This window comes from Telmatherina bonti (genome assembly GCF_933228915.1).
Source record: "Telmatherina bonti genome assembly, chromosome: 24".
Taxonomy (NCBI): domain Eukaryota; kingdom Metazoa; phylum Chordata; class Actinopteri; order Atheriniformes; family Telmatherinidae; genus Telmatherina; species Telmatherina bonti.
Genome location: NC_136633.1, coordinates 12,624,791 through 12,696,879, shown reverse-complemented (window position 1 = coordinate 12,696,879; position 72,089 = coordinate 12,624,791). Strand labels below are relative to the sequence as shown.

The 72,089-nt window shown below is 39.4% G+C and overlaps 3 protein-coding genes across 6 annotated transcripts in view; all 3 read right to left on the bottom strand.

Annotated features, from left to right (window-relative positions):
- LOC306773789 (uncharacterized protein) overlaps positions 1–34,709 on the bottom strand; it is a 62,260-nt gene extending 27,551 nt beyond the window's left edge. For 2 of the 3 annotated variants that reach the window (XM_079263690.1, XM_079263691.1), the window contains exon 1: positions 5,656–6,142. In XM_079263690.1, coding sequence (XP_079119816.1) covers positions 5,656–5,992 — 337 coding nt within the window. In that variant the 5' untranslated portion in view covers positions 5,993–6,142. Of the gene's footprint in view, positions 1–5,655; positions 6,143–34,479 lie in introns of those variants that run through there. The other variant, XM_079263692.1, reaches the window with a different exon arrangement.
- Positions 34,710–40,497: 5,788 nt separating this feature from the next.
- LOC306773917 (uncharacterized protein) lies at positions 40,498–57,248 on the bottom strand. Of its 2 annotated transcripts, none has more exons than XM_079263860.1 (22): positions 57,107–57,248; positions 56,275–56,418; positions 54,302–54,427; positions 54,046–54,206; positions 53,716–53,800; positions 53,482–53,586; positions 53,354–53,377; positions 50,996–51,022; positions 50,857–50,880; positions 50,704–50,730; positions 50,485–50,517; positions 50,302–50,388; positions 49,149–49,184; positions 47,494–47,520; positions 47,380–47,415; positions 46,529–46,555; positions 46,410–46,445; positions 43,684–43,710; positions 43,569–43,604; positions 42,753–42,788; positions 42,503–42,557; positions 40,498–42,418 (listed from the first exon to the last, which is right to left on the bottom strand). In XM_079263860.1, exons 1-21 carry the CDS (start codon positions 57,165–57,167, stop codon positions 42,544–42,546), a joined length of 1,179 nt encoding a protein of 392 aa, XP_079119986.1. In that variant the 5' UTR covers positions 57,168–57,248; the 3' UTR covers positions 40,498–42,418; positions 42,503–42,543. The 2 variants fall into 2 exon arrangements, with proteins under 2 accessions (XP_079119986.1, XP_079119987.1); XM_079263861.1 differs by having other exon boundaries at positions 46,529–46,552.
- Positions 57,249–62,465: 5,217 nt separating this feature from the next.
- Positions 62,466–71,680, bottom strand: LOC306773921 (lymphocyte function-associated antigen 3-like). The gene is made up of 10 exons (XM_079263867.1): positions 71,567–71,680; positions 69,715–69,858; positions 67,200–67,325; positions 66,944–67,104; positions 65,492–65,576; positions 65,269–65,364; positions 63,576–63,602; positions 63,419–63,454; positions 63,190–63,317; positions 62,466–63,077 (listed from the first exon to the last, which is right to left on the bottom strand). The coding sequence occupies exons 1-10, from the start codon at positions 71,622–71,624 to the stop codon at positions 63,066–63,068; spliced, it is 873 nt and encodes a 290-aa protein (XP_079119993.1). The 5' UTR covers positions 71,625–71,680; the 3' UTR covers positions 62,466–63,065.
- Positions 71,681–72,089: the final 409 nt, after the last annotated feature.

Sequence of the window (72,089 nt, the reverse complement as noted above, 5' to 3'; positions counted from 1 at the left end):
CACTTTTTACACACTCTTGGGGTCAATTTAGAATAGACTCCTGATAAAATCCTGAACTAAACTCCTGATATGCATGCATTTGGACAGAGAGAAGACGCTTAAATGCTTACAGCCGTGCATGCTTACATGCACAAACCGTGAAAATGACGCAATATAAAATCTACTTCACAGCCTTTTTGCCAGCAGAGTTATTGCTGTAACAACCAGCATGGATCCTAAAGCTACAGATTTCTAAACCTCAGCATGCTTAAAAGACTTGCTGGCAAACAAAGTTTGAGCTCCAGTAGTGCTGGTTATTGTCTCATCTCCACCTGCACAGAGATGACAGCTTAAACTGGACTCTGTGGGAACTTCATCCAGCTGATGCCAGGACAGGACAGGGTGGTCAGCTTCCCACTGAGGACACCTGCTAGTGGTTCTTCATCTCACAGCAGCACAGCTGTTGCAGCTGTTGCAAGAATCGTGTTGATTAGATTATTAGTACAGAAATAAAAGTTTACTCCTCTGCTCCAAGATGTGCATTTACATTTAATCACCAGCAGGAGCTTGATTTTCTCAAGCCAGGTCCTGTTCTAATTTAATACACTTTCACATCTGGAAGCTGTCCAGCCTGACCACAGCTCTCCCACTAAGACCCTCCAGCAACAGCAGAGCTTCTCATGAACAGGAACAATGTTGGCCAAAAATCCAACAATATCATTACAAGACTATTATATATAAATAATATCCACTTAGATTTTTTTTTTTTTTATCAGAGCTGAAATCTTTATCTCGAGCGCTGATTTCTTCGTTTTTTTTCCCCATGAACCAAATAGGAAACAAGAAACATTCCTGCAACACAAAATATGGGTTATTTGTAGATAATTTCTGCTACATTTGTAGTGTGAGACAGACGAGCCCCATGAAAAAAGCTGAATGAACATTTTTCTATTTGGATCATGTATTTTGTTGCTTATTCTTGTTCTGTGTTTAGATATGTTAAAGCATGAAAAATTGGTTTTGTATGCATTTAATGTACATTTAATGATGCTAAATCGTGATTGGTGCTTTCATTCCAGAGAAATTCAATGCCTATTTTACAGAGTAAAAAAAACAAAAAGCACTTCCAGTGAAGATAAGCAAAAATGACCAGATGGGCAGAAAGAGGGAGGAAGCAAATATGAGTCAGATATCCATGGGAAAGTGGATCATGAGGGACTTTTAGATGGATAAAGCACACAGCCCCAAAAGGCTGCGCTGACATGGCACGCTAGTTAAAACATGCTGAAATGTCATTGTGGAACTAATGGACTCCTCCAGAGGGTTGAGAGAGAAGAGTGCCTCTCTCTTCCCTGGAGGAGAAACATTAAGACAAGAAAATAGGCATAAAAAAACTGCAGGAGGTTGGATTTCACAGCAGATTTCTTTTACAAGTCAACCATCTTACGAGGTCAAACATACAAAGTTAAATAAACTAAACTCCAGTTTATTGATGGTTTGGTCTTTAAAAATGACCAAAAACATGAAGCACAAGATTATGATAAGAAATAAAAACATCATTTAGTGTGGTTTTACTTCTATTTGACCTAATATGTCTATTAGGAAAAAAAAAAGCCCATACAATTACTCAAAAACCTGTATTTTCTGTGTGAAGTCTTAGTTATTGAACCTCTCATTAGAAAAAGCCCTGAAATAACAAGCTTATCTAACTGTGAAATGATACGCCTCGCTAAATCGGCTTCTTCAACCTCAAACAAGCCGACACCAAACAGTCCAAACCCAGAAGAAACCAACACCGTCCGCTAAGCTGCCCTTACAGCTGTAGCTATCCAGAGAGCTTTTCAGAGGCGACACAGCGGAGGCATCTTCAGTCTGCTTGTGATCATAATCCATATTTGAAAATACCCAGAGATGAGATGAAAGCCAATTAAACTTGATTGGGAATGGGATTTGTCTGGAACTGTGATGAATTTGGACATACGAAGAGAAATGTGAGCTGGATCTATGGTTGGCACAAACTTCTTTTAATCTCAGCATTGACTGTAAACAAGCCAGTTTAAGTCAAAATGTCCTAAAATGTAGATTTAAACTGACATCACCACAGTGAGTTAAAGAGCCGGTAAATCCCCTATGTGTTTATAAAAAGCCTCTCACGCATCCCACTCTTTCATTGCTCCTATAATAGTGTCCAACACTCAATTACCACCCATCAAGTGTTACTGGTTTCAGAGGGTGGGCAACTGGCTGTGCCCTCTGACCCCTGGCAGAGACGTCGAGCCGCCTTGTCTCATCCCTGTTACAAGGCTCTCTTGTTACTGACCACGGCCTCGTTGCCCTTTCCCCCCAAACGGAGCACACAATTGACTCACTCTTCCTTCGGAACGGACCATTTTCCCACCCACAGCTGCTATCATAAATGTCATCCACAGCTCCTACTACTGATGGCCTGAGTGACTTTCCCTCTCTGTGGGTCTGGAAATTTAGACATCACAAATCTGCACATTACGCCACATAATCTCATCACAAAACCAGATATATGATGAAAAGTAGAAAGTCAGGAGAAAAATGAATGGCTGGTATGCTGAGGTGGGATATTGCAGGAGGAAAGATACAAAACGACTGATGCTGCATGATTTAAGTACAATGTGCAACCTACATCCAGGGGCGGTACTAGGAAATTTTTTATGTGGGGGGGTCCAGGCAGAGGTAAAGACCAGAGAAAGGGTGGTACTTGTAAATTAAACTTTTTACGAAGTAAATATTTACCTGGTTACTGAAAATAGCCAAGTTATTAAAAGTGAAAAGCTAACCGAGCTAACCCTAAGATAACAGGAGATAACCAGCTAATGGAGGTAAACGGGCTAAAGCTAAGTCACGTTGCTAACCGTCTTAAAACCGCAGTTGTTCTACGTTCTTCTTACTTGAAGCGGGAGATTGGTACCTGTCAATCAAAAGGACACACCCCTAAATATGCCGAACTTCGAGATTAAATTACTTTTAAACGGGCGAGTTAGAAAAAAATTCACTCCCCCCACAGTTGTCATGAAGGTAAACCTGATCTATAAACCGAAAATGGATTTTTGAACCAAGCTGTAAACATGTTTATTTCTGCCGTGAAGTTGGTCTTTTTAACATGGGAGTCAATGGGGATTTGCTCTGTTTTGGAACCCCTCGTGGATGAAGGGGGAATTGTAGTTTAATGCACTTCCACATATGCTTCACTTTTAACCGCCGCTTGGTTGTGCCACATTTGAGAGTGTTCTGAAAAGATTTCTTTTTACTTACATGGTTGGTGTTTGCTGCTCTTATCTTTTAGTCAAATATTCACTGGTTTCACTGGTGCATTTTCTTAACCCTTAAAGCTTGATGTGACTTAAATAAGGGCTAATAGATTTACAGACACAATCATCTACTGTAAAAATAAATAAATTAAGTATAACAGGGCAGTGGTATTTTTTTTAACTGCTGCTAAAAAGTTTAGACACAAATTTTCACCAAAGAAATTACCAAAAGTGTATTTTAATGCAATCATTGACTCTGTCAACAGGAGGTGAATATAGAAATGTCACAACACCCCTGTGATGGATCAAGCATTGTAATAGGCAACATTTCTGACACAGAGATTCTCTGAGGTTCCTAGTTATCTATAAACATCAATAAAGTAGGTTTGAACCTTATCAATGTAAAAATCACTCATTTTATTTATGGTCTTTTAAGGTGTTTTTATAAACAATATGGTCAGTGCTTAAAGGTCGAGGATTTTTCTGGTTTGTCACACTGTCTGTCAACGCATTGCAAAATGTGTTTTTCTATTTTGGTATCCAGTACCATAAAATGTCATCATGTTTTATTGGAATTTGTAATTCACAGCATGTTGTTATTTCTAATTAAGAGTCATGTTTTCCACTTTACGGCTGTTATATGTTGCACAGAGCCACATCTGCTAAAAAATAATTAGTCTCCACAACTGGAGACATCTTTTTTTTTTTTTCGCTTAATCTTTGTGCAGATTATTTGCAGGTGTTTAGAAATTAAAACCAGTCTCACGAAGCACAGTGACATTTTTTCTTTGCAACACCTCCACAGAACAATGTAGCTTTAGAAACCCAATGAGTGGTAAAACAGTTTCACATCGTTTGAGAACAAGTTTCCGTAAACCTTCACGGCAGAGTTCAGTGCTTATCTGAACATGATCCCTACATGTGGCATGAAACCATCTCCCACTTAAACCTGGAACATTTGTATTAACTGCTCCTATACAGGAAAACACATCATCATTGTTTTATGTAGCAGAGTTCATACTGTTAACCCTGCGAGAAACCACTGACTACATGCTGACAAATTTATGAAGGCACTAAAAGAAAAAAGAGAGGGCCTCTACAGCATTTCCTGGCTTTACACTCTTGGGGAAAAACCTCTAAGCTAGCTCTTTTAGCTAGCTTAGAGGTTAAGCTAGCTAAAGCTAAGCTAGCTGGACATTGCGGAGCTTGTTGTAATGGGATTTCTGCACTTCAGGTGAAGTGACATCAGCAGGTGTCATGTCAGAATCACCTCTGCACACAAAAAAAAAATCCATATGCATTCATTTATTCATGCCAACCACATACCTGCAAATGCACCCACAAGAAAAATGACAAAACTTGAAAATGCAACAAAAAGATCTGTCAAGGAGCACTGTTGTGGTTTACATGTAAAGATGAGTTTATAAACCAGAAAACTGCTAAATCCACTCCTAAAGGCTACAGAATAGTGTTGCACTGTGGGTAATGTAGACAAAGAGATAATATTTAAATAATGTGTGATGGAAAAAGTTATTTCTGTGATTCAGATAGTGGGGTTTATTTTCTTTGTTTAAACATGTACAAACAATTAATTATGATAAATTAATCCTTCAAATTTTAAAGTTCCAATCTGTCAATATTTGAGCAAACCTGAAGCTTCAGCCCTTGCACGATGCGATATCTTAACTCAAATCATCCCCAAAGGTGTCTCATCTTCCTCTGGATTAATAAATGCCCCGCATGTTGGCTGGCACGACTGAAACATCTAAAATCTGCTTTTAAATAAAAGGCAAAAACATGCAAACTCGAGTTTTCTCAAAACAGCAACAACACAAACAAACCAAAGAAAGAAACACAAACATTGACCGGATTCGAAATGTATCGCCACACAGGATACATTCCAACCCGCCGGGGTTACCTTTCCAGGTACTAACTGACACACACGCAGGATGCCCGGGCCCCTGCGCTCTTTCGGGCAGGTGGTCGCACTCCACCGGAAGACGCCCATTTTCCAGGGATGCCCAGCAGCTGTCCTGCAGCACATGACAGAAGCTGCGACAGGGCAGGCGCAAAGAGGTAGGAGGGCACCTGGGCGCCAGCAGGAGGCAGAGGAACCACTCCGTGCTGTGGTGACACCCTGCCTTCACAAGCCACGCCCACTCCTGTAGGACCACTCCCACCTCCTCCACGGATGTGTGATTTAAAAAGTTGGGCAGTGTGAAAAACGTCTGTCTGCAAACGGGCCAATCAGCGGGCACGAGTAAGCAAGGTGAAGCAGTTCCATTAATTCTAGAAACATTCATGTCTACAAATGAGCCCAGATCAGACCTGGACCCTGACCCATTCCTTCCCCCCACCCCAGATCCCTCCTCCACCCTCTCGCCATTGAACCTGCCTGATTTATCCGTCCCGTTAGGCTTAGCACTCTCCACCTTCTCTGTCACCCCTCCGTTAGCAGTCCAGGGGGTTGGGGTCGCGTCCCACGTCTCAACGAACTTACGGATTCCTGTGGCTACGCTGATGATTTCCTCCCCCACCACCGACAAGTTGCCATCCTTCTCTTCCTTTATCTTTACATCACTGGCTGAATTGGCAGCATCTGTGGTTCCTGTGGTTCCTGTGGTCTTTGTTGGGGCAGCTGAGGTGGGCTCTGGACTTTGGTTCCAAAACCAGGCCTCCAGACTCCCGACACAGATAACCAAAAGAATCAAGAATGTTCGGCTCCCCAACATGTTGCTGGATCCTGCAACAACGATCTCACAGTTCCCTCAAAACACCACCTGTTAGCCAGCCGTTCAGCACTTAAATCCAAGCTGTTCAGGGCCCACTGAGCATCCACAGAATGAACACACAGACACACAAACTCTGCTTCAGCTCAGAGACCCTCCCCTCCACAGCTCCCTCTGCATGCCTGCTGCTGCTGAGAAAAAGGAAAAAAAAGTTTCATGCATGGAAGGTGGGACCCCAGTGTGGAGGCAGGGTTGTGATGTGATTACTCAGAGGTGCCCAAAGCCACCAAACTCCCCTGCGTGATTTGACGAGTGGCTCCCAGAAGACCCTGACTGCAGGATGGAGAAACTCCTGCAAGTGTTCCCATTACCACATAGACACACCCATCCTGAAGAGAAGCTCTGCTGAGTTCAAATTAGTTGTAAACAAAGTTTAACATTTTTTTATAACACGGGTCGGGACAGAAAAAAAAAAAAAAAACCAACAACTTTACACTGATTTTTAAGACTTCAGATCTAATCAACTTAAAGTTACAGTTTTCACCCCCAACAGATACTTCGCCTTGGACCAAACCTTTTCTTTCTTGACGGACATCACTAAAACATATTTCTATATAACCCTCCAAGTAGCTACTTTTTCTTAATCCAGAAAAAAAAAAAAAAATTACAAATTTTAGCCTCTAAAATCCAATTCTAAAAGTGGTGTCATACGTAAGGAATAAACATTGAGGAGCTGTACATTACACAGTTTTAATGCACGGCACAGAGTCAAGAACACCACAACGCACAGTTCTGTCAAACTAAAACATCTTTTTAAATAAAACATTTTTATAATTTATATTGAGTATGTTCTTTTTCAAAATATGCAAAATGTGCACACTTTTCCTGAATGTATGGGTATGTATGGACATCTATTGATAAACATATACAATTGTAAAACATAATGTTGAAGTGCACATGTCCTTGTGATAATTATATATAAAAATATGCACAGTTTCTGTAAGTTTCCACAACAGAAATCAATGCATTGTTTATCTACCTATACCATGGACTCACAAAGTAAACATTTTATAATAAATATATATTCGTTTTTAGCATATTTGCCAAGTTTTGTAAAGTATAGGAACTATTTTCTATCATCCTCGATGTACATTTTTTGGTAAATTATAGTTGTTGAAGCTACACTGCTTTTCTCTCATTCACCTGTCAACAGTCAGCTGATCTGGACCAGTTGTTTAACACGTTGCTATGGTGATGCCCATAACGTCGTGAAATAACTGATTGCCAAACTATGTGTGTGTTATGTAAATAATGCAGCCAGCTGGCATTCGAATTATCACTGACTATTAGGGGTGGGAAAATCAAATAAAAATAAAAAATCTGGATTTTTTAGCTTCACACTTTTAAAATCGATTTTTTTTTTTGTTAAAAAAATCGATTTTTTTTTTTTTAAATAAATAAAAATAATCCATTATACAAGTTTTGTCATTTTTATTGTTTTTATTGATCTTTTTATTTGTCTTCTTGAGCATTATAGCAGTAATATGATGGTTTGGCTACTGGGTTGTTTTTTTCCTCATTGAAATCAAGAAAAATGAAAACTTTTTATCAATTTATTTTGTTTTTAATCTACAAAAATCAGCAATAGTGAAGAATTGTGAGAATCGCAATTTAAATCGAATCGGCACCCAAACAATCTGAATCAAATCGCAAGAAACACATATCGTCACAGCCCTACTGACTATGGTATAAACCTTCACAATTACTACACAGACGAGCAGCTTTATTCTCCTTAGGGTTGGGATATAGTTGCAAGTATGAACCTGAAATCCATGAGATCCTTTACAGGTGAACTTTGACTTTCTCTAAACCTTTTATTGCACAAGCAGAAAACAAAACAAGTGTCTGAAGCATGATCCGACAACTTCATGTTCTATGTCAGCGACAGCTCGTCTTCATCACGCCGTTGACGTTTAGACATCATCAGACCAAGAAGACAACAAACATGTGACAAGTTATTTAGATATTTTTGTTGTGAAATAACCACCTCTGTTATCTAATTTTGTTTTAATAAACTGTTAGAGATGAAGAAATGACCCTTGCTTGATTCTACTCAGATGTCTTTCTTGATATAATATTTTTACCTTTAACGTAATAACTTCTGGTTTGATGTATCTCCATTTCAGCTCCACACCAAGATGGTCAGATTTTTGTGTAAACAACTTAAAAGCAAGCTTCATCCTGCTTTTCGTCAATGGATCAGGTTGCTGGTGGTGTAATGGGATATTTTCTTGGTGCACTTTGGGTACCTTAGAACAAACTGAGCATCATTTAAACACAAAAGTCAACCTGAGTGTGGTTACTGACCATGTTAACCGTCTGATGGACACTTCCTGCAGGATAATGCACCATGACGCAAAGCACAAATCATCTCCGACTGTTTTTTTTTAAAGAAGCCAATGAGTTCACTGTTCTCCAATGACCTACTCCGTCCAGTTTTACAAGAATGAAAAGACAATACAAATTCCTAAAACAATAAATCTGGTTATAACAGCACAGTTGTGTTTATAGCAAACATGATTTCCAAATAATTAATGATATGATTATTTATCTGGTGACTTTTATATAAGACTGATGTCTAAGCACTGAGGGATCAGTAGTAATGGTCTAATAAAAGCATATTTTACTGCTTGATCTTCTAAAAATCAACCTTTAAATGCAGGAAATGAACTTGTAAGGAACACTAAAGAGTTCTTCTAGTACTTTTCTATGAAACAGCTTCTTCCAGCTCTGCATATGGCTTCATGTCAGCATAAAGAAAAAGGGGGTGGAGGGTAAGCAAAGCCTCTGGAAAATTATTCCAGCAGCTGAAAAATGACACGCTGCCATGAGAATAGTCAGGCATGTTCAGACTGATGCTAAATAAATGACCCGCAGCAGAAAGAGAGATGATGTCATGAGGATATTGGTAAGAACGGGGGATTTGGCCACACAGAACTGACAGCTTAAAGCGTCCAAAAAGTACCAAAAAATACCAAAAAGTAAGCCACCAAGTCAACTCTCTGTTGTTTGGTAAGCAGAGAAATGTGATTAGCAGCACAGCTGGAGAGACGCTCAGCAGAGGCGTGAGGGATGAATGAGAGATGGCAGCTGAGGAGCCGAGGCAGCAGGGGGACGTCTCATGCAGATCTCCCTGGAGATCCGGTCCATTGCTTCACTGGAGGAAATGCTTGGAAATGCTGGGATTCCAGGTTCTCACATACGGGCGATAAGGAGGAATCCTCTCCTCCTTCTCCTCCACACGGCCTGGAGTGCCCTCATCGTCCAGCTACCCGCCTCATCTGCCAAGCTGGGACATCCAGCTGTTGCACATTCCAGCCCTCGGACCTCCCACACCCACACTGCATGACACATTTGTGCATTCATACAACTCCGCTGCTGCCAGCAGATGTGCTAAAAGCTCTCAGAGGGAGGAAATGTATTGATTTCTGGTAGAAAACAAACATAATGGTGCTTTATTTGCATTATCGTTCATTTATCATGTTTACATTGAAACATATAGAGAACTTTTTCCAAAAAAAAAAAAGATCTGCGATGATCTGATCTGAATGCCAATCGCATCCACAGTTATTGTTATAGTTCGATTTCATAAGCTTCATTTTTCACTTTGTTTTTTGTTTCATGTATATAAAAGTCTTTAGGAATCAAAAGACAAAACCGGGACTTTAATCCTGTGGTTTGTTTTTTTTTACTACTTTTGAATCCAACTCAGTAGTTCATCAAATGTAAGATTTCTCCTCAGGTTTTCGAAAGACTTTTAGAAGAGATTTGAAGACCTAAATGCACAAAGAAAAATTACTTTAAACATTCACTCAGAAAAACATTTTTTAAAAAACTGTCCAACATGTTTTATGTGTTTATTCATCCATTTATTATCCGAACCACTTAGTCCGATTAAGTGTCGCGGAGAAGCTGGAGCCTATCCCATCAGTCTTTGGGCGAGAGGCAGGGTACTCCCTGGACAGCTTGCCAGACCATCACAGGGCGTTTTATGTGTTTAGCTAACAGAATAAGAGAAAAGGACATGGCAACCAGTAATCGAGGAAAAGGGACATTTAATGCAGAATTAGACATATTGCATTGTTTGTCTCTTTGTGTTGGCCTTGTGATGGACTGGCGACCTGTCCAGGGTGTACCCTGCCTCTCGCCCAATGATTGATGGGATAGACCCGAGCTGCTCCACTACATGTAATTGAACTAAGTTGTTCAGAAAATGACTGCTTGACTAACTAGATATATTGCCTGTTTTAAATTAACTTTGCTTTCTTAGACCCGGATGTTGGGTGTTTAGCTCCAACCACCAAACCCTCCCATCACCTACAGTCCACTTTGTCCTCTCGTCATTGTGATGCACCAGTTTTCTCATGACTATGAAAAAATCTCTCTCCTCAGTCTATTGTCTCTGCTATGGAGTCCCTTTCCTCACCACAAAAGAAAACAGAAAAAGTAATTATGTCTGTTTACTCAAATCAATAGATCAAGTTTATGTGCTGCAGAACTGATCTGAAAGAGATTAACAGATAAAAATGAAACATTGTACATTAAATTTTTGACACGGGTTATGTTAATAGAGGTTTTGTTTAACTTGCTGTCCAGCTGTAAATTTGACCACAGTGAGGACAATGTCCTGTAAGGTGTGTGTGTGCTTTCCAGTCCATAATTTAGAAAGTGTCGCCACTCTATTTAAAATACATCAGACATGATGTGGTACCCAATGTTTTTGCTGTTCTGTGTTTTCAGGTCACATAATTCTCCTCAAATATAAATCTTTCCAAGACCAAGCTCCATTGTATATCATAGTTCAATATATTCCAAAGAAATGCACTTCGCTCTCAGACTGCAGGTTTATTTGTGGTTCCAGAGTCTCTACAAGTACAATGGGAAGAAGCGCTTTCGGCTGTCAGGCTCCTCTCTTATGGAACCAGATCCCAGTTTGGTTTGGGAGGCAAGCACCCTCTCTACCTGTAAGATCAGGCTTAAGACCTTCCTTTGAGATAAACCTTATAGTTAGGTTAGGTCTAGCCCTTCCCTTAGTTACACTGCCATAGTCATAGACTACTGAGGGATGTCCCATGATGCACTGAGAGCTTCCTTTCATCTCTCTGCTCCTTATCCTACCATGTAGAAACATATGACAGTATTAGGATCATTAACATACTTCTCTTTCTGCATGTCTTCCTGGATAAAAGCTGCAGTGCATGTTGGTCTCTCTTTCCTGCCCTCCCCACCCAACCAGTTCAGGCAGAGGACTGTCCTCCCTGAGCCGGGTTCTGCCAGAGGTTTCTCCCTTTCCACTGTTTCTTCATGCAGCTCAGGATGGGGAACTTATTGGTATGTTAAGTCAAGATTCAAAGCAATCTGTAGGTTTTCCTTTACTGGGCTATTTATTATAAATAAACTGGTATTGATGTGTCTGTAAAGTGCTGAGATGACATTGTTGTGAAGTGGTGCCATACAAATAAAGCTGAATTCAATTAATTTTTTAATGTAAAATTCCTAAAACACCTCAACGTAGAACTAGTGGACACCCGAACTAAGCCAACAGCAAAGAAAGAAACATTTGGTTTCCTCTTGTGGCTTTAAAGGGCTATAAAACTAGATACTCAGCATATGTAGACAGTAAAAGAACTTGTTAAAATAAAAGAAATACATAAATGTACCTGTAGTGCAAACCTTTCCTTCAAACACTGTCCCCTTGAACACGTACTTATTTGAAATAAGTTTCAATTTGGATTAGGGCTGCACGGTATCAAAAAGACCTGACAATGCGATATTTTCTAACCCTGCAATATTTATTACAATATGAAAACTTACAGAATTTCCAACAGATGACTTGAATAGCACATTAAGTTCTGCTGCACTCCTACTATCTTGTTGACATTAACCTGCTCTTATTTTATGGTTTTTGTCTGTATTTGACACTTATTCTTTGTTTATTGCACTTGGTACCGGGTAAATGTTTCAGTCTATAATCTTCAAAGGTGAATTGTCTTTTACCATAAAAGGTTTGTGTGTCAGGTTCCCTTGAAATTGATGAGAATATAACAGTTTCCTTTGCTTCCCGCATTGTGGAACCTGCGACGTGACTATTGCATGTATACGTTGACGATGCTCAAACGAGATATTGTGCACCTTTGATTTGGATGTGATGAAACGGGAAATTCTCATCATGGATGTGCAACCAACAAATCTGCAGCAACTGTGTGATGCTTCATGTCAATATGGAGCAAAGGAATGTTTCTGACACCAAGAACTGTCGCAGTTCTGAAGGTAAAAGAGGTCCAACCTGGTACTAGCAAGGTGGAACCTAATAAAAGTTGTCGGTAAGATTGCATCTTTCTTCCAGCATAAATCAGAAGCAGCCTGAACTCTCACAAAACAACTGGATATGATTAAAATAAACAGAAGATGGGAATATTATTTAGCAAGTACAGAAATGTTGCCTCAGAGAACGACAAAAAAAGCATCCAACATGTCTTCAATATGCAAGACAAGATCTAGACGATTACACAATCAAACGCCTTCCTTCAGGCACGATACGACGCTGCGTTCATGCTCCACTCATCAGCGGATACGCCCAGCAGACTCAAACACATTAAGACTCCCTGCGTTCCTCGTCTTCAACTGCTCCGACATGCACGGGCCGTAAGCAGGGAAAGTAAACCTACTGCTGCATGATTCTGCAGAGATACAACCTCACCAAGACAGCTGCTACTACTTACATGCATACACAGGGGTTAAAGCAAAAGAGTTTCCCAAGCCTTGACTTGTTTTCTTTTAAGGGGGGGGGGGTCCAATATGGTCCAATATGGTCTAGATACGAACAATACATAAATAAATCAAATGAGAATTTCATGAATTACAAATAGAACGAACCAGAAGTTGTTTGTTAATGAATCAACATGTTTTGTAGAACAATTCACTCCAGATTTGAACATCCCAAGTCCTGCAGGTATTCAGCAGAACCTGGTTCAGTGTGGTTAAAGCCTGCCAGAAAGCAGTGGAAACTCTGTGTGTGTGTATCACAGACTGCATATAAAGAGATAGGCGGAGCCTCCATAACGTCACTCGTAGCTTTCTGAAGACCTGATACTAAGTTCGGTGGGCGGTTCCTACCATTGCCATCTTGGCAGCGTCATGCGCGTCGTCTCACCCGGAAAATACAAATATGGGCAAAGAGGTGGACCTAAGAGGGGAATTGTGAGCGTCATGGTGGATGATTGACATCGAGCAAACTCCGAGCTTTCTGTAGCTAAGAGCTAACCGAGCTAACCCGGAGATAACAGGAGCTAACCAGCTAACGGAGGTAAGCGGGCTAAAGCTAAGTCACGTTGTTCACCGGCTAAAAACCGCGCTTGTTCTACGTTCTTCTTACTTGAAGCGGGAGATCGGTACCTGTCAATCAAAAGGACACGCCCTAAATATGCCGAACTTCGAGATTAAATTACTTTTAAACGGGCGAGTTAGAAAAAAATTCCCTCCCCCCACAGTTGTCATGAAGGTAAACCTGACCTGTTAAACCTAAAATGGATTTTTGAACCAGGCTGTAAACATGTTTATTTCTGCCATGAAGTTGGTCTTTTTACCATGGGTGTCAATAGGGATTTGCTCTGTTTTGCAGCACCTAGTGGATGAAGGGGGAACTGCAGTTTTGTGCACTTCTGCATAGGCTTCACTTTTAACAGCCAGAGGTTGCTTGGTGTGTATATGACAAATCAGAGGCCAACTTCAACACCACCAGGCTGAGAACTTCTTTCATCCACACTCGATGGCCAAACGGCCCGACGTTACTTAACTTAAAAAGTAAAGCATGTCACTTCTAACAGTACACAGTCGTGCTTTTACACATTCCCCTCCACCCTGAAAGTGTATGTGCACACACACACAGGTGAGCACACTCCCACCAGTGGGAAGAGTATATGTCAGGAGAATCAATAAAAACCAGGCTTTACAAACGTTCCCTCCATCCCACCAGCAGAACGGACGTAACGTAGCTTGCGTTTACAGCTATTCATCAACATCTCTGCTCTGTGTGCGGTCTGGCATCGGTCTGGCTGGGCGCAGCTGGACCTCTCCACTAAACAGCTCTCCTGATCTGCTCTCATATCATTAGCAGAGGCTGAAAACCGATTCCTATCTCTGCTTGAACTAAAGCATTATCAGCATGATGGATTATTTATAACAATCGCCGTGTTCAATCTGCAGCAGATTTGGGATAATTATGCTTATCGGAGTAATAACAGGAGGGAAATTTGGAGGGGAAACCACAGCAGACTGCTTAAACATATGTAACAAGTCCCAACTAGATGCTGCTTTGCTGAAGCTGCCTCACATATTTCATATAAAAGGTTCAGACACTGAAACAGCTTGATTTCATGTTCAGATGAATAAATCTGCAGCACAGCAAGTCCTGAAAAATGCTGGCTCAAACTTTAAAGAAAGCAACACACACATCACATCATTGCTTTAATAATGAGCATTTTGGTGCATTTTTCCAGTGACAGCTACAGCTGGGGTCGACATGGGAGCAGATGTGTTTCCTCAGGAGTGTTTGCTGGTTAACAGACATATATGAGCGTGTGAACTGTGGGAAAAGAGTGTGGGGAGGCTGAAACACGATCCACCAGTTAAACAGAGCGACCGTGAAGCTTTTGAGGCTGAGAAAGTGCAGCAGGAACATAAAATCTTGATGTTTACAAGACAAAAGACGGAGACAAGAGGAGAAGAGGGATAAAAGGACCTAAATAAGGCAAAGGAAGCTGAGGGTCAGAAGTAGTTGTAAAGATACAAAAATAAAGATGTAATGAACACACAAAGGCTGAAAACCAAATATGGAAACTTAGGTAGTTAAAACAAAAAGATCTGAGGCAGAAAACTAAAACTAAGACACAAATCAATACATCTAGTCAGCTTACACCACCAGTAACCAATAAAAGTTACCAGTGTGGCGATATAAACCTTATCATAATTATAGCACAACAGTTTTTACAGCTTTTTTAAAAGCATTTTAATCATTTCCAATCATGTATAAAGCAGAAAATATTTAAGTAAAAGCTGTTCTTTCAAATTCTTATGCAGATAAATGCGCGTACTTCTCCTTCACAGCACGTTTTTAACCAATCCCATAAAATAAGGCTAGAAAAGTCAAACTCCATTTTGGAAATCAGGTAAAAATATTACTATATGTCCGAGATCACCCTGGCTTAGTCAGAATACCTGAGTATAAATAAATTGAATAAATCTGATGACATTTTGATGACAGTTTCTTTTTTAAATTTATTTATGAAAACCATTGATTGGATAGGCTCCAGCTTCCCACGACCCTGAATTGAACCGAGCTGTTAAGAGAATGGTTGGATGTATCAAGACCTTTTCCACTCATGCTGATGTTTCCTCACGTTTCTGGCCGTGCACTCAACATGAACCAGCAGATGGCAGCAGAGCGGAGTTATCTGCAGAGTTACTTCATTTATCACACATTTCAGGCATGAATTAAAAGTGTACGTGGAACTCAAATATAAACGTTAAAGATTAAACTGGACACTTTCTGATTGTGTCATTTCACTGCTGCAGGGATTTAATGAGAACGTGAGGGGAAAATGTTTGAAAGTGAGCTTTTTTAAAAAATGTTTTGCTTTTTCCAGATTCAGCATTGTTCATTTAAAATTTTATCCTTTTGTTTGTAGAAAGCAGCACACACAGACAAAAAGTTGACAATAAATTTCAAAAATGCCTCTGCTCATCTGTGGAGTGGGAAAAGTGTCAACATTTCTGTTCTTTAATAGTAGCATCTTTGCAGTGGATTAAGAAAGACTAAAAAGTAATTAAACTATTAGCCATTTATTAGACGATGCCATCAGAGCGAGCATGTTCCAGTTTACTGTATGGATCCATTAACAGTCACATGATTCCCTCAGCCAATCAGAATCAAGGATGGGAGATCAGTTTTCATAAAGCAATTATCATGATGATGGGGATTTTTTTATGACCAGTCCTTGCTGGAAACATGTAACAAACATCACCAGGCTTGTTCTGAATGTCTACTGCACATGCTCAGTCGACCTTACAGACGTTTTATTGCCCAGACATAAAAAAATGAAACTCTTTTCAGACATTAGATACATAACATCCATGGATTTGTAGATTTGTTCCATCTGGTTATTCACACATTTATCACTTTTGTTAATGTAAAAGTATCAAGAAAAACATCTTTTTCTTTACATGAGGACATGTTTCCTCCATCACTGCTGCAGAAGACAGATGAGAGCAATAACTAATAACTTTCTAGTCTCCAGTCAGAAACTGCAGACCAAACACTTGCTTTTTCTAAATTAAGTTTCCAAATGATCCCATGACAAATGAGTACATCTCCCCAGTAATCTGACTGCAGTAGTTCAGATGTTACAAGAGAAGTCTGTTCTGCAAAGTGGGAATTGCTTGAACGATTACACGTCATGATGGAAGTGAGGAAGGTTCTTTGTTGCAATACCACGAGTGACCACCAGAGGAAACCAGCTAGCGTGTCTTGAAGATATTTGGTGGGTACTGCTCCAAGATCAGTGAGTACTATCACATTAAATGAGGTAATTAATGTTACATGATTTATACATCTGAACATGTGTGCTCTCTACCAAAACCAAAAGCATTCATGCCTGCAATTATCACAAAAAAATCCACCTTTAATTTCATCTAAACAACTACCTGTGCATTTTTCTTCTCAAGTGATCAAGATGAAATGGAAAATAAGCATTTAGCACCTAATTTAACTGGTTATTGTCACATTTTTTCCAGAATCTTGTCACTGTACGCATGTAATTCTGCATGCTTCTTAACCATGACCTTCCTGAACTGTAACCAGGAAATACCTCTTTGTTTCACCATCTGAAACCATCACTGACAACAAAAAAAGATAATCCATGCTGCGTTCTGTTGTTGAAGGTTTCCAGTGATATACTAAGTTACAAACTGGAAGATAAGCCAATGTTTGCACGTGCATCTTGGTTACATATAACCAGTGCTTTTCACAGATCTGACTTGAGTCCAGTGTACTTTCCACTGATCAGATGACTCAGATTCTTCAAAGCCAAAGAGCAAATAAAAGAAAGTTCTCCCTGGGGCGTATTTAGCAGAGGCTCAGCAGAAAATCAACACCCATGACACTCCTACTGTTCCCTAGCGGCATGTCAAAAGTGGGTTTTTTGGCACAAACAAAAGAAGGGCAAGAAGCCGGGAGACCGTTTTAGTGCTTTCAGCTTCAGCGCTGGATTCACAAAGGGACACGGACGATTGAAGACAAGACAGTCTACTTGTTGTTGGGAGGACATCTGCTGAAGAAAGCATGTGTGTGTGAAAACCAAAATAATGAGCGGCAGTGATCCATGGAGGGGAAGTAGAAAATTAACGTCTGGGATGACAAAATTATTAATTAAGCAATTATGAGGTTTGCTTCGTGATTAAAGGTGAGAACCATCAACTTAGCGCAACCCATCTCTGTGTGTCTGTCAGCCCCACCTGTCAGAGTCACATTCTTGCTGCAGAAGCTTGAGGGGACGGGAAATTGAGGCCTCGATGGTGCAGGTTTAAATTCCTGCAACTCACATTGAACTTCAGGGCAAGTACTGCTACTGACTCTGATGATGCTCACAGTGAGTTGTAAAATCATTTCTGGGGAAAGAAGGTTGCATAGATTCGACAAGGTGCTGAATCGTTACATTCTGGTCCAGACAACTGCTGCTCGCTGGATATTTTCTCTTCTTCAGATCATCTCTGTAAAGCCTAGAGATGGTTGTGTGTGAAAATCCCAGTAAACATTCAGACCATCAACCATGCCATGTTCAAAGTCACCTAAATCCTCTTTCTTCCTCATTCTGACACTCAGTTTAAATTTCAACAAGTTGTCTCAACCATGTCAGCATGACTAAAGATCCATTTCTCCTCCCTTACATTTGTAAATGGGGACGTCCATTTCAAATCAAATCAAAGATACTTTATTCATCCCCGAAGGGAAATTCAAAGTTCAAGACATTTAACATTTATGAGAGGTAAACAGGTCCGAATTGAACTTAGCCTACAAAAGCAAGTTATTGTAGGTTTGAAGCAGAACAAATCCAAGAAGATAACAAAAGGCTTTGTGGATTCAGTCTAAAATATTCCGAGTAAATTAAACCAAAGGATAAGTGTGTGTGGGGTGATAAGCAATTCTGGATGAGAAATAACTCGCTATCAGATGTGGAAGAATTTGGTAAAGGTTCTGATATAAATATGACCAACCAAAGACCGCTAGGATCTGATGCAGCCTCATATCTGGCTGTTATGTATTAGAAACGAAAGTTGTTCTGCATTAACCGACAGATCAACAAGTTTTCTTCTCCATTGGGTCTCATCTTCTTCTTCAGCAATTCTCAGTGCTGTGCGTGGACGTAATTTAACAACACCCTTCAACTAAACTGAGTCCCAAACAGATTGAATCTAATTGCTCCCATGTGATTGGCTGAATATTTGCGTCAGCAAACAATTCAACAGATACAAGTAAGATTCATGTTGTATTATTAATGTAAAACATTTTCTGCTATAAAGATGCAAATGTAGCGCCGACGTGTCCATACCGACAACCAGCTGCTGATGACTGACACAAAAAAACAAGTAATTATTCATTAAATTAAACCAGACCTGTAAAATGCATGTTAAGATGTCATACATATTGAAAACGTACTAAATCTAAGCACTCCAACCTGGGCAAACACCCTGATGATACAGCTGGGCTTTGAGACAGTGCTGTATCTATAAGCTCAACCAGACTCTAATGGACCTTGTTATTCTTCACAAGCCCCAAAGTTCAGTCTTTTTGCAACTTTTTGCACTTTTAATGAAGCAAATTCCCAACAAAGCTGCTGTTGTTCACATATTTCTGTTTCGGATCAGGCAGCTTACTATGTCAAACGACGGGCATTGTGAGATTTATTATGGAGCTGTCCAGTGGCATCTCAAGGCTTAAAAAAACCCCACTAGGCAACTTTAACTTGATGATTTTGTAGCTGAGTTCTGCTTTATCCGTCATGTCACATTCTAGCAACTGGATATCAACACATACTGCCATGGTGCACGTTCAAAACAGATTCAGTAAAGAAAGGTAAGAGGACATTATTGAAGTAAGGAAAAGAAAAAGACACAGTCAGCCTCAGACTATTTGACTGGTTTGGGACAGCTCATAGTACAGGTAGGAAACAAGATGGATGTTGGATTAGTAGTCAATAGGGGGGGGCACATCACTAACAAAAATGTGTAGTGCCTCTTTAAAGCTCATGAGACCTCACACTTGACCTTGCGCATACCACTGTTAATTTCACCAGCTGCTGTTAAATGCAAAGAATGCTTTGCATCATTTCACACGTCACCGCCTGCAGCATGATGATCATTTCACCACAATCGCTGTTGGCAATGTGCAGAAGAGATGCAGCTGCCTCATTTTCAGGGAAGATGAGTTTTCTGTCTTCAAATGACATTTGACCGAAGGTGACGAGATAATTTGACTTCTTATTATATAAAGGGATGATGTCCATAAGAAAATAAAACTTTGGATTACTTAACGTAAACCCTGGTTCTTTGATAACAGAGTGAGGTGTTTCACTATGGGAATCGCTTATGCGTGACCAACTATGGAAGCTCCAATGACACCACATCTGTCTGTGACAGATAGGTTGAGCTGTACCCAGGGCTCCGCCCCCACATACAGATACGGCCAACCAACCCCCTCCTACTCATTCTGGACAGGTTTCTTTCCGTGTCCGTGCAAGAAGGGATGTGAAGGTGAAACACCTCACTCTGTTATCAAAGAAACCAGGGTTTACGTTAAGTAACCCAACGTTCTTTTTCTAACTTCGCTCGGTGTTTCACTATGGGAGATATAGCCCACTCCTGAATTGCATGAACAATGTCGATGCGCGAGGAATAGCTACTGACAGGTAAAAGTCAGACCTAACTCCCCACTTCCAGTACCGCGTGAGCCAGAGACTGCTGAGCAACATCCAGCCTGTAAAACCGCACAAATGTGTGTGGTGTGGCCCAAATAGCGACACCCCTTTAAACAAAGCCCATGATGTGGCCATGCTCCTGGTAGAATGAGCGGGTTGGCTGCGCCCCTTTACATCTGTAAGATAGACGTATAGCCTCACTGATCCAGTGTGATAACCTTTGACGAGACACAGGTTTGCCCTTGTGGGAAGTGACCCAGGAAACAAACAGCTGGTCAGACCTTCTGAAGCAAGCTGTTCTGTTCACATAAACCTTTAGTGCTCGCACAGGGCACAATGTGTTTAGCCTCTGCTCCTCCACCGAGGCGAATGGAGGAGGATGGAATGCCTGCAGTTCCACCGAAGAGCACCTGTATAATGGTTCCATAACCTTAGGCACAAAAGCCGGATTGGGCTGCAGACACACCCTGGTGATCCCTGGACTCCACTGTAAGCAAGAAGGCTGGATTAAAAAGGCATGCAGATCACTGACTCGTTTGGCTGTGGTCAAAGCTAAAAGCAGTGCTGTTTTAAATGAGAGAAACTTCAGTCCCACCCCCTCAATCGGTTCGAAAGGATGCTGAGAGAGGGCATCCAAAACAAGCGACAAATCCCATAATGGATTTGTCGCTTGTTTTTAATTATTTTTTGGGGGCCTTCTGCCCTTGGCAACATGCCTGACTGCAGAAATGCACGCTTTATTTTGTTTGTCACCCCCTGTCTGGAACAAACTGAACTGGGACACTGTCGTGCCTGGTGACACTGACCAAGTGTTTTTGCAGGCATGAAGATCTGAACTTTGTTTCACCTGCATCTGAGTCTCTGATCTCTGCTGTGGAGACTGAAAAAGGGCTCCTGATGAACTGGTAACCACAGGAGCCACTGAACATTGAAGAACTGGGCCGAGTCCATCCTTGTTCAGTTTTCTTTTCTTCCAAGGAGGGGGGGACAGTGAACACTGTGGTGTTAGGTCGCCTGCTTCTTCTTCCCCTCCCCGGGGTGGGACGGGCGGTTTCTCGCTGCAACTGCAGCGAAGGAATGTTTACCCCATGGTCTTGGGTTCTCAGCTTTGTTAGGTGGGTTTGATTGCCCACCTCCATGCCTCTGTGTTTTCACCCCACTCCGGTGCCCTCTTGCAGCTGCAGCAGCAGCTGCAAAGCCAGGCCTGGGAGCCTGTGGGGGAAGAGGGTTCGGCTTACGTGGGAGACAAAGGTTGAAAGCTTCACCCTCCTCTTTTCTGCGGGTGCTTGTCTCCCTCATTTTCTCCAAAGCTGGTCCAAAAAGCCCTTTGTTTGCATCATAGGTTGCATCCATGACCTCAGCTTTTTGGGAATCACCTAGGCCCGACAGGTTTAACCACAGGGCCCTTTCACCAGAGACTGCTAGTCCCATAACCCGACCAGAGCCCTGGACTGCTCCCCTGGAGGAGCGGAGGTTGAGATCATTTACCACACAAATTTCATTCCACAGAACTGGATTAGGTGATCCAGAGTCCAGTTGACGGCCCATCTCCTCAAGGTTCTCAGCCTGATATGCAGACAGCAGCGTGACTGCGTTGAGGGAGCACACTGACTGTGCAGCATACTTGTACATCCTCTGATAAATGGATGCTGTGAGGCGATCCATCTTACTGGGGAGAGAGACACTTGAGGATGCTGAGAGTGACTTGCGGTTTGGATGAAGGTGATAAGCCACTGAAGGCTCCACCACTGGGGGCTTGGCCAACCCAGCTCAACCATACCTTGCACTTCCAGCTTAGAGCAGCCTTTGGTGGGAAGCTTGCTCTTGTAAGGGCTTGACCAGTAATGGCTCATTTCCTTCATGCAAGCAGGAACTGCTGGTAGCAGTTGCTTGGCTGGTGGCAGGGCTGGTGGAAGTCTCTTGCCATCATACAGATCCCGTTCTGTCCCTTCAGCATCCTGAGCTGCGGGCCATGGGATTCCGAGCCTCGCAGATGCACGTTTACATACATCGTATAAACTGCTGTCTGCTGCAGGAGGCATTTCTGCCCCGCTGGCTGGCCGTGAAGGCTGGGCTGGGAAGGTGGAGTCATCCTCCTCTTCCTGCATGTCGTTCATCTCGAGGAGGTCAGAGTTAGCATCGCACTCTGCTTCCTCATTAACCGGGTCGAGCCCTCGATCGTCGAGAATTCCCTCGAAAAGTGGGGGCATGACCGGAGACTCCTCTTCCATCATGTCCGCCCAGCTCGTGGTGGCTCGCGGCTGATGGATGTCACCTGGAGCCACGGCTGTGGCCCCGGCAAGAGAGGGGTCCTGGTTGTTCGCTACTGCCACCCTCAGTCTCCTTTCGAGGATCTTTTCGGGCAAGGTGGAGCAGTGGGAGCATTCCTGCGGGTTAGCTAGCGAGTTCTGGGCGTGTTTAATGCCCATGCAAACTATGCACATCGGATGAGGGTCCCTGCCCGAGATGGAGGCCCCGCACAACGCAGGGCACGGGCGGGATGCAGCCTCCTTAGTTTTCGGTTCCGACCCTTTGGCGGGGATGGCAGCCGTAGCTATAGCAGGAATGCGGGGAAGAAACAGGCTCGTCGTAACACGTTAGTCTGTTCGTAAGCGTCAGTCGGATGGTTATTTCCCAGCTTACCGCTTAATGTCCGAGAGCTCGCCGTGACACGTTAGCTGAAGCAGACGGTCTTGCTAACAAGTTAATGTCAGACCAACAACAGGCTCACCTTGACGCGTTAGCCCGAGTCACACGGGAGTCAGTAGACCGCTTGTTAAAGACGGTTGGAGGCAGCTTGCTTTACGCAGTTGCCTATCCAACGACTGTGCAACTAACGTCTTACTCAACACGGTTGCAGACCAGAGCCAGGAACTGTGTTCGGCGACGTCCTCGACGGGACGCCTGCAAACAGTTAAACAGTAGACCAAGCTAGTTCGACCGCGCTGAGGGAGCTTCGCTGTAGTTCCACACGGGAAGAAAGCGAGAATGAGTAGGAGGGGGTTGGTTGGCCGCATCTGTATGTGGGGGCGGAGCCCTGGGTACGGCTCAACCTGTCGTGGTGTTATTGGAGCTTCCATAGTTGGTCACGAATAAGCGATTCCCATAGTGAAACACCGAGCGAAGTTAGAAAAAGAACCAGAAACAAAAACATGATTTCTGAGTTACAGTAAAGACTGAAACATGATTAATTGATGTGCACTGAAAACAGCAACTTCCAGTGGTTAAAAGGGAAACCTATGTGGAAGTGCCAAAAACTGTGGTTCCCCCTTCATCCACTAGGGGCTCCAAAACATAATATACCCATAGACTCCCATGTTAAAAAGACCAACTTCACAGCAGAACTAAATATGTTTACAGCCTGATTAAAAAGAACATTTTAGTTTTAATGGGTTGTACCTTCATTACAACTGTGGGGGAAGTGAATTTTTTTTTATAACTCATCTGTTTACAAGAAACTTATTCTCGAAATTCGCCATAATTGGGGGCATGTCTTTTCAGTTGACAGGTATCCAATATCCAACTGCAAGAAAGCAGCGTGTAGCAAGTTTTTAGCCAGCTAACAACATCACTTAGCTTTAACCCGCCTACCTTCGCTAGATGGTTAGCTTTAGGTTAGCTTAGTTAGCTCTTAGCTACAGGCAGGTCAGAGTTTTATGGAAGTCATTCATCCATCCCCACTCTCACAGCCCCCCCTCTCAGCTCTACCTCTTTGCCTGTTTTTATATTTTCCAAGATATAGCATGATGCTGCCAAGATAGTAATAATGGTGGGAACCGCCAATGAGCTTCAGTTCAGCCCCTCAGAAACCTACGTGTGACATCACAGAGACTCCATTCATCTTTTCTATACAGTCCATGATTAATACATATCAGAAGCAGTTTTACGTTAGATTAATGTACTACTGTAAAACAATTAAGATTTCTGCCTCATAAGAAGGGAGCCCTACATTGGTGTTATCTCACGGTGACTTTGTTTTGCAAACTGCAGTTTGTCTAGAAAAAACACAGCTAAAAGAAGGTTTTTACCCAGCTATGCCTACATTTCTCATTGGGGAAACGTAAAAAAGGCAGCTGGCAGAAAAAAAGAGAAAACATGTTGAAATGATTGTTCTAGCAAAGCTCCATAACATGTCTACAAAGTCTGATACTATCTTTTTCTTTGACCACATCTTTTTTCATGGGTTAGATGTGAAATGTAGACACTACAAAAGACAAGTTTAGTCAAACGTCTCTGCATTTCAGTACAACGAGGAAGAGCCTTCATCCAAGGCTAAGCATTGAATCAAGAGGTTTGTGTCTTCTGTCTTGGCGGCTGGCCAGCTCTGATGGATGACATAAGTCCATCATGGCTGATATGATTAACGCTTCCCCCTCTTCCTCCTGTCAGTTTCAACACAGATGTGACGCATAGTCTCAAACACGCAGCTTGACTTTGAGGGATGAGAAGTGTCAACTCAGAGGGTTTCACTGGGAAGCAGTTTCATGGGTTTAACATTTTATGGTGGTCAGTAGATGAAGGCTGTGATAAATGTCTCGTCTCTTGCGAACAAAAAGCCTCACTGTTAGAAGTGTCGTGACCTGTGATTGTGCATTCAAGTGCAAAATGGAAACTGGCTTCAGGCAGACTTGTCAAAGTCAGTTCTTCAGCCTGTACTTAAAAAAAAATCTTTAATTTTTAGTATTACGTTCTGTGGATTAAACCCGACCATGATTATATCTATCAGGTCGTCTTTTTTATAATTTATGCACAGTGTTTTGTTGTCTGTTCATTCAAGGAGCCCAAACAACTAAAATATGCTGAATTCAGCGCTGACCTGCATGCTATTTGTGGATTAGTTCTGATTATTTCTTAACAAATGGAGCAGGTGAGAGCAGCAACCACAGGCACCGTCATCGCCACCTCAAAGCAACCAGCATTGCAGCTGCCAAAACAAGGCATTCCCTTGTAACACAGCTCATCGTCTGACCAGACAGCTTCCATAGATTATCATAAAAAAGAAAGCAAAACATTCCCTTAATCTAAGATTGCACTTCTACAGGCACACTTTATGTACTCACAGCAAGTAAAAGAAAAAAAAGATGACCTGCCTTTTAAGACTTTGATGCTTTACTTGTTCAAATTGTCTGCAGGAGGCAGCAGAATTTAATTTAAAATGCATGCAGGACAGTTAATTGTTTCTATTGTTTTTGTATAATTACTTATAAAAATGTAAGTTAGAAGCAGAAATGGCTTTTAGTAAATTAAGACCATAAGGAGTACAGTCAGCTTATTTATTCTTGCTGCTCACAATACCCCATATGTAAACAACATGTTTACATATGGGGTTGGTTGCATTCTTTCATGTTAGTCTCCAAAAGTCTTCAATAACACCAGAAAAAGTTGATAGTTTGTCGCTAGTTGCTTTTTTTTAAATTGGAGTCGCTAGATTTGCATTAAAAACTAGCTAAATATAGCGCCAAAGTAGGTAAGTTAGCAACACTGTTAGCCGAGCTGACAAGTGCATTAATATAATCGGTGTATCACAAAACCGTGCACTGATAAACATTCTGCGTTGTTTGAAGCCCAACTAATTAATTAATTCTAATTAATTTGTTAAAGTCTTATCACTAATATACAAATAGGTTGCTATGGACTTTAGAAGACCTTGGTTGCTATGGCACAAAATGTTGCTGTGGCAACTGAGGTTCCTGTGTGGTCATAGAACCACTGATGAGATCACAAAGCCTTAAACTACTGCATTATATGAACATACAGGCACACACACATAAACACACTCTAGTACATGGTCGTTTTAGCTTTAGTTATAATAGACAGTCTTAAAGACAGAAAGAGAATTGATGTAATTTTACACTTTTACTGAAAATATTCTCAAAAATTACTAAACCTAAATGCCGATTCTCACTCTTGGGTTCCTTGTAGGAACCCTAGTCACTACAACTGTAAGGAAACTCCTAAAACCATACCTTGCAGAAGAGAAAACTATAATATGTCAATACAAAGTCACATCTGCAGGACCGCCAAATGCTTCTGTTTCTGATCCTCCGCCAAATGCTTCTGTTTCTGATCCTCCGCCAAATGCTTCTGTTTCTGATCCTCCAGATGATGAAGGTAACACCCAAAAAACACAAGGTAGTCATGAGAGAAGAGCAAATATGAAGGAAATACATCCAGCAGGACGTTTGAACTATTCTTTCAACAGTGATTGTCCAGACATCAGAAGATATTCAGACGTGGACCTGAACAAACGCTTCTGCAAGTTTTCAAATGTGTTTAATAACTGCTGGATGAACGCCACGCTGCAGAGCGTCCTAAACCTGAATATCGTCAAGACTAAACTCATGCAGAAAACCTCTGAGAGTTCCCTTGTTCCAGAGGCTCCATCTCTGAAACTATGTAAAGAACTGCTACTAAAAGCACTCAAAAACCCAGGGAGACACTTCGACTCCTCAGAAATCTTCCCAATTTTGATGGAATTAAGTCTCGCCGAACCACTGCTACGCCTGAGAGGGCAAAATGATGCAGTTGATTTTTTACTACGATTGTTACCTGCGTTGAAGCAATCTGGGATTCATTCAAGACTTAATATAAACAACAAAAGATGGTGTACACAGTGTCAATCCACTGAAAGCATCATCGAAAGCCTGGGTCACGTCTATTTCCTGCCAAACACGCACCACGACCACACCATCAACTCCCTGTTTGCCTATGCAATGAGCAGTGAGTACAGCCAGAACCATCTGTGTAACAAATGCGGGTCCAAACTTGTGCAAAAAATTATTTTCACCCCCCCTGTCCCTGATGTAGTGACTATCTGCCTGCCATGGATATGCTATCAGGCAGGATCAAGTAATTATGTGTCATGTTCTAGACACATTTCTCTTCCAATGAGCGGCGGGCAGCAGTTGTACCGCCTAAACTCTGTCATTTGTCACAAAACCTTGAGCTCAAAGAGTGCTCACTTTTATACATATATGTTTCACAAAGACAAGATCATTAGGGCTGATGACGATCGGATATCAGTTGTGTACAACACAGAGGATATTGAACAAAATGGAATGATTTTCTTTTATGAAAAGTGCACCGAATCTGAAGCGATAAACCAAGAAGCTGCACCATGAGGATTAGATAATTAGTTAGTAAAAAAAAAAAGTTCACTTATAAATTTCCAGTATAATTTTGATTGTATGGCGACTCATTTAGACTTTGTTTACCTTAGTCTTGATTGGATAATGACTTCAGGTAAATGAAGTCAAGTCAAAGAAATAAGTTACCTGATAATAAACCATGCAAAATCGAGGTACTTGACAAAGAATGAAGACAACCTATAATAAATCAAGCTCAGGTGAAATATTGTAATCAATGGAATGAATAATATTTTAGTAATCCTAGAGGGAAATTGCAACAATGATAAAACATTAAATTTTATTGACAAAGCCCAAAGGGAACAACATCAAGTTACGGTGGCCGATGGGTTCAGACGCGCTTCATATAGAAAAACAGATGCTGCTCGATTATGGCAAAAATTCTAATCACGATTATTTTGACTGAAATTGAGATCTCCATTATTTAACATGATTATCCTTTTATCTTTAACATCATGATTTTTTTTACATTAAACGTGACTTTTAAAAAAATGTCTTTAGGTTTCCACATATTTTAGAACACAAACAAATAACATGAAGCTTTGTCTTGACAAAGTGCAAATACAGATGTAAACTGAATAGAAAATATAAGTATGGATTAAACAAGCTGCGCGTCATGATGTTCTCATATCCGCGTCGAGCATTATAACCGCCTAACACACGGTTCCGAGTTGTTTAATCCGCTTTTACCATGGTCCCACACAGTAAATATTTTATAACAAATTTGTATTTCTTTTCTATAACATTTGCTGAAGTATAGGAACTATTTCATGTTGGCCTGGATGTGTTTTTCATGCCAAACATCCGCTGTCAGGCGACAGCGCGTTTCTCTCGTTAATCTGTTAAAAGACAGCTGATCTGAACCAGCTGATTAATGCGTTGCTATGGTAATGCCCCGTAACAGAGGGATGTTACAGTGTTGCATTTATATGAAAAAAATGCAGCCAGTTCTCACTGACAATGGTATAAACTATGTTGTAGTGAACTTCCACAACCTACTGCAGTTATTCTACATTGACCTGCAGCCGGAGCCGACTGAGACTGGCCGCCTGGGAGTGCTTTGGGACCATAGACTGTATATAGAGAGATGGACGTAGCCTCCGTGACGTCACCCATAGGTTTCTGAAGAGCTGAATTGAAGCTTGGTGGGAGGTTCCTATCATTGCCATCTTGGCAGTGTCATGCGTGTCATCTCGCCCGGAAATTACAAAGAGATGGAGCTGAGAGGGGGGCTGTGAGCGTCATGGTGGATGATTGACATCTAGCAAACTCCGAGCTTTCTGTAGCTAAAAGATAACCGAGCTAACAGGAGCTGACCAGCTAACGGAGGTAAACGGGCTAAAGCTAAGTCACAATGTTAACCGGCTTAAAACCGCGGTTGTTCTACGTTTTTCTGACTTGAAGCGGGAGATTGGTACCTGTCAATCAAAAGGACACGCCCCTAAATATGCCAAACTTTGAGATTAAATTACTTTTAAACGGGCGAGTTAGAAAATAATTCACTCCTCCCACAGCTGTCATGAAGGTAAACCTGACCTATTAAACCTAAAATAGATTTTTGAACCAGGCTGTAAATATGTTTATTTCTACTGTGAAGTTGGTCTTTTTAACATGGGAGTCTATGAAGATTTGCTCTGTTTTGCAGCACCTAGTGGATGAAGGGAGAACTGCAGTTTTATGTACTTCCACATAGGCTTCACTTTTAACCGCCGGAAGTTGCCGCTTGTTTAGGACGGGGGAGGCTCCCGCTGCCTGTCCGTTACAGTAACTGCAGAACAATGTGAAGACAGCAGGAGAGGAAACTGCAAAGAAAAATAATCGCACCCTTTTATTTTCATGATCGTTGAAAACTCTGATCGTTAATGAGATAAAAATCTGATTAATAGTCCAGACTTAATGCATATAGGCACTTCATATAGAAAAACAGCAGCATTTAGGAATAGAAATGCAAGCGGGAAAGGCTGCATGTATAGAAGAATGTAAAAAAAACGTAATACAAAAGAAGAAAAACTCGCTGCAAATAAAGAAACAAACTGCGAATGCAGAAAAGCGCTGCATTAAAAAAAAAAAAAAACAGCTGCAAAAAGAAAACACTGCATATTCAGTCTCACAATGGAAGTGCTCTGGTAAGTTTCTACCCAAGAGACAAACAAATGGGACACAAACAGCGATTCTAAGTTTGTGCGAAGGAGAACTACTTCAAGTAGAGTTGCCACCATATAGTCTACGTTTGCCACCTGTTAAATACAGAATTGTCCTTTAATTGAGAGATTGATCCAATACGGGGACGCACTTTGTTCAGTATTTTCATAACTTTCCAACAGCTTACACATGTCGGTCATGCACATCAACGCTCAATTTAAAAATAATTAGCTAAATAAAACACAGAAAATACAACAGCCAGTAAAAACGTCTTTTCAGGCAGAATCAGCCTCCTCCCCTCTGTGCCTGTGTGCTGTGCAGTACATTATTGTATTCATGTGACATTCACATTTAAAGAAACTAATTGATAAGACAATATCACTACACATTAAACATCACCAGGAAAAGTAATCTAATGCTGCACGATGGGACGTTGCCGATTCTCACATGAGGATCAGAAGCATCACAACAACCTAAGGTCTAATGCAGAAAGTTGAGGTTAAAAAACATCATTAAAATGTGATGACTGAGTTTTCATTATAAATTCGCTGTTGCATTGAGTTCAGCTGTTGTTATTGGTGAGACGCTTGTTCATAAATCACATTCCAAGGCAACGCACCAACTTTAATAACCCGTTATCTTGTCTGTATAGGTTGCTTAGCAGCTCGATAAACTCGTCTGATGTATTTGTCGTTATCAGCAGCTACTTATGGAAAAGATTTGCTGATATACATGAATAAAGATGATAATTGATTGCTGGAATTATCAATAAATCTATCAGAACAGTTTGTTATATGAAGCTACAGGAAATTTTTTCTTCTATGAACATAACATTAAAGTTGTAAAGAGAAAGCGATAAATGTAAAACTATCAGTTTAACACTGCAATATCTCAAATTCAGCTGAAAGCTAAAAGCAAAAAGAACCTCAAATTTCCATATTTATTTCTATAAAATTCTGATTGTTTTACATTTAGTCTGGCCAGAGGGTGAAAGTTTTCTTATAAAAAGGCAGCACAGATATTCCTGGTGAAATGTTCCTCATGTTCAGACAAGCAGCTGCCTTCAATAAACAAACTCTACAATCAAAGCAAATAAACTGTCACCTTCGGCTCCAATTATCCAGCAAGCATCTCTGTATTTTCTTTACATCCTGAAACCGCATCACAGGTATATTTACAGCCATTCATTTCGTTTTCAGAGCATATAATGTATTTTTCCTGTTTGTTGTCGGCTTTGATAAAATACAGGATCCTACAAAGCTAAAAAGAGGCTTTTTGGCCACCCAGGAGAGGACACGTCTCCTGCTCGGCTCGGGTTGGGAGCTATAAATCTAAGAAGAAAGAAAACTCGTTTTGCAGATTCATATACATATTCATACAATCCATCCTTAATTTTGTTAGATGAACTTATACCATCAACACCACTTTAAACAGCCTAACAATGTTGGGAATGTGAGGGAGTGGGACACTGCTTGGGAAGTGACCGTTTTCACTGTTGCACCATTACAAACATGCAAGCATCAGAGTTTATCGTTTTAATTGGATCCCCAACAGCTGCAGCAAAACTGCAGCTATTCTTCCTGCGGGCCGACACATAAAAAGTAGAACATTTCCCATTACAAGCAAACATTAAGATGTATCATAGAAAAAGAAAATAAAAAAACAAAATACAGTTTGCACCTCCTGATATGGACTAATACGACATCCGTCCTGCATCCTGTCTGTCCCCTGAGCAATAAGTCTGATGTTGACTCTGCCACTTTCACTGTAAACTACACTTTTTATACAAATTTTTAGGCAGAAATTAATTATTATTTCATGTTTTCTAAAAACAGTTCTTCCAAATATGTTGTTTCTAATACTTCAACAATGTGTAGTGTATTAACAATGATTAGCAGACTGAACATGGGTTTTTAATCAAACGGGGTGAAGGTATGTTCAAAACTCAACATATCTGGAACACAAAGGCTCATGGAAATCCCCACAACTTAACCTTATGGAAAGTTGCGTCCTGTTTTAATGTTCAAATTAAAACCACAAGGGTGAAGGACAGTAAAGAGAGAGGCACATATCACCACCACAGTCATCAGACTATTTCTAGCAACAGTAGAAGAAACAATGATGGTGCTCTTGACATTTCCTGATGTCCTTTCAACTCAGATCTACAACTGTGCAGCCAAAGTTGCCAAAAGTGTAAGCTACTATTAAAAAATTATACACTGCTCAAAAAATAAAGGGAACACTCAAACAACACAATGTAACTCCAATCAACCACACTTCTGTGAAATGGAACTGTCCACTTAGGAAGCAACACTGATTGACAATCAGTTCCACATGCTGTTGTGTAAATGGAATAGACAACAGGTGGAAATTATAGGCAATTGGCAAGACGCACCCAATAAAGGAGTGGTTCTGCAGGTAGTGACCACAGACCACTTCTCAGTTCCAATGCTTTCTGGCTGATGGTTTGGTCACTTTGTTTTGTTTAGGTGTTCCCTTTATTTTTTGAGCAGTGTATATAATTCATCCATTTAGATCCAATTTAATCTTAAAATTTGCCATAATAGGGGTGTGTCCTTTTGATTGATAGGTACTCGGTATCCTGCTATAAGAAGGCAGAGTGCTGCACAATTGCAGTTTTTAGCCGGTTGACAGTGAGAATTAGCTTTAGGCCACCTACCTCAGATAGCTGGATAGCTCCGTGTTAGCTCAGTTAGCTCTTAGCTACAGGCAGGTTGGAGTTTGGTATATGTCACACATCCACTTCTACACTCACACCCCCCTTTCAGCTCTACCTCTTTGACGATTTTAGTATTTACCGGGAGATACGGCATGTGTGATGCTGCCAAGATGGCCCTAGTAAGAACTGCCTAATGAGCTTCAATTCAGCTCTTCAGCAACCTACAGGTGACATCACAGAGGCTCAGACCATTTTTTATAGAAAGTCTATGTTTTCCACACAAATATCTTGTAAACCAATACAGGATTACAGTGTTGTTGTAAATATTGAAGATGAAGCTTTTTCCCCCCTTCTGGTCCCATCATGGTCCAGCCAGTGTGTTGATATCGAGTTGCTGGTGTGTCCATGAGTCCATAAAGCAAAACCACAGACTGTCTATAAAAAGATGGACGGAGCCTCCCTGACGTCACCCATAGGTTTCTGAAGAGGCACAGGCTAACCTGAAAAAGCAACAAAAAAAAACAAGCAGTGGATCAAGATAACCAACGCCAGCACATCCATACAGCCAAAGAAATTAAAAAGACTCAAAAAAAAAAAAAAAAAAACCCCGTCAGTATTTGTCAGTATTTGTCATCTGTTTTTGGAATAATGGAGGCTGTGTGCTTTGGATCAAAGATAAAAAAGGCCCATTGAGAAGTCCAGACACAGACTTTCTGATGGTACGAAACCATTTCAGCCTTCTGGTCAAACCTTATCCTACTTCTGTGATGGCTGCCTTATAGCAGAAACGTTCAGAGGTTTTACACAAATGTATATTCTCCAAGGATGTCCATGTCTTTACAACAATACAACACTAAACAACATTCTGCACACATTACAATGACATGACTGACTGGCCTTCCTGGAGCCCTGACCTGAAGGAAAAAATGCTATGATGACTGCTGCACACCTTGTGATTTGTTTGGACAGAAAATGGGACAAATTTGACCTTAAATCTTCTCAAACCTGCAGCATGTTTGATGTTTTTTCAGCTGTGCACACTCAACACAAGTCATCCATAAACTTTTTTCTTGTGAGGCTTTCTGCAGCATTTCTGCATATTCATCATTTAGTCCTGTGTCTCTACATGATTGTATGGGCATGCCTGAATGCCAGCATAATGTTTGTGTATTTTATGTAGACAGCATGCATGTGTGTGTGTGTGTGTGTGTGTGTGTGTGTGTGTGTGTGTGTGTGTGTGTGTGTGTGTGTGTGTGGGTTATGGGGAAAAAAAACGCAGCCATGTAAAATTAGGTGATGAAGATTAAGTGTATCTGATTTACTGGGAGGGACTGGCAAGCCCTGAAGAAAGGAAAATCTGAACAAAATCACCAGCCTCAACACACACACACACACACACACACACACACACACACACACAACAGACTACAAGACAAGAACAAGCGGCATCCATCTGCATGGACCTTTAAACCTAAAACTAATCCTTTCCTAAATATTATTCCCATTGAAGAAAGGAGCTGTAAAAGGTTGTGTTTGTATTAAACACAAGTGCATACATGTAGAAAATCACAGAGGATTACACACACACACACACACACACACACACACACACAATGGCTCAGGGGCCCAACAGTAAAGAAGTCACCGGATCTAGAGCCTCACTTTCAGAGCTCTGCCAACATCGCAGACAAAATCTATATGCAATGCACTAAAACATACTTTAATAGGTAAATAAAATAAGAATTTTAGTATCAAGATAACTAGAAAACTAATGATAAATCAGGATTATAATGGAAAAATATATTGAGCCACTTTGAAAATTTCTTTAATTAAACAAAAAAAGAATTAAAAAAAATTTGGTTTATCTAAATTTACGAGAATTTAAATAAGTAAATCTTGATTTAAAAAAAAAGAAAAATACAAGAGAATCGTTCTTTTTCTCCCCTTAGCACGTTTTTATATGGTGAATGGTTGAAAAGGAAAAGGCTTAGGAAGAAAAGCAGAACTTTATCCGACACACAACAGCAGAGGAAACGCAAACAATCAGTTCAAAGTGCTTCAGTGAAAAGCAGAAAGGCTGATGAACAGGTCAGAGCACGATGTGATGAACTCAGGTCGCATCCTCCAGTTTGGACTTAAATCAATCCACTTGTGCAAAGCAAACAGGGAGAAGCGGAGCATGTCTGACAGCTGAGGAAAAGATGAGCTTTTCATGATCCCTATAAACAAGTCCAGACATTCACATCAACCCCTAGCCTCATTCCAGGATGGGGGGAAAAAAACCCACGCCATGAGCTCGTGTCTGCATTATATGAACAATGAAATGTAGAAATAATTCCAATGTAGAAAAGTTAAACAAAAAAAAACAAAAAAAAAAAAAAACATTTTGTCTTGCGCTTCTTCATAATCTCTGTTTTCTTTACTTCACAGTTTTATTTACAGGAGAAAATGACACGAGGAAAGTATTTCAATAAAAATGTAGGAATTATTTACCTGTTCGCTGGGTTTTTATCTGCGTGGCCACCAGCAGCAGTAAGACGCAGGTCTGCCAGCTTACCGACCACCTGTCGCGTGCATGCATCCTCGCGCCGTTTTTATGTTTATGATGCTGACAAAGAACTGAATAAATATCCCTTCAGAAGCTTTCACAAGTTGTTTTCATCTCCAGCATGACTCGGCAGCTGCAATCAGGAAAATGAACCGCTGTGAGGGGTCCTTCACGCGCCTGCTGTCCACCTGTGGAGGACGTGCGCGCACCTTTACGCACAACCAGGAGCAGCAGCGACGCCGTTCAGCCGGAAACCAATTCAGACATACAGATTTTTCAAAGGAAAAGCTTCTCTAGAAAACCTTTCTCCACATTAAAAAATAACTAAATAAAAACAATAAATAAAGTTCCATGTAATGAGACGAGCGAGATTCAAGCCGCATTGAGCTTTTAATGTGTTTTAGTTGTGCTGATTCTGACTCAGATTTATTTATTTATTCTATGAGAGAATTTATACAAGGGGAAAAGTTTTTTTTTAAAATGTCACGAATTCTTAAAAACAAAACAGTTTTTTTAAATCAATATTGTGATAATTTAAAATATAGAAGAAATGTTTTTCTTTTGATAAGTTTTTTTTGTTTTTTTCTTATTTGGAAATATTGAACAGCTAACAAACATCTTAATTAATTTCTTTTAAAAAAGAAAACCTAAGTTCACTTTATTCTTGTTGGTTTTCATGCTGATTTTTTCATCTTAACCATTAAAAGAGTGAAAACTTTTAGCCTCTCTTGCAGTCACAGCTATGCAAAAATCCAGCGTAGAGGATTATTTTCATTTATTTTTCAGCATTAACATGTACAAAGACAAGGAGACTAACAAAACAGTCAGAAATGTGATTTTTTTTTTTTTTTTTTAAAGGTTCCCCTTCATAATAAAACATTACTCCCTACTTAGTTCTGGTCCTAAACTAGTTATATGAATTATAATTCATTTATTACACAGGACATTTTCCTCTCAGGTATTATTATTAAATCAATTCAATTCATCTTTATTTGTATAGCGCCACTTCACAAAAATGTTGTCTCAGGGACTTTAGATACACAAATCAACATACACATTATTTCAAGACAATTCATACATAGCCTGTTACAGAAAGCAACTGATTGCATCGAGTCATGACTTTGATCCAATCCCCCATCCTGAGCTGCACGCGGCGACAGTGGGAAGGAAAAAACTCCCCTTTAACAGGAAGAAAACCTCCTGCAGAACCCGGCTCAGGGAGGGCAGCCATCTGTCTCTACTGGTTGGGGTGGAGAGGACAGGAAAGACAGATCAACATGTACAACTGCACTTAATCAGTAAGACCTGCGGAAAAAAGGAGAAATAAGATAGAGACGGCAATATTATCACATGTTTTATACATTAATACATTAGAGAAATAGAGCTAGGAACGTCTCGATGCATCAGGTGACGTCCCCATTGCTACATAAGCAATGGTTGGCTAGACTACCCATAACTATAAGAGCAATGAGCATAACCTGGACAGTTGGGTCCCGTACATTATTATTATTATTATTATTATTATTATTATTATTATTATTATTATTATTATTATTATTACTATTATTATTATTAATCATACTAATTTGTTAGGTCTGATATTTGGCGACCTTCTGTCTACCTCTAAGCAGGACCATCATGTAGCGCCTGTTTTGCTGACGCTCTAATGCGCCCCCTGGTGGAAACATCTGGTAACAAGTGGAGAACGCGACCAAGTTGGTGAGCAGTTACAGTCACCATGGAGCTGATTGCCTAAAGGAACACTGCAAATAGAAAATATATATTTAGCTTTGAGTTTTCCATTTCCACACAGTAAATATATTTTCTTCCAATGTCACCAGTGATGCTCAGCGAAAAAACAGCAAATATTCTGACTTACAAATGTAACACAGCTTACATTTACCTTTTCTCGCAGGCAATATATAAACAATGAATTTGCTCTCCCAGGCATCTAGATTATGGAGTTTTCCATGACCTAAGCCTCTGCTTTTCTTGTGTCTTCTCTGGACAATCTGCATCGCTGACCTCTGATTTTCCCTTAAATGAGCATCAAATAATTACATCATTTGTGATGCAACAGAGCAATGTTCCTTACATAGAGCTTATGTTCAGGAAATCTCAGTTTAGAAGAGGCTTGTCTTCTTCAGCTTCTGTTTTAACATGAACCTCTTTTCCTTCAGCAGAAATCTTAACATGAAGTTGTTGGATTAAACCTGCTGCTGCTGGTGAAGCCAGTTCCATATCCAGTGGAGTGGAAGCAAGTGATTACACGTCTTACTCTGAATAGTGAAGTATGGCAAGTGGGCGATGAACCACTTTCACCACTGCTGGGCGATTAAGTCAGATTAAAAGCTTTTGCCTTTATTTGAGAAAGAGTAGCTCTTCATGCTGCCTTCAGTTAAATTGTAACACACTCTATTAGAAATGGATTCATGAGGTCTGAACTTTATTAACCTGCCTCCAGGGTTTAAAAAAAAATGTGTTACACTAACAGTATGTAATCTGGTGGCAGCTAAGGACAAGATAAATCAATTTTTTTTTAAAAAGCATTAATTAAAGAGCATTCATTCTTTGAAACATAATCATGGCCTCAAAGAAGTATTCAGCAAATAACAGCTTATCTGAATTTATATTATTTGTGCAAAAAGCTTCAAGTTATGAAGCCGATTATACAACAATGTAAGGTGTTTCAGCTTCTGTTCAGACATGTTGGCCTGCAGCTTGACACCTGCCTGTGATCTGGACTGAAACCGCATTCCTCACAGAGAGGCTGCATGATGAGCTGATGACAGACGCTCGGCGACTTTTACCTCGACCAGTTCGCAGGAGGCAATGTTTTTAAGTAAAAAATACTGAAGTAACTTGAATGAAATGCTGCGTTAGAGAAAGTCCTGCTATTATTGTATTAGTCCTTTGACACATGCAGTTTCTGACATCTACATAATTTTTTTTTTTTTTTACAGGCAATTTTAAAAACTGCCTTTTAAATAAAAAAAAAAAAATTAAAAAAAAACAATTATCCAAATAATTTCCTCAATTTGCAAAATTCCTACATAGTTTTTTATATGACACACTTTAGTCACAACATCTTTATAAAAATATTGTTTTCATTCCACTAACAGTCTTTAAATGATAAGACACATTTTCCTTCAGTTGCACTACTATGATCAACACACGAGTGAAAACACATATTGTAGGTAAGTGCATGTTATTTTTTTGAAGACTTTTTGCTAGACACTGTGAAAGGGATCATTTAGCTAAATAAAATCTATGAGGTATTTAAAATAAAAAATAAAAAAGTACAAAAACAGAATGAAATGATCAGACACTGCACACGGATGCTGCAGAAAATATTTATTTCTCACCGTACTCAGTTACAGCAGCATCAGGTATGGAAGTCAAGTATGGAAATCAGATAAAGTAGTTGGTCTCATGACTATGAATTACAGAAAAATAAAAATTTATAGACAAATAAAAATGTGCATACGTCTAACTGCAGAAAACCTTCTTACACACCAAGCTGAAGGAAAACTGAACAATACCGTAACTGTAATCATCTCTCTGTCCGGCTGGATCAGACTTTATCTTTCAGAGCAAGACTGTTGGAAGAATCGGCATCTCTGCACCGACGCTGCCTGAATGAGGAGCGCAAGGTCACAGGGTCAGAGGTCGTACACCTTCCACCGCCATGCAGAAAAAAGCTGTCGGGCTGAGGAAGTAGGAGTAGGGTGGAAGGTAGGATGATAATTCAAAGCGGTGCCTTTTATAGCACCTACCTGAGGGCTTCGCTTTGCACAGGTGTCAAACTCCAGTCCTCGAGGACCGGCAGGTTTTTGCTGCTTCCCTCCACCAACACAGCTGATTCAAATCAAATGGATCCAGCAGCTTCTTGTCAACCTGTTTATGAAATTTGGTGGATGTGTTGGAGCATGGAGACAACAAAAACCTGCAGGATACCGGCCCTCGAGGACTGGAGTTTGACACCTGTGCTTTAAGTTAAACATGTGCTTTCATTAGCGTATTGACTGGCGCCCCGATGCTTTGTAATGACAAGGAGGTGACCTCGTATCATCACCTGTGTGTAATCTGTGACAATGTGAGTGTAGTTTGACAAACCAGTGTGTTTAATGTTTTGCAAACAGTGTGAAGCCGGGTGTGTGTGCGTTGTAATGCAAATCTGAAATGGTGACTTGTGTGTAAACAGTTGTTAATTGTGTGTAAATGATTGTTTTACTGTGTAATGAACTGTTTTTAAAAAAAAACTTGTGTTTAAAGGCATTTTAAGCAATCTGACAGATCTCTTCTGCCCCCTGGTGGACACATGTTGTATTAAATATCTGACAGTCACAATAAAAAGATATTTTACCTTCTTTATTTTCATTTTATACTTTGTTAAAAGGGTAATATAAATACCAAATTCTGTCTCAGACATGCCTACTTCATGAGCTTATTGTTCGACCACTGATCAAAACAGTTAAGATGCACAGAAATAAAGTTCAGTTTAATTGCAAAACATTAAATAAACCAAATAAAAGAAACCTAAAGCTCTTCAAATGTGATGTTAAAGGTGGAGTATGTAAGATTTTCAATATTTTCAAAATAAATTAACTAAAAAAATAACTACAATCATAATACAAGTGTAATTAATGACAAAGACCCTTCTTAAATGTTTTCCTACCAGTAAAAAAAAAGTGCTTTTTGTCATTAATTAAACTTGTAATTTATTAACGCATCAAATATGGACAGACTGGAACCTACATGTTTAAAAAACTTTCCAATCATGAGTGTAGTTATTTTATTAGTTAATTTATTTTGAAAATATTGAAAATCTTACATACTCCACCTTTAAGCTATTTTTCTGTTGGAGTCGTCTTTTCCTTTGTTCATTGATGTGTTGAGTGTGTGTGTCGGTGTTATCAGGGTTTGTCAGAACATGTTTATCCCACATCCTGAGCCGTATGACTGAACAGAAAATTCCCTCGCTCCTCATTTCAATGTCAATCCTGTCTGCACATGTAACTATAAGTCCACTTTCCAGTGCCAGTCCTTCACCACCAGCTCCTTTCCTACGTCTCACTCACACACTTTCCATAGAAATTCCTCCCGTCGTTTCCTCAGCGCTCAGGAACTCTTATCTTCAAACTTACACTTACGCAAACAAGTGAAATGCTCAAGAAGGGCTTGTCATTTTTCTGGAAAAGCAGACATGACAGCGTCCTCCCACTGACCTCTTAAAGACAGCACACATCTTCAGAGTTATTCATCCTAAGCAGAATTGTGACAGGAAATATTCTGTTTTAGCCCGAAGGCGAGTGTCACAGAAGCCCCGTTTCCTCGTGTACACGTCACTGAAACGTTCTGTCCAGATTCTCCCCCGTGTCTCTGTCATAACATCACAGAATTTCTGCAATTTTCAGAGCTTTAAAAGTCATTAAATTCATGGATGTGGAGGAATGTTTTACTTAAAAGATAAAAAAAAATTTTTTTAATTTTTAGAGATGCAAAAAAAGTTTGTTTTTAGTGAAAAAAGGTATAATTTTACAAACTGCAGACAGTAAATACACCAATGTTCTGTTGGAAACACTGATGTCTGAAACGGATGATAGGAGAGAAATCCGCACTTCGAAGCAGGAAAGAGAATCTGGAAGTGTCATCACAGAGGATATCGTCTGTGGTGTTTCCGGATGTATGAAGCCTCCGACGTCTTTAATCACATGATCAGATATTTGATAGAAACCTTGACACGGTGTCTGTTTCAATGGAGTGAAACAGGCTTCAGAGTGTCGAACGTCTCACCTGTAGGGCGCCTCGAGTTCAGAAACCTACAGGTGACTTTACAGCTACGGACATCTTTTTTAATACAGTCGTTTTACAGTCTCCAACACAAACAAGTTCAAGAGCAGATCAAACATTAACAACACGGTGCAGCATAAAGCAAAAAAACCAAAGACTGCATCATACAATATCATTTATTTGTAATGAAAACACAGCACACGATCAGATCACTTGTTTAAAGTTGATTCTAGGAAGGCGATGTGATGAGAAAAATTCACACCATTTCCAGCTGGATCCAGTTTTAATGTCACAACTTTGTCAGTTTTATAAGCAGTTTTCTAAATTCTCTTTAACCAAACTAAAAAAACGTGTTTTTTAACCATCAGCTTTCTCAGCCCTCTCTTCCTGTAGTGCTGCCGACTCTGATGTGCACCATTTGCCTACATGTTTTTTCTGACACGCCATGCTGCTAGCTGTGCAGAAGGGTGTGTAGACAATTGTTCACAAGACAAAGAAGAAAAGAGACAAAAGCTCACAAATTGTTTCATTTAATCAGCAAAGCATATACTTGGATGCTGCGTAAGACGTCTTACATAGGCATGTGAGGAGGAGCACATCTCTATGACAAATTCAATACTAAAGACTATCGTCAACCCGACAACCCGTCTTATGGACACAGACAAGTCCAAGATCAACCTGATAGTTCCTCTAATGGCTGCTGTTTTGTTGATCCATTACTTAAGTGACAACTAAATGATTGATTGTGTAATGCGAGTCATCTTACAGCCATCCTCACAATATGAAACTGTCATATTTGCATCAATCGATGCAATTATGTCATGGAAATATGCAAAATAATAGCTAATAAAGTATGAAAGTGTAAAAGGTAAAGCAAGCCAGAGATGTACAAAGGAAGCATAGATGGGATCAAAACCCGTCTAACTTAATGTCACTAGTGTCAAAGTAGGTGAACTAGTTCGCTTCGTTTGGGGAGATGTGAACGCGCCAAGCAAACTGATTCGGACCAAAGAACCGGACTCGGTCCACCTACAAACACAAGTCTCGGCCCGTTTCAAGCGGACCAAATACAGGAAGCAGGCGAGAATAAAATAAGTTACTTCCTGTATTTGTCATAGCATTGCATTGTGGGTAAATACACAGCCATGGCGTTAAGGGTTGTTTTTCATACTGTGTCCGTGTTGCAGTGTGTTTCTGCAGTATACTTGCATAAGACAAATAAAAACCCAAAACAGCCATAGTTTCATCCCCATGTTCATGATCCTGATGTGAAAGCACCCTCAATCCACCAAATCTATTCCCACAACATGATTCTAACTTAACTCTAATCTAAAAGCTGTGACAATCATCCATTCTTGGATGACTCTCATGCACTCACTTAAAAGAATTTAAAAGCAACTCAAGTTTCCCAGGGAGCAAGACCCTCCCTGTGCTTTGGCACTGGTACACCCAACAGAGTCTGTGTTTTCTACTGGTCTAGCTCAGCAATGTCTACATAGATGGCAGGAGATCCTCTTTCTGAGCTGGAGAGCAGACAGCTGAGCTCCAAGAAATACACTCCTCCATCTCTATCTTCACAGCGGACTCGCCCAGTAGCCCCAGCTGCTGTCTTCACTGCCAAACCAGTTACTATCAGCAACCTCCCACCATAATCCACTGAGAACCAACGGTTAGCTGGGTAGGACTTAGGTCCCATGAAAGTGACCAGGCTTCTCTCTCCAGAACAAAAACAGAGATAAGACTAAACTCCAGACTGACTTTTACTGGCTGGAAAGCGCTCAGAGAAGAGACAGGATGTAGGAGAGACGCCAAGTACAGCTTTATCACTGAACATCTGCCTGAGTTGTTTTAAAAGGCCTATATAAATATATATTTGTCACACGAATATTAACTCATGTAGAGTAAAACCTAAACATCTAAAAGTCAGAAGAAAATGCAAACTGAAAAATGTCTAGGCAGTCAAATGGCCTTACTGGAGCCACCAGCAGGGAACACTTCTTCATAGAAGAGAGCAGAAAACTTCAGCTTCAGTGAAGATGCTGAAAAAGCTTCAGTTTTGGTCCATTTCTGTCTGTTCCTCCAACTCAGCATCTAAAACGTCACAAAACGCAACATTCAGATAAGATGGAAATATGAACTATAAATGTACTTTTTAACTGTGATAGTTTTACTCACCTGTTTAATTCCTGGTTTCTGGGGATCCATCAGATGTTTGGTCAGCAGTTTCTGTCTGAAAAACAGATATCATGACATCTGACACAACACGCAGTGAATTACTGGCTTACAGATGCAGATTCATCCCTTTCTGTTAAGAGTTGTTGATTATTTGGGATCACAAAGTTTGATTCCTCTGATAAAACAATCAACACAAAAATAATAGTCTGGTTTTTATTGTTTCTGACATTAACAGAAACATTTTACTCACCAGTTTCAGTTTTTAGAGGATCACCTGATGCCTCATCTGACAAATAAAAGACACAAAAAGGAAGAATTACTTAAGATATCACTATTTATCTTGATTTCTTTAATGATTCTAGTTTATCTGAGTTATAATAAACTATATAAATGTTCATCTGTCAGCAGTATAAACTAAATATAAACGACTTCCCACACAAACACATGACAAGTCTGACTTTTAGTTAACAGAAAACTGGAGATGTGATGGTTTTAAATAGATAGATCTAAATAGTCTGAAAGTGGGATAGACAGGATTTAGATTTTCTTACAATATATTAAAATCAAAATTTGGATAGCACCTTTCATACATTAAGCAGCGCAAAGTGCTTTACATATATTAAAAACAACAACAATTACACACACAATCATTCACACACACGCTGAACACACCCCAATCCCATGTTGCATGGGAAAACTAAGTAATTTTCTGTCTCTTTAACCAATAATAACAACAACAGTAACAACAACAACAACAACAATAATAATAATAATAATAATAATAATAATAATAAAAATAATATTACTACTACTACTACTACTAATAATAATAATAATAACAGAATAAACATCTAGCTTGGCAAATTGTGATGAAATGATATCCCGGGGATCCCCTCACGCCAGCTCACTCATAACCATAGAACGCGTCACAAAGGACTACGCCAGTCGAATAACTCTCACGTTTTTGTGATCAGAATGTTTCCAGATAAGACAACATATCATGATCCCATCTTGATGATCACAGCCGATGTGCTGCAGATTTGTAATAAGGAAACATTTTACTCACCAGCTGCAGCGGCTGATGCATCTCCTGATGCCTCGTCTGTTAAATAAGAAAATAAATGTTACCTGCTGCTGGAGAGAAACATGTTAATTTACCAACACAAGATTTAAATTCTTACCTCCTTTCACATCTGTAGCAGCTTCTTCTGTCCAAGAGTAAAAGATAAATGTGTTAACTCTCCAAATCATCATTAATGATCTTTATTTGTTTAAATAAACTAGTTTGAGTTATAATGAAATTCAACCCTAATGGTGTTGAAGTTGGGACCTTGTGTAAAACAAAAAGAATTGGGTGATTTGTAAACCTTTTTTTTTATCCACATTCAATTGAATCTACTACAAAGACAAGATATTTAATGTTTAGAACTTTGTTTTCTTTGTTTTTTTTTTTGTAAATATTTAATATTTTTAATTTGATGCCTGCAACATGTTCCAAAAACAAAATCCAATCCACTTTATTTATTAAGCACATTTTTAAAAACAGAACATCGCCAAAGTGCTGCACAAAGTTGAACATCACAAAATAAAAATAACGTGAAATAATGTCGTTAAAATAATAAAAACAGGTAAAACAATTAGAAATAAATAAATACCCAAGAAAATAATTAAAAGGAAAAATAAAACAAATAAAAGACACAGAGGACCACACAACTCTCAGTGTTAAAAGCCAAAAAAAAAAAAAAAAAAGTGGGCCTTTAGACGAGACTTAAAGCACTCCACTGTGGGGGAAGCTCGGACATGGAGGGGAAGAGCATCCCAGAGTCTGGGACTGGCTACGGAGAACGCCCTGCCCTTTCTAGTCTTAAGTCTCATCTTAGGCACCACAAGCTGGGATTGGCCCTGAGACCTCAAAGTGTGAAAAAAGATGCAACAACAGACTGGGAAAGCTCAAAAAACAGCTGTCTAACATTGTACTGGTGAAACTGGAAAGGGGTGACCCTGTTTGGGTAGAAAAGGAGCATCCCTGAAAGACTCCAATATTCACAGGCAATGATGAGCAGAGGTTCCCCCCCTTTGGAAACACCGTTGGGAATCTAGTCATTTCATCATCTACTATCCAAATATCATGAAAAGATTCAGAGAATCTGGAGAAATCTCAGCAAGGCCAACAGCCAACACTGAATACCCGTGACCTTTGACCAATCACGCACATTCAAAACAGACATCATTGTGTAAAGGATATCACCACATGGGATCAGGAAGACTTCAGAAAAGTTAAAACTCGCCCAGGCAAAGCCAGAGAAAGACACCAACAAACAGAAAAGCTGCCGGCTTCTCTGGACCTAAACTCATCTGAGATGAACTGATGCAAAATGGAGAAGTTTGCATGTTTCATATTGTTACTGGAAGTCATGGACGTCGTGTCCTCCAGGCCAAAGAGGAAAAGAACTAACTGGATTGTTACCAGTGCAAAGTTTAACACCTAACATCTGTGATGGTACGGAGGTGGGTTAGAGTCCACGGGGTGGGTAACTTCTGTGAAGGCACCATTAATGCTAAAAGGTACAAAAAGGTGCTGCATCCGAGCAACGTCTTTATCAGAGATGTTCCTGCTTAGTTCAGCAAGACAAGGCCAAACCACGGTCTGCATACTTTACAACTGTGTGGCTTTGTTGTAAAAGAGTCCCGCTAGACGGGTCTGCCTGCTGTCCAGACCAGACTCCTTTTAAAAATGTTTTACAAAATATGACAAGAGACCTGGATGTTTGAGTAACTTAAAATGTAAATTAAGTAAGAACAGGAAAAAATTCCAACTACAATGTTTCAACAATTAGTGTCCTCAGTTCACAAACATTGTTGTTTAAATGAATAGTGATGTAACACAGCGGTAAACATGCTCCTCTCTCAGCTTTACTGGAACATGTTGCAGGAATCACATTTAAAATTAGTAAATATTGGAGGAAAAACAATAAAGTTTATCAGTTTGAATGTTAAATATCTTGTCTTTGTAGTGAATGTAGGTTTAAAGCTGGGGTAGGTAATGTTGGGGAGCAAGCAGAATGTGAAAGTGGCGTCCTGTCTTGGCTCCTCCTCCTGTGGTTTTGCTCCTTGTGTGATCCGAGGCTTTTTTCTTACCTCCGCTAAGGAGTTTATGTTTTTACCGCCGTTTATCTGTTTGTGTTCAAGATAACTCAGAAAGTTATGGAGGGATTTTAACGAAATTTTCTGTAGTTGTTAGAAATGTGAAAAGGAAGAACTGATTTAATGTTGGTGGTGATCTGGATCACCGTTTGGATCCAGGAACTTTTTAAAGCCCGTGGCAGAGGTTTGAGCTCTCACTGCTTTTCTAGTTCGCAGCTTTTTCAACCCAATGAGTTTCTATTACTCTGCTCTTTCAGCAGGAAGAGCCAAATAAACTGAGCCGGGTCGGGAAAATCCCTCCTGTATTTTCTCATCCATGAAGAAGCTTACGAAATATAAGAAATTAACTTCAATTCGGCCCGAGGTCAGAGTTTTTACAGATTTACAGTAAACTGAGGGGTCTAACTATATTTCTTATTGTTCATGATTACAAAATGTACAGCCTACTATCAGGACAAGGAACCACTTCACCCAGAGTAAAATAAAATGTCCCTGAACAACATTACTTACCCCATCTTTAAAGACATTTGCAAATCACTGTATTTTCATTTTAGCTACGTTTTACACAACATCCTGATTAAGGCTGTAACAATCTGTCATCATGTAAATGTAGACAGACACACAGAGGGAGACAGATTACTGAGACGTCTGTCTTGTCTGGGATTTCCAAAGAATAGTGTCCAGATAAGACAACATATCATGATGTCATCTTGATGATCACAGCCGATGTGCTGCAGATGTAATGAGGAAACATTTTACTCACCAGCTGCAGCGGCTGATGCATCTCCTGATAACTCGTCTGTTAAATAAGAAAATAAATGTTACCAATGTTACCTGGTGAGGAAACGTGTTAAGATACCAGCACAAGATTTAAATTCTTACCTCCTTTCAAATCTGCAGCAGCTTCTTCTGTACAAGAGTTAAAGATAAATGTGTTAACTCTCCAAATCATCATTAATGATCTTGATTTGTTTATTGATTTTAGTTTATTTGAATTCTAATCCACTATATAAATGTTCATATGTCAGCTGTAAAAACTGAATATATATGACTTCCCACACAAACAACAAGACAAGTCTGTGTTTTAGTTAACAGAAAACTGGAGATATGATGGTTTTAATATATATATATATATATATATATATATATATATATATATATATATATATATATATATATATATATATATATATATATATATACTGTATCTGAGTCTAAAAGTGGGATGGACAGGATTTGGATTTTCTTCCAATATATTCCCAATTTTCCCTCAATTAGAGAAAATAAAATGGGTTAAATCAGCTGATACTACTTGGATTTATTTCATTTAAATGAAATAATCTTTGTGGATTTGCACCCTCAATATGTGAATAAAGCAGGTTTATTTTAATCAAACCGTGAAGGTGACGTTGCTGAAAAACATATTCCAAACATAGTTATGGTAATATTTTTATGTTGTATACAAAGATTAAATTACAAGTAAATTATAGTCAAAACGTATTTACACTTTGAAGAGTTTTTTGTTTATTTTTATTTAGGCTGTAACATATCGGAGAATAGTCTGAATATCCAACAGCGTTATGTGTAGCATCATCCAGGAAGAAAGAACTACGCCAGTAGAATAATTCTCATGTTTTTGTGATCAGAATGTCTCCAGATATCACAACATATCATGATCCCATCTTGATGATCACAGCCGATGTGCTGCAGATGTAATGAAACATTTCACTCACCAGCTGCAGCAGTTGATGGATCATCTGTAGCCTCGTCTGTTAAATAAGAAAATAAATGTTACCTGCTGCTGGTTAGGAAACGTGTTAATTTACCAACAAGATTTAAATTCTTACCTCCTTTCACATCTGCAGCAGCTTCTTCTGTACAAGAGGTAAAGATAAATGTGTTAACTCTCTCCAAATCATCATTGATGATCTTTATTTGTTTCATGATTCTAGTTTATCTAAGTCGTAATCAACTATATAAATGTTCATCTTTCAGCTGTAAAAACTAAATATATACGACTTCCCACACAAACACAAGATAAGTCTGTGTTTTAGTTAACAGAAAACTGGAGATGTGATGGTTTTAAATAGATATTATAAAAACATTTACTGTATCTGAGTCCAAAAGTGGAATGGAAAGGATTTGAATTTTTTTTACAATATATTAATCATTTTTTCCTCAATTAGAGAATCATATGGGTTAAATCAGCTGACAATTCTAAATTATTGCGCTGGCTCAAACACCAATTGGTAACTGTGGCAACAGGAATATTAGCAACAAAGGACAAAACAGAAAGCAGAAAGAATATCTGGAAGGACTATGTCAAACAGCAGACCATGGTTACTAATGAATATGTATAATCTGCCAGTTATTAAGTTATTTTATTTTTTTCAGGTTAATTTAGACCATTGATTGAACAAGAACCAGAGTAGAAAATGGAGAAAGGAAAAAAAGCCTCCCGATCCCTCCCCATTACAGTACTGTATTATGTTGATGTTCTACGGAGATTGTTAGTTTGCTGAAATCAGTCACTGCAGATAAAATATCTATCATATTGTTTCAACCGCATTAAATAATATTTAATCAGTTAGTTTGTGATGAAGCTCCAGATCTCTCAAAGAGGGACAGAGCGGCTCTGACGTCACCCTGTAGCAGTGCAGTGGACCGTGCGCGTGTTTCTCTGCATTAATGCTCCAGTGGTTACGACAATTTAACAGCAATCTTCAAGGATTAAAAAGGTCCGTGCTGTTGGCATTTCGATTTTTCCATGGCCAAATTTTATCGATGCGATTATAGAAACCAACCATTGCACGTCCTCCCCGATTTCCTTCATACTGTGAAGAAATATGCATTTTCAGAAAATCCCCATATTTTCATTTGAATCTGTTAAAGGGAGGGGGCGGCACTTCCGTTCAACACTCTTATCTTTGAGGCTCCATCACCTGACAGCGCACCGTGCACACACAATCACTCATGTCCATACACACTGAGCTCCCTGGACCACACAGGCAGTCACACATACCACAACACTGTCATATTTCATCATCATCTGTGATTTGTTGCAATAGAATCTGCTGCCGAACGAGCTGCAAGTGCTGCCAATGGCGGTTACCTTGGCAATACCACAACAACAGTCATTAATAGTCGGCTCCTCCACTTTTTGTTAAAAACATTATTTTATCAGTCAAAACAACATCAGTAATTGATCTTATATTATTTCCTTTCTGAGTGACCGTGGTATAAGCGAGATAATGCCCTCCGAGGTGTCCACGATCAGAAATTAATGGACTTCGTGGAGGCAACCGTCCAACGCTTCCGCGTTGTCCATTAATTTTTGATAATGGACACCTCGTTGAGCATTATCCCTTACTGATATAAATGTTTATCAGTCAGCTGTAAAAACTAAATATTTACACGACTTCCCACACATACACAAGACAAGTTTGAGTTTTATCTCATAGAAAACTGGTGATATGATGTAATGAGGACACGTTTTACTCACCAGCTGCACCAGTTGATGCATCATCTGATGCCTCATCTGTTAAATAAGAAAATAAACGTTACAAATCTGCTGTTGGTGAGGAAACATTTTATGATACTAACACAAGATTTAATATTTCACCGTCTTTTACAGTTGCACCTTGTTCAGTACAAGAGTTATAGATAAATGTGTAAACTCTAACAGACCTGGTGTGTTACGTTGGCCCCTGGCCCTCCCATACAGCCAATTTCAATTTATATACTTTTGAAAAATTTTCATTTATAGTTATTAAAGTTATTTTTACAGTGGTAATAATTAATCATAAGTAGAATCAGTTCCTATATGTGCGTATAGCATTTCTATATACAGTATAGGGCTGTGACGATATGCTTTTGTTTTGATTCGATTCGATTACAATTTTTTTGGGTGCCGATTTAATTCAAATTGAGATTTGCAAAAAATAAAAAAATAAAAAATAAATTGCGATTGTCATGATTCCTCAATGTTGCTGATTTTTGTAGACCAAAAAAAAGTACAAAAATTTTTTTGATCGTCATTTTTATTTATTTCAATTAAGAAAAAACAGCACAGTAGCCAGACCATCGTTCTGTTGCTATAATACCCCAAAAAAGTAAAAATATTAATAAAACAATAAAAATGACCACATTTTTTATAATGTATTATTTTTATTTGAAAAAGAAAATAGATTTTTTAACAAAACAATTTATTTTAAAATTGTGAAACAAAAAATCCCAAAATTCGATTTTCAATTCAATTTTCCCACCCCTTATAAAGTATATAACTTTAAAACATCTATAGCTTTAATACATAAATATGTAAAAATATATATTTATAGTGAAATATATTAATGCATTTATATCTAAAATCACATAAAAATGGGATTCTGCCCCTCAAGTTTGCAATCACTCTTAGTAAATCAGCGACAAAGTCCTACGTGCAAAATTCTAGATTGCACACACAAATTACTACACGCCAATTGGCACAGCTCACATCACCCCGAAGGGGTGCATCTCTCATTGGTCCAGAGAGATGGACCAATGAGAGCTGATGTTTTTCTGATTACAAGGTGTCCAGATTACACAAGACATCATGATCTGATCTTGATAATCACAGCTAATGTGTTGAAGATTTAATGGGAAAACATTTTACTCACCAGTTCCAGTTCTGGTCTCTGAAATCCCAGAGGATGTCTGGAGTTGTATTGATGCATTTCCATTCAGTGCATTCTGGCTTGACATCTCTGTCAAATCAATCACCAACACTACAATGTATCTGTCTCTGAACAACTTCTTTCTTCTTTTATTGCTTCAGTCATGAAGAGAAACACTTTACTCACCAATGTTGTCATTTGAAACCAATGGTTGGTTCTCTATCAAATAAACAAAGAAATGTTACGACCAAGACAAAACCTGATCCCCAAAACTGCTTTAAACCTGCAGTGTTCCAGCTTCAATATGTGATCAGATATATAATAACTAATGTAAATAGCGCAGCAAATGCAGAGTTTACTGTTGGTCTGGAAACACTAACATCAACTGGACATTCATCATCTTACCTTGTTTGTTCCTCTCAACATCTCTTCCTGTGTTGAAAAATAAACATGTATGCGTGACTCATCATGTCATTCCAGTTTAGATTTTAACAAGAAAGAGCTGTTTATTTTGAGTTTACATAATTTGATGTTGATGACAAAACTGTAATATCTTACCTTCGCTTCTCTGCTGTGAATCTGCTGTAAATAAAGAGATAATTCTGTAAACTCACTGCATTTATTCAGTATTTGTTATTTATGAGTAAACATTGTCTTGTTTCTTGTCAAGTTTTAGCAATAACAATTCATATTTCACCTCCATTATTCCTCAAAAGGCACCTTCCTGTAAAAAGTAGAAGATATATGTATTAACGTCGCCCATCATCATTGATTTGATTTGTAATTATTTTTGAGTAAAAAGACAAGTTTTCATATTTTTGAGTTTCAACACACTGAATCAGTGGCCGGACCTGGGCCCAGTTCCAGAAAGTTTCATTAACTCTAGTCTAGTGAGAAACTCTGGATTGACTCTGCTCCAGAGTTGTTTCAATGAACTCTGAGTATCCGTACCAAGATTTGGCAACCATGGATTCACCATGGCAACCACTGAGGAAACGCTAGTTATTTTACCAGTGTGTGGCATTGAAATATGCACACCAGAAAAAGGTACCGTATATATAAATAGAGGAACATAGCTGCTGCTAAGGATAGAAGCATCATAGAAGCTGCCTGAGTCAATGTGGAACTTGGAGTCCACTGCCTGAATATTTAAAGGGGTGCTATGATGGTATTTGGAGTTTTCTGAGCTTTCTACAGTGTTACAGTGTTGAATCCTCATCAAACATGTGAACGACAGTTTTTTATCACCTAAACGCATGTTTGAGTTTGAGTTTCAGCACTCTCTCTGTTCGGTTTCCATGGCGACGAAAAACACGTTGTTTTAGAGAGTTTTTTCTACTTGGAAATCCTTGTGACGTCCCGGGGGATAAGGTTCGGTGATTGGTTACCTTCTACTGGTTAACAAGGGCATGTACAAATACATCAGGCGGGTGGAAAACGTGGGATAAAGTTATTTCCAACGATGGCTGGTGAGTTTACCAAAGAGACATCCTGCTGCATTCGTTGCTGTGGGTTGCTGTTTTCCACTTCGTTTTCAGGGTCTGATTCAGGTTCCAACATGTAGGGCTGTATGCTATGTGTTGACATTGTATTTTGTTTTTTTATTGAGTTCATATTAGCCTAATCCTTCTGTTTATGAGCCATTACAATGACGCGCTCCCGATGTAGCGCGGTGGTGGGAGGCGGGGCTTAATGCGGAAGAGTCTCAATCCACTCGCTTTGCCCACAGGCTGATCTGACAGCCTACGGAGAGGGTCGGTCTGAAGTAAATAAAGCGATTTGTGACAATAACTTGATCAATCCCAGCCCTTCTGGGCTCAGAAATAAAAATAAATTAGCCTGAAATGCAGATAATAGTTCCACTTAACTAAAACTGCAGCATAAAATATTTATGAATAGATCTGAATATTAGTTTGATAGGTACAATCAGGTGAGAAACAACACACATGTAGGCGACGAGCATGAAAGATAAAGACATCTTTCATACTTTTTATGTCTAATTCACACTTGCTCACAATATTCAGCGGCTTTTTCTACACAGAGTCCTTAAAAGGCCCAACAAACGCTGAGTTCACTCATTCAGTCGCCTGCATGTTCTCTCACTTATAATCCTGATTTATTTAGATATTTAATGACGTCATCTCTTGTCCAGTGTGTCACGTTGGATATCTACAGCTGGAGAATTTAATTGGCTTCAAGACGACACGTTTGATGGGATATTGATCATGAAATGATAATGCATCTCTTCACGTTCTGAAAAATCTTCTTGCCATGCAAACGATCGTGTTTTAATTCAGCTTGTAATGCATCTGAACCGATGTTTGTACGTAAAATCCGTGTCTGACAGCTGCGTCAGGTGGGAGGAGACAGGTAGAAACTCCGCCTCTGTTTATGGTGAACTTACTGATCAGGTTCACATCAAAGACTCAGTTACCATGGTAACAGAGTAGAACTTAGTTTGCTTTCTGAGACAGAAAACCCAGAGTTTCCTACAACTCGGGGTGAACATAACCCCTCTTTGTGGAACTGGTCCCTGACTCATATGATGGTTAGGATCCTAAATACGGTTCAGTTTGCGTTACCATGGGGATTTCTCTGCCAGATTCGGTGAGATTTATAACCTGTTTGCTAATGTGGGTTGTACATAAACTGAGGTGGTGATGCACAAGCTGCTTCTGCTTCATGTCACAGTTTTAAAACACTGTGAGGACCTTCTGTCATTTCAGGAAGTTGTATCACTTTAAAACAGGTTACCATTTTCAACAAAATCCTGTCCTGTTCTTCACTATCAGCCAAGTATCATGCAGACTGTTTTACATGTTATGTAAAATAGTTATAGACTCTGAGAGCCTTCACCTTAGTGAACACTAACAAACTAGACAGAGACTGGAAGCACAAAACCAATTAAATAGTTTACAATACCAACATCACAAATCCTTCAATGCATTTAGGAGCAAAACAAATAGTGGTTTCATCTTAAAAATGACAACAAAATGTGTCAATTTTAGGTCGTTAAACTCTTAGAAAAATGTGTGAATGTAGAAAATTGACTCACCAAGCTTTGACTCTTTGATTCGTTCTACAAAAGTAAAGAATGTCAATAAATATGTTTATAATAATGATAATGCTCTCAATTAAATTTGGATTAGTAAAAGAACTATATCTGTTTTTGTTGATACTTACCTCGTTTTATGTATCCAAGGACAGCCAAGACAGCCAAGACAGCCAAGACAGCCAAGACAGCCATTGGAATGAGCAACTGAGCAATCAAAGCATTGTTGTTACCTCCTTAAAGAAAAAAAATTCGATAAATTCATGAAATTGCATATTGTTTACAGTATAATCAAACACTGGAGCATTCTGACAGCCGATGAATCAGTAACTCTTTGTACGGATATTATCAGTGAGATAACTCACCTTGCAAAGGGTTTTGAATCTTTTCACTGTTTTTTCGGCTGACAGGGTTTTCTAGGATACAGCCGATCTCAGCCTCTTTTCGCTCCTGGAAATCAATCAAAAGCAGCATTTAAATGAGCCTGAAGCTCAAAAACAAACAAATAAAACCTTCATTTTTAAAACAACAGCAGGCTATCAGTAAACAGAGTCCAGATTACTGACAGCAACACAGACAGGATTAAAATTTTCCCAGATAACATGTCTGAATCTGCTGCTGTTATCTGATTATTAAAACAAGAATCAAAGTAGAAACTAAAACACTGATCACATTAACTGGACGTCTTTCTTTACCTCAGTCAAGGTATACTGTTTACTTTCAGGCTCAACTTTGTCACCAAATGTCCAGAAATATTTGACCGGTCCAGCGTCCTTGATGTCCCCTTCACAGGTCAGAACACAGGAAGTCCTGTTAAGGTTGCACTTTGTGGTGACAGTAGGTGTCGGGACCGGAGCTGATAAAAGCAAAAAAGCGTCCGCTTTATTAAACCTCAGATGAAAAGAAAAACACACACTGCAACCAAACTTCAGATAAGATTCATCCACTTACCAATGATCCGTATTTCTGTGGTGTCTCTGACGCGATTATTGATTTCTGCTGTGTAGAAGCCGCTGTCCTCTTTAGTCCCATTTTTGATCGTCAGATCTCCAGTTTTCAGATTTAACTGGCAGCGACCTAAAGATAATATAGATATATGATCAATTTGCTCATGATAAAGTTATTTTATAACAATTTGTTTATTTGGAGCATGTTTTTTTTTCAGAAAAAAAATCCTGAAACTTTCAACTCCGACGGAAAAAAAAGATGTAATGGTAATTAAAATGTGGCACAAACTTTATTTCTATTTATGAGGAAAAATACATAACAATTAATGGAATAAATAGTTTTTTTTATACTTGATTCAAGATGTAAATCAGTGTCTTTATTTTTAAAATCTCTATTTTAAGTTAAGGAACATTTTTCTGAAATTGTTTTTAGACTCAGTAAACCAGTTAACCTTTTTAGTTGTCCTCCAGTTGTTTCTGACCAATAGAAATTACTTTTCCAGTCTTTTGTTGCCCCTTTTCCACCTGGTTTGTGTTTCTGCCATCAGATTAAAAATGACCTGATATCCGTCAAATGCTAAAATATCTCAGTTTCAACATCTGATATGTTGTTTACTTTCTACTGAGAACAAAATATGTGTCGATGAGAACATTAAATTACTATATTCTGTTTTTATTTATATTTTATGCAGTGTCCCAGAGATCCTCAATCCTTGTCGTAAGGACTGGTGTCCTGCAGGTTTTCCAGGTATCCCTGGAAAACCTGCTGGACCACACCTGACTCAGATGACCTTTGCATGAGTCTGTCAAATACACACTGGGTACAGTTACATGATGTTTTTTAATTCGGAATTAATCATTTGGAATTAATAATTTGGAATTAAATCATTTGGAATTAACGTATTCTCCTACGAGTTTACATGAAAATAATAATTCAGAATAAAGGTTTATATGAAACACATCCTCACTTAATTCCTCTGTAGAGCAGCGGGTTGGGAAGGGTTCTGATTGGACAGACGAGGACGTATACCAGAAATAAACAAAGTTGGCTCCCTGCTTCTCATCTTTTCAGTCGTAACTTGTAAAAACTACATAATAAGTACCAGTTTTACCCCTCTTTTTTATTATAAATGTGAAGTAGCGGCTCAACACGAGCATACTACTTCACGGGAGAAGAAGGAGAAGAAAGATAGACCACTGAACACGGGAGGCAAAACAACACGCGTCATCGGGACAGGACAAGGTAACAAGCATGCTCAGAACGACCGGAATTAATTTAGAGTAGAATTAAGATTTACATGACCGAGGAATTAAATAGATCGGAATTAAGTTTAATTCTAAATAGAAATTTGCATTAGGAATTAAGTGTTTACATGGTCGTTTTTCATCAGTTTAACTTTTATTCATAATTAAAGAGGAATTAAAACTCCTTTGTAAACGTAGCAACTGATGTGCATCAGGTGTGGTCTAGTGGGGACACTTAGAAAGCCTGCAGGACACCTATCCTTCAGGACTAAGATTGAGGATCCCTGCAGTATCATAACCTTTTATTGGAATTGAAGATGCAGAACAGAATTGTCTGACCCTCCAGCCCGCTCCCTCCATCCACATCACTGTGCTTTCTGCCCGTCTCAGCACCATACGTAGCAGAGCTTTCTGCCACTCTGTTTCCAAACTCTGGAACTCTTTAAAACCCACCTGACATCCACAATTTTGCTGCTTTTCCCATCTTCTAATCTAGACTACAGAATCACCTTGCTGGATCACTTTAAGCCCAACTACACTGCCCTTTATTTCTTTGATTTATGCTGATTTATCCATTGATGTTTTATGTCTGTAAAGTGTTCTTGGGTTTGATGAAAAGCACAACAGCAGTGCAGAACTAATATGACCAGTGTATCTGTGTGTGTGTGTGTGTGTGTGTGTGTGTGTGTGTGTGTGTGTGTGTGTGTGTGTGTGTGTGTGTGAAAAACAGACCTGCAAAATGACGATAGCTATAAACCTCTGATCCAAACCATTCTACTGCGATGTCAGGTCCATGTTTCCATGTAATGCTCGTAAGTGGACCGGTCACAGAACCTGCAGAGATGTTGACGTTGGAGCCCAGTTCGCTGTAGTGGACTGGTTTAAATGGAAAATAAAATAAAGATCATTAAAGACCAGTTTAAATGACTCATTCCTTCTCATCAAGACTTTCCCAGCTACCTTAGTTTTGTGTTTCTACCTGAACATTTGCTTCCCTGACCTTCATCTTTACAGATTTAACCTGCTTTTTACACCAGGTTTCAGCTTTTTACTCTGATCCAACATCCCAAATGTGTCACATCGACTTCACAAACATCTGTATCACTGTATAAATCCTTAAAAAAATGTTTAAAAAAATCTTTATTTCTACTGAGAAGATAACACGGACTAAATTTGTTTTTATTAATCTCTTCCAGCATTGCCAGGTCCACTTATTTTAGCGACTTTGGGCTTGTTTTTTTCCCCCACACAATCTGGCAACCCTGATCGCTTCCTTCAAACTGCTTATTCATGGCCTACACCGACCACACCTATTGTGTAAAATTAGTGTCAACTTTTAACTTTCTTTTATCACTGAAATGTAAATTGAATTAAAAATAAATAAATAAATAAATAAATAAAAATTTTTAAAAAAGCACTTTATAACCTGTTCTCATAAGATGGCAGTTTGGCATATAAACTTGTTTAATTCATTATGTGGTAATGTTTCGATAAAACACCTGGTTTTGTGAGTCGTCTCTGCTATTAGCATGAAGGCGTCATACCTGTGTTAGCTGTAACTTACCTGAGCTAGCCGAGGCGCCATGAATCCATATCATCAAGAAAGTCAACGTCGCAGCTGACATTTCTCTTTAAGATACTAAAAACCGACACGGTTCTGTTATAAAATCAGAGCCGAAAATGGCGGTGAAGGAAAATTTGTGTGAAGGACGAGAGGGAACAACTGAACGAAAGCGAAAGAAAGAACTTTTTCAGTGACGCAAGAAAACACAACTATGGAAGCCCATTTCCGCCATTTGAAATAAATAAATAAATAAATAAATAAAAAAATCTTATAAACAATCTCTTATGAATTTGAAAGTCATTATTATGAGATTGAAAGTTATAATTATCAGATAAAAAAATAGTCATTGTTATGAGATAGAAAGGAGAAATGTTGCATGTTTATATGTCAAGGGCAGGGCCGTTTCTAGCTTTGTGGGGCCCAAGGCAAGATGTTTAGGGGCCTGTATTTCGTCAAACTGTGATGAAGAAATTCCTAACCATTTAGATGGTCTACTAAGATGCCACCATCTCTTAGAGTTCTTGAGCAAAACAGGCTACAGGTAAAATTAAAGATTTTTAAGCTGAGCCACTTAGCAAGTTAAACTGTTTAAAAAGATTGTGATATTTGTCATACTATTATTTAACAAAAACGTAAGGTTGCTACAATATGTATAAATGTATAAACGAATTTGATACTAAAATGTTTGTTTATTGATGCATTTGTATTTTTCTATTTTTATCTGGTCAAATAAATTATTCAACCTTGTTAAATGTAATTCCATACAATGCTTTAATTTGCTGGTTCTTGCAATCGTATCCTGAATAAAATATGGAAATAGTCGCTGTCTTTCCCTTGACTACGATTCACTCTCTCTTTTTTACATTTATTATTTTATCAATATAGAGATACAGTTGTACAAAGTTTGAAATAAAGTACTGTATCAAAATTTTACAAATCAAATGTTGATTGAAAGTGAACAAAACCACAAAGAAAAAAAAAGAGACCCACATAAAACACAAAAACTCACCACTGCACATCATCACTCATGAATTAGCGGTGTAGGTAGCGGGACACAAACAGGTTAAAAAACAAGCAACTCTACCACCTTTAATGCAACAACCTAATATTGCCATAAAATAAAAGACCAGCTACTGCTTACTATTGCAATTCGTTTGATTTAGACCAATGTTTATTTTTAAGCCTACAAGGGGAGTCATAAACACACAACACAGCTACAGATAAAAACAAACATTTTAATTCTCCCTCAGAAAAAGCTGAAGATACAGCTTTGGAGCCCTCTGGTGGCCTGGGGGCCCTAAGCGTCTGCCTAGACCACCTACTGGAAGAAACGGCTCTGGTCCAGGGATAAGACAGACAAGTGTTATGACTTGTTTGCACTTTTTTTTTTTTTTTTTTTTAATTTCAAGTGGCGGACTGTAGCGGAGGATTCAAATCGCCAACCTTCAGGTCATTGGATAACCTGCACCACCTCCTGAGCTACTACATGTTGGGCCTATGTGGGCTATATGAGTCCATACCTGTGCTAGCACAACAACCAGTATGCTACACGGTGTCCCTCTTGCAGTACAACAGCTCCAAACCTCTTGAGCTGGCACTGACTAAAAGCACCACTGGCTTGTTAAATGTTGGGACATTTAAAGCTTCTGTGAGCTTCCCCCCAGTGCCACTGTCACCTGCCAGCAGCTTCTTTACTGGTGCACTGATATCTGATATATTTGGTACAAATTACTGTACTGGATGATTCCCAGTTACCTCAACAGTTCTTGTTGGTTGTGTGGAGGTAGTAGCTGTGCCACTATGAATATTTCTGTGTCTGGTCTCAGTTTATTGTGTGATGAATGTGTTTATTTGTTCTGACCACATATTTGTTTCTCTCTTACTCTTTCCAGGAACTTCTCAGCCTCAGATGATGCTCCTCACAGGAATCGCCACATAAGTAAGTCTTCAGTAACGCTGACAACACTTTCAAGTCCTTCAGTCATCTGCACTACAGTTCTCTGAAACACCTCTGGTGCTGATGATCTCCCAAATGGTAACTTCAAGAATCTAATTCCTCTGATGGGGGTGTTAAAGGTGCACAACTCTGACCTTTTGTCATCAAGTTTAACCTCTCAGATGCACTGGTTTGCATCTAGTACAGAGAAGTACTTTGTATTTTGTACTTTGTATCATACACTGTAATTTCCTGAGTGCCACTGGAATACTGCTGGGAATGTGCACAGGAAATTGATTAATTTGTACATGGTGCTGATGACCAGTTAAGCTAATCCATCAAAAAGGTCATAGTATTCCTTTGGCAAGTCACTTTCTTTTACTTTGCCATGCATAAGCTGGAGTAAACAAAATATCATCCAAGTAGCTGAAACATCCTGTTGTATGATCTCAAACTCAGTGTTGTGCTTTAGGCCTTTGTTGGAACACACCAGCACACCAAAAAATGCAATTCTTTTAAATAAAATCTTTCTTTTTCTTAATTTAAATAGGAAAATGTGTTGTAGCATTGACTATTTACACAAAATAAAGATGGTTGCACCAGATGTAGCATGATGCTAATTTCCATCTGCGGTCAAACAAGTTCAAGAGCAGATGAAACATCATCATCATCAGTGTGTATAAAACACAATTAAGCTAAATGCTGCATAAATACAATATAATTTATACAGCACAAGATCAGATTACTTGTATTTAAACAGCTGATTCTACATCAGGAAATGTGATGAGAAAATATACAATCAGCTGCTGGATCCAGTTATGTAAGCAGTTGTCCAAACCTACTTTTAACTGGACCAATAAACAAGACTTTCACCATCGGCTTGCCCAACTTCCTGCCCTGCTGCTGCTGACTCTGATGTACACATTTTGTTTAAATGGGTGCTATTATGGTATTTGGAGTTTTCTGAGCTTTCTACAGTGTTACAGTGTTGAATCCTCATCAGACATGTGAACGACACTGTTTTTTATCACCTAAACGCATGTTTGAGTTTGAGTTCCAGCACGCTCTCTGTTCGGTTTCCATGGCGACGAAAAACGCATTGTTTTAGAGTTTTTTCTACTTGGAAATCCTTGTGACGTCCCGTGGGATAAGGTTCGATGATTGGTTGCCTTCTACTGGTTAACAAGGACATGTACAAATACATCAGGCGGGTGGAAAACGTGGGATAAAGTTATTTCCAACGATGGCTGGTGAGTTTACCAAAGAGAGACATCCTGCTGCATTCGTTGCTGTGGGTTGCTGTTTTCCACTTCGTTTTCAGGGTCTGATTCAGGTTCCAACATGTAGGGCTGTATGCTATGTGTTGACATTGTATTTTGTTTTTTTATTGAGTTCATATTAGCCTAATCCTTCTGTTAATGAGACGTTACAATGACGGCGGAAGCAGATGCGGTGCGCGTTTCCGATGTAGTGCAGTGGCGGGAGGCGGGGCTTAATGCGGAAGAGTCTCAATCCACTCGCTTTGCCCACAGGCTGATCTGACAGCCTACGGAGAGGGTCGGTCTGAAGTAAATAAAGCGATTTGTGACAATAACTCGGTCAATCCCAGCCCTTCTGGTCTCAGAAAGAAAAATAAATTAGCCTGAAATACACAGAATAGTTCCACTTTAAATGCTTTTTTTTTATTGTGGGACAAAATTGCATATTTGGCCAAAAGCAGGAAAACCTTTGGTTTCATGTTTAAACCCACAGCTTCAGCAGCCTAACCCATTTCACTCACAATTTCTTGTACTGGTTTAATCACCGCTGCTACGTGGTCTATTGGTATTTTGTTAACTCCGTGTTAATCTTTTCACCTGAATGGGGATAAAGTTACTTGCACAGCACACTGCAGAAACCTTGTTGAATGTCTGGTTCTCTCAACAGTCTGCTGCTCACTTGGTCATTAGTTATGCCACAAAACCTGTCACCTACCAAAGAGTCGTACAACTGTCCGTATTTACAATCTTTGGTTTTATTTTTTAAATCAGTGGCATAAGCGTCAGTGGGTTTGGAGGGTTTCTGAGCACATGGGAGAGATTTTTACACATTCATTTGGTCTCTTTCCATTTTCCAAGTCATACATTTTGCCTCTTCTCCCACAATGTAAAGAAATGTTGCAAATTACCTGACTTGTCACCTGCTGTTGGGTGCGCAGACAAATGCAAGCAAGACAAAGAGACAAATTTTTATATTTTTATTACAGTTTTTAAAATCAACTGAACATTTTGTTGGATGTTGCATAAAGACGTCTCACATAAGCAAGTAAGAGGGATCACTTCTCTGACAGTCATCGCTGTGGCTGACCACCTGTCATTCTCTGCCAGCTCATCATACACCAGAACTGCTCAAAAGTACTCATGACTCATCTATAGAGGCAGTGGGCTAAGAGCGACGTAAAGAACGATTGTTCAGCAAAAGTGTTAAAACTGCATCTTCATGGCATTCACGTTCAGATTTCCCAGGAGAAAAGTGAGGTATGTAGGCTAAATACTGACAACATGCTCTCATAGACGCAGTAACAATGTAATCTTCCAAGTTCAGGATGTTCACAGTACAGATATGATTAACAAAATATGCTTACATAGGTGTGAACTACAAAACAATTATAATTATGAAACTATGATATTAGTTCAGTTATTTACAAAGCTTTAGATAACAACACTGAGTCATGCATTTTAATATAAAACAATTCTTCCCAAACCAAAATGGATAGCATAGCATAGCAAAAAAAGTAATTTTCTCTTTTACAAAGTCATATGCCGAAGTGAGGCACACATAAGCATCCTCCCAAGGTGAATCCGGTCAAATAAGATCCACCGCCATTGCTCCCCATTGCTGCCAACTGCACTACTCTGTCGCTATATTCATGGAGTAGTCATAGACCCCGATAGCAATTCTTCCAAAACAGAAGTATCGTCATATTCAGGGACTGTGTGTCTAAACTCAATGAGAGGCAGCCTTGCCATAGATTCTGCCGCCACTTGGGTGTGGCGTGCTCGAGCCTGCAACAACAGCTTGGCAGATAATTCTCCTCGAAAGATCCAGGGTAGTTTTGAAAATTTACAGAGAAACAGTATAAAAACAGTATAAAATAAGCAGACATACAGAAAATACACTCATATCCCATTGGAAACACATACACTGTCTTAACAAAATTGCATAACATTACAAATAAAAAAGTATTTAAAAAAAAAAAGTTAGCTTAAGGCTAAAGTCTATAGAAAAAACCATTGGAGAGCTAGTGCTAATGACTAGCATGCGCGAATAGATAAAAGAAAAGGTATTGAAACACTTTTGTCCATCAGCAACTATTGACCTCAACAATATGATCTGTGTCAAATTATAAATGAAGTAAAATATTTTCAGACAAATCATTTCTGGCCATAAAGGAGAACATGAAAAACATCTGATTACAGAAAGACTGAAAATAGAAAACAAATAAATCTTGAGGACAGTTTAGCAGGTTCTGAAAACAGATCGTCACAGTTTTACTAATGATTTTTTTCATTTTTCCCACAACGGAGCAATAAAGCTCAACAGTAAAGCAGAAATTACATAATTGTTCATGTTTATGATCTCTGTCAATATCAGGATATTAAGACTGATTTTTTATATAAATAAACAGTGAGTTTATCTGCTTGTACGGATACAACGGGCAGTTCTGGAAACATATCGTCACAGTTTTAAAATGCACAACAGATGATTGACCAAAGAAACCCAAGAGGTTATAAATGGAGGAAGAGAAAAAGAGATAACACTGGAAATTGGAAATGTAATATTTACACATTTAGAGTAAATCAACTAGAATAAAACCTGAATATTTAAAGTTGGAAGATAAAAAAAAAAAGTCTTTGCCATCAAAACTCTGACCTTGCTGGACGCAGCTGCCAGTGTGAAACACTTCTTTACAGAACGGAGCAGAAAACTTCAGCTAGAAGACGCTGAAAAAGCTTCAGTGTTGGTCCTTTTCGGTCTATTCCTTCAGCTCTGGCTCTAAAACGTCACATAGAGCAGCACTCAGATTAGATGGAAAAATTCATATGAACTACAATTACGTCAAATTAAAACGCTGAAGAAAACCTGAAGTTGTGAAAATTTTACTGACCAAACCTGATTTCTGAGGATCCACTGATGTTTGCTCACTGATTCCTTTTTCGGTGTCTGAAGTCTGCATGAGTCCGAGTGCTTCTCCGTTCTCATAGTCATGGTTCGATAAATTATGGTCTGAGTCCTCTGTTAAAACAATCACCAACACTACAATGTATCTGTCTCTGTGAACAAATTCTACTTTCTCATTTTAGTGTTTCAGCCATCTGTCTAAACATTTTACTTACCAGTGTTTTTGTCTGCTGAATTCAATGCTGGCTCTTCTGTCAAATAAACAAAGAAATGTTACGACCAAAAGGCATAGTTTTTTTTAAAAAACCGATGTCTTTTAAAACACTGCTGTGTTTCTTGTCAAAGTTTTCACAATAAAATATTTGATCTCACCTTTTTTATTGTCTTTACAGCAACTTCCTGTAATACAGTATAAGAAATGTCATTTGCAAAAAAAAAAAAAAATTGTAATTCTGTTTTACTTCTTTTTTTTTTTTTAAACAAAAAAAAAAAAGCTAAACCAAAAAAAAAAGTGTTTATATTTTCTGTTTCAACACAACAGACCAGTGGCTAGACCTGGGATCAGTCTCAGAAAGTTCAACTAACTCTGAGTCAAGTCAGAAACTCTGGGTTAACTTATTCGGGTCAGAGCAACTCAACTGCTGTGAGTATCTGTACCCAGATTTGGCAACCATAGTAAAAAGCCACCATCAATGGAGCCCTGATGGATTCACCATGGCAACAGTTGACAAAAAACCTGTTATTTTACTGGTATGAAGCCTGACGCTCAAAACACGTTTGATCTGAACACACCGTGATTGGTTGACGCCCAAAAGGTTTGCACTCTCTGAGTGTTTTTCTAGGTAACTTTTGAATTGCACAGTTTCAATACAATATTATATTTTCAGACTTTGTACAACTGTGTCTCTATATTGATAAATGTAAATAAAAGAAGGAGTCAACCGTAGTCAAGAGAAAGCAGCAACTATTATTGTATTTTGTTCAGCATACGGTTGCAATAACCGGCAAAATATTGAAAGTAGATTGTGTGGAATTATATCTCACAAGGTTGAATAATAATTTATTTGACCAGATAAAAATAGATAGATAAATCCAAATTCATCAATAAATAATCAAACATGTTAGTATTAAATTGATTTATACATTTATTTATATTACTGCTACATTTTGTCTTACTTAAATAGCATTATAAAAATATTTTAGCATGAAAGCACGTCATTTTTAATAATTTACAATGATCTGTATCATATCAATATCTCTGCCCTTTGTAACAAACCACACTGTGAGAAAAATCAGGTGAAAATTCATGAAACTATTATTGTGGTTGGGCCTACACTTTACAAATAAATGCATTGGAGGCGCATGGGAGACCCATCCAAGATGGCGGGGCTATGAGACGTCTGCTCGCATAGGCAGCGTGATACACTGCGTATACTATCGGTGTGTTCAGACCAAACGCGTTTTGAGCATCATGAGCGGCAGGTTTCCATGTAAAGTCTATGGGGAGGCGCGGCAAGGGGGCGTCGAGCTTTCTTGCGTCGCGTTTTGGGCGTCAACCAATGACGGTGTGTTCAGACCAAACAAACGCTCAACGCTGGTCACTAAACTGCCACTTTTGTGTCCGATGCCCAAAACTCTGCAGTAAGATTAAAAATTGTAAACTGAGTACAAATGTGCTTGTTTTTTTTTTAAGGTAAGATAATTCTTAGTTTTTATGCCATAGAATTCCTCTTGTTTTAAGAGTATTTTTACTTGTTTTGGAAAGTCTTGACAAGCCAAATTTTCTTGTTCTGTTGGCAGATAATTTATCTTTTTTTAAGCAACATTTACCTAATTTTTGTATTTTTTTTTTTTTTTTTTTTTTTGAGGCTGAGTTTTTTCAGTGCATCCAATATGGCGGCGACGCTGGTTCACTCTCCAGCGCTCAACGAGGCGTCCTTCATTACTCACTGGCTCTGAGAGCCTTCACCTTAGTGAACACTAACAAACTAGACAGAGACTGGAAGCACAAAATCAATTAAACAGTGTTTACAATACCACTATATCAGTTTTAGTTGATACTTACCTCTTTTTTTACATACAAGGACAGCCAAGACAGCCAAGACAGCCAAGACAGCAATTGGGATGAGCAACAGAGCAAACAAAGCATCGCCGTTACCTCCTTAAAGAAAAAAAACAATAAATTAATGAAATTGCATATTGTTTAGAGTATAATCAAACACTGGAGCATTCTGACAGCCAATAAATCAGTAACTCTTTGTACGGATATTATCAGTGTGATAACTCACTGTGCAAAGGGTTTTGAATCTTTTTGCTGTTTTGACGGCTGACAGGGTTTTCTAGGATACAGCCGATCTCAACCTCTTTTCGCTCCTGGAAATCAATGAAAAGCAGCATTTAAATGAGCCTCGTCTCGTCTTCGTGCCACTTATCCGGGGTCGGGTCGCGGGGGCAGCAGCCTAAGCAGGGAAGCCCAGACTTCCCTCTCCCCATCCACATTTGCCAACTCTGCGGGGGGGATCCCGAGGCGTTCCCAGGCCAGCCGAGAGATGTAATCCCTCCAGCGTGTCCTGGGTCTTCCCCGGGGTCTCCTCCCCAGAGGGACGTGTCTGGAACACCTCACCAGGGAGGCGTCCAGGAGGCATCCTGACCAGATGCGCGAGCCACCTCAACTGGTTCCTCTCGATGCGGAGGAGCAGCGGCTCTACTCTGAGCCCCTCCCGGATGACCGAGCTCCTCACCCTATCTCTAAGGGAGAGCCCGGCCACCCTGCGGAGGAAACTCATTTCAGCCGCCTGTATACGAGATCTCGTTCTTTCGGTCACGACCCACAGCTCATGACCATAGGTGAGGGTAGGAGCGTAGATCGACTGGTAAATCGAGAGCTTCGCCTTCTGGCTCAGCTCCTTCTTCACCATGACAGACCGGCGCAGAGTCCACATTACTGCAGACGCCGCACCGATCCGTCTGTCGATCTCACGCTCCATCCTTCCCTCACTCGTAAACAAGACCCCGAGATATTTAAACTCCTTCACTTGAGGCAGGACCTCACTCCCGACCCGGAGAGGGCAATCCACCCTATTCCGGCTGAGGACCATGGTCTCAGATTTGGAGGTGCTGATTCCCATCCCAGCTGCTTCACACTCGGCAGCGAATCGCTCAAGTGAGAGCTGGAGATCACGGCCAGATGAAGCCAACAGGACCACATCATCTGCAAAAAGCAGGGACCCAATCCTGAGGCCACCGAGCCGGATCCCCTCAACCTCTCGGATGCGCCTAGAAATTCTGTCCATACAAGTTATGAACAGAATCGGTGATAAAGGGCAGCCTTGGCGGAGTCCAATCCTCACGAAATGAATCCGACTTACTACCGGCAATGCGGACCAAGCTCTGACACCTGTCGTACAGGGACCGGACAGCTCGTATAAGGGGGTCCGGTACCCCATACTCCCGGAGTACCCCCCACAGGAGCCCCCGGGGGACACGGTCGAACGCCTTCTCCAGGTCCACAAAGCATTTAAATGAGCCTGAAGCTCAAAAACAAACAAAAAAAAAACCTTCATTTTTAAAACAACAGCAGGCTATCAGTAAACAGAGTCCAGATTACTGACAGCAACACAGACAGGATTAAAATTTTCCCAGATAACATGTCTGAATCTGCTGCTGTTATCTGATTATTAAAACAAGAATCAGAGTAGAAACTAAAACACTGATCACATTAACTGGACGTCTTTCTTTACCTCAGTCAAGGTATACTCTTTACTTCCAGTCTCAACTTTGTCACCAAATGTCCAGAAATAATTGACCGGTCCAGCGTCCTTGATGTCTCCTTCACAGGTCAGAACACAGGAAGTCCTGTTAAGGTTCCACCCTGTGGTGACAGTAGGTGTCGGGACCGGAGCTGATAAAAGCAAAAAAGCGTCCGCTTTATTAAACCTCAGATGAAAAGAAAAACACACACTGCAACCAAACTTCAGATAAGATTCATCCACTTACCAATGATCCGTATTTCTGTGGTGTCTCTGACGCGATTATTGATCTCTGCTGTGTAGAAGCCGCTGTCCTCTTTAGTCCCATTTTTGATCGTAAGATCTCCAGTTTCCAGATTTAACTGGCAGCGACCTAAAGATAATATAGATATATGATCAATATGCTCATGATAAAGTTATTTCAGCAATTTGTTTATCTGGAGCAGCTTTTAAAGACAAAGAGGAAGAATTTTCCTTTTTTAACATCATGCTTTCTTTCAGTATCTCATAGCTTATGGCCAAAAGAAAATAAAAGAAAAACGATGTAATGATAAATAACACACACACTTCTGGCACACTCTTCATTTCTACTGGTAAGGAAAAATATCATATATAGTAGGGCTGTAATGATATGCTTTTGTCCCGATTCGATTCTGAATTTTTGGGTGCCGATTCGATTTAAATTGCGATTCTCACGATTCTTCAATATTGGTGATTTTTGTAGATTAAAAACAAAATTTTTTTGATAAAACTTCGTTTTGCTAGTAATTTTTCTTGATTTCAGTTAGGAAAAAACAACACAGTAGCCAAATAATCATTCTGCTGCTGTAACGCCCAAGAAGAAAAGTAAAAAGATCAATAAAACCAATGAAAATGACAAAAATTTTATAGTGGATTAATTTTATTTATTTGAAAAAAAACCAAACGATTTTTTAACAAAAAAAAAAAATCGATTTTAAAATTGTGAAGAAAAAAATCCCGATTTCCGATTTTTTTTTATTTGATTTTCCCACCCCTAATATATAGATATCATAATTTAGACAATAAAAAGTTTTTTTTTTTAACTTGATTTAAGATGTAAATCTGTGTCGAGGAGCCATTGAAACCATTACTTAAGTTTTTATTCAAATATGATAAAATTACTGTATTTTTTCCACAGATATAAGATATAAAATAAGAAACGTTTTATGAAAATACTGACCTGTAAACAAACCATTCATGATGACTAAATTGAGCTAAAATAGAATACAAGAATAAAAAGAGACACTCAGGAACTGAAAGAACTGTTTTGTTAAAAAAAATTGGACTTTTCATCAGAGATTGCTGGAGTTTTAGGAGAGGAATGTTGTCTTGTTCTGGTATGATGCAGGATTCTAGCTGCTCTACAGTCCTGGATCTTGTTGCTGGATTTCTGCTCTCATGATGCTCCAGATGTTTTGTACTGGTGAAAGGTCTAGACTGGAGGCAGACCAGTTCTCCTGTGATGGATGCAAGATGTGGTTCAGCGTCGTCTTGCTGAAATCTGCAAAGTCTTCCCTGACAGACGTTGTCTGGATGGGAGCAGATGTTGCTCTAAAACCTCCATTTACTTTCCAGCGTTGATGGAGCTTCACAGATGTGGAAGCTGCCCACATCATAGACACGAATGCAACCCCATCCAATCCGAGATGCAGATTTTCTACTGTCCACTGATAACCAGCTGGATGCTGCCTCTCCTCTTTAGTCTGCAGGACACGCCGTCCATGATTTCCACAAAGAATTTCACACTTTCATCCAGTTTTAGACAGGACCATTTTACATGAGCTTTGCTCCAGAGAAGACTGTAGTGTTCCTGGATCCTGTTACATGGCTTTTTCTTTTCATGATACAACTCTAACCTACATTTGTCTTTTTCAGGGTGAACTGTGTTGACAAAGTGGATTTTGGCGAACCTCTGTCCATCTTTACATCTTAGAAGTTCTACGTCTCCTAAATGCTCCATTTATTCCCAGCCATGTTACTGAGCTGTTGCCAGTTAACCTTTTTAGTTGTCAAAGGCTCCTCCAGTTGTTTCTGACCAGTGGGAATTACTTTCCCAGTCTTTTGTTGCCCCCTATTCCACCTTGTTGGTGTTTCTGGCATCAGATTAAAAATGAGCTCATGTCAATGAAACTGTAAAATGTTCAGTTTCAACATCTGATACGTTCTTTATGTTCCACTGGGAATAAAATATGTGTTGATGAGAACTGTATTCTCTTCTTATTTATATTTTATGTCGTGTCACACGGATCCTCAATCCTTGTCCTAAGGACTGGTGTCCTGCAGGTTGTCCAGGTGTCCCTGCTGGACCACACCTGACCCTTCTTTGTTTATTGGAATTGAAGATGCAGAACAGAATTGTCTGACCCTCCAGCCCGCTCCCTCCATCCACATCACTGTGCTTTCTGCCCGTCTCAGCACCATACGTAGCAGAGCTTTCTGCCACTCTGTTTCCAAACTCTGGAACTCTTTAAAACCCACTTGACATCCACAATTTTGCTGCTTTTCCCATCTTCTAATCTAGACTACAGAATCACCTTGCTGGATCACTTTAAGCCCAACTACACTGCCCTTTATTTCTTTGATTTATGCTGATTTATCCATTGATGTTTTATGTCTGTAAAGTGTTCTTGGGTTTGATGAAAAGCACAACAGCAGTGCAGAACTAATATGACCAGTGTATCTGTGTGTGTGTGTGTGTGTGTGTGTGTGTGTGTGTGTGTGTGTATGTGTGAAAAACAGACCTGCAAAATGACGATAGCTATAAACCTCTGATCCAAACCATTCTACTGCGATGTCAGGTCCATGTTTCCATGTAATGCTCGTAAGTGGACCGGTCACAGAACCTGCAGAGATGTCGACTTTGGAGCCCAGTTCGCTGTAGTGGACTGGTTTAAATGGAAAATAAAATAAAGATCATTAAAGACCAGTTTAAATGACTCATTCCTTCTCATCAAGACTTTCCCAGCTACCTTTGTTTTGTGTTTCTACCTGAACATTTGCTTCCCTGACCTTCATCTTTACAGATTTAACCTTGCTTTTTACACCAGGTTTTATCTTTTTACTCTGATCCGTACGGTGGCCCTGAAGTGTCACAGCAAAACAAAAGCCACAACACAACACAATTAGCCACAACACATTAAGCCACAACGGAAGTGATTTTTTAAAAAAATATATTTTTCGGGACCACCGCAATGGAATTTACATCATCTGAAGTGAGGAACGAGGTACGTAACATCACGGGAAGTCAGCTGTTTACAGTCGTAAAACGTTTATTAATGTCAGTATTACCTATCATTATTGTCTCAGCTGTGATATGTACGCTAATCCATGAAAATATTTTATTTCTCTGTATTGCATTTTATTATTTCTGTGTTGCTATTCAATAAAAAAATTATTAAAAATAAAGTAAGCTATCTATAGTTTGTCGCTGTCTTCATCGCGGCATTTAAAGCTCCTGTCTCCAATTTATTGATCTATTTTGACCCGTCTAGACCACCGATGCTCACTAATTTTCAGTATGCATTGTCATCAACACTTACAGTATTTTACTCTGCATCGGATGAGGCTGACGTAGCGCAAAATCCCGGTAGATTTTTACATTTCAGTCAAACTCTTATTTAACCTATCAAAAATAAGATATATAAAAGAGTAAAAGAGTACTTCTGGTCACCCTGAAATCAGCAAAGGTGCTTGTTTTTTTTGCATCCCCGTCTTTTCCAAAACCGGTTTTCCGTTTCTGGGACTTTATCACGGTAACAGGCTGAGACGGTCGGTTTGGTCCATGTAAAAAGCCACATACCACGAACATACGATAACTCCTGATTTACACAGTTGAAACAATAATTATAATGCATACTGACATTATTTTAATCTTTTTTTTTTTTTTTTTTTCCCCATCAGTGTTTTCTTTTCTTCTCGGACTTTTTCAAACGATCTCCCGTTTATCATCTGTAAGGACTGAAAACAGCTGACGTGATGTTATGTGCGTAGCTGCTCACTTCAGATGATGTTAATTCTATTGCGGTGGTCCCGAGAATTTTTTTTTTTTAAAAATCACTTACGTTGTGGCTAATTGTTTTGTGTTGTGGCTTAATGTGTTGTGTTGTGGCTTTTGTTTTGCTCTGACACTTCAGGGCCACCGTAGATCCAACATCCCAAATGTGTCTCATCGACTTGACAAACATCTGTATCACTATAAAAACGAAGAATAAAGGCAAATATTTATATTGAACATTGAACAATTATTTTGTTTTGCTTGCTAAAATAAATCTTATTTCTACTGAGAAGATAACACGAATTAAATGTGTTTTTATTCATCTCTTCCTGCAAACTGCTTATTCGTGGGCTGCTGTAAGATGTCCGACCACACCTATTGTGTAGTTTCGACTTTTCACTACTTTATCGCACTGAAATCTGAATTAAATTAATAAATACACTCTATAACCTGTTCTCATAAGATCGCAGTTTGTCATATAAACTTGTAAATTCATTCTGTGGTCATGTTTTGATAAAAAAAACACCTGGTTTTGAGTCGTCTCTGCTCGCCGGCTGTATTAGCATGAAAGCATCATACCTGCGTTAGATATAACTTACCTGAGCTAGCCGAGGCGCCATGAATTAATAACAAGAAAGCCACCGTAGCAGCCGACATTTTTCTAAAAGATACTAAAAACCGAACTTGACAGAGAAGTAAAGAGGGCAAATTTATGGAGGACGAGTCTTGGGCAGGAAAAGCAAACCGCGAAAATGAAAGTGAAAGTAAGTAAGAAAGCAGTGACGCAGTGTAATTTTCCCATCCTCCATGCATCTGAAATTTAACACACAGCTCCGAGATTAAGACTCATGTTTAGTCTGGACTAACTAGTTTAGTCATTAAACTTTGAGAAGCAAAGTGGAACAAACTCTCAGTGAAGAACAAACCTACTTTTAACCATTTTAATGTGATTTTATCGTTTTGATTCGTCGTGTTGCCTCATTTTGCAACCCACTAATGCTTTCTTTGCACCATCTGTAATTCTTGTTTCATGTAAATCACTTTAAAACTAAAGTACAAGCAACAATGCACTGACAAACACCACTGTCCCCTTTATAGTAGACTATTAAACACTAATAAAGT

Excerpts from the sequence above, each read along its gene's own strand:
- LOC306773917 (XM_079263860.1), bottom strand. The coding sequence starts at position 57,167 with ATGTCAGCTGCGACGTTGACTTTCTTGATGATATGGATTCATGGCGCC. Across the intron at positions 53,378-53,481 it reads CCTTGGATACATAAAACGAG|AACGAATCAAAGAGTCAAAG; the intron begins GTAAGTATCAAC and ends TTACTTTTGTAG. Across the intron at positions 43,711-46,409 it reads TGCATCAGCCGCTGCAGCTG|AAGAAGCTGCTACAGATGTG; the intron begins GTGAGTAAAATG and ends ACTCTTGGACAG.
- LOC306773921 (XM_079263867.1), bottom strand. The coding sequence starts at position 71,624 with ATGTCGGCTGCTACGGTGGCTTTCTTGTTATTAATTCATGGCGCCTCG. Across the intron at positions 69,859-71,566 it reads TGGCGCCTCGGCTAGCTCAG|TCCACTACAGCGAACTGGGC; the intron begins GTAAGTTATATC and ends CATTTAAACCAG. Across the intron at positions 63,455-63,575 it reads CTGTAAAGACAATAAAAAAG|AAGAGCCAGCATTGAATTCA; the intron begins GTGAGATCAAAT and ends TTTATTTGACAG.